Source organism: Bicyclus anynana, chromosome 3 (genome assembly GCF_947172395.1).
Source record: "Bicyclus anynana chromosome 3, ilBicAnyn1.1, whole genome shotgun sequence".
Lineage (NCBI taxonomy): Eukaryota > Metazoa > Arthropoda > Insecta > Lepidoptera > Nymphalidae > Bicyclus > Bicyclus anynana.
The window spans coordinates 19,206,906-19,275,856 of record NC_069085.1 but is presented as its reverse complement, the minus strand read 5'-3'; the positions used below and the strand labels follow the sequence as shown (position 1 = coordinate 19,275,856).

Here is a 68,951-nt window from a genome sequence, read left to right as displayed (position 1 = left end):
TATCCTGAGAAAATCTAGACTAGAATTTATTGTACTTTTTATGCATACAACATGGTTAATAATTCTGTAGATAAATCAAGATCTCTTTTGACGTTGAAAAGTAAAAAATACAATTATTTTATACGTTCAACATAACTGGAATCAAAATATTGATTTTTATCCAATTTAAAAGCTTTCCTTCAAAAGTGATCTAAAATGATCCGTTAACTTAAAAGTAACAAACTATTATAATTATCATATTCAGATCCGAAAGTAATTACTATAAAAATTAGACCTTACTTCTTACTTAGGGTTGTTACCCTGAGACACAATCTCGGCTCTCATTTCCCTTATGGTCCAAGATAATTGACGGCGCGTCCCTGGAGGACCCTATGATTCCGGCGCAGGCAGCGCTCTCCCTCATGTGTGTGTGACCTCCACCCGGATGTGGACCATCACACCAGGCTATTAAACACAAAATTGATGACGTACTCCAGTAACTAGCTAAGTGAATTATAAGATCAATTATTGTAATGAATTATTATAATTTCTATGCGACCTAAATAATACAATATTACTAGCTGAACCCGGCCACGCTTCCCTGGGACTCGGTCTGATATTAATTATCATAATTTCCCGCTCCCGCAGGAACTTCGGGAAAAAATACCTACTTAATATCACTTTTATAAGGGTATCCAGGTGAGTTATGTAAAAATTTCATTTATTTTATCAGTTTTCTGGAACCATACACAGGTACTAAAGATAAAGGAAGGAATAATTCATTAAATCTATCATAACTACCTACAAAGTTATTTCAAAACGGACAGGTCCTGAATACGATTTAATTTCGCATCTATTTAGCTTTTTTATACTTAATTAATTCAATTGGGTCTCTGGCCATGCTTTTAGTTAGCTGGGGATCGAACCCAGGACCTCTGTCTTGTAAATGTACTGCGCCACGGAGGCCATGGAGGCTTGTCAATGACCCACCGGTAACAAATACAGCTAATAATTTAGCGTTTCTGTACAAATACTGTAATGTTTGGATTCATTTGATAATTTAATATTTAAATTACCTACCTTTCTATACGAATAAAATATTACGGTGTTTATGGCGATAGAAATTTCATCTTAATATTACGGTTTTCAGTTTGTCTATAGATTGACTTCGTAGATTAAACTAGGTTACTTCTTGTTTACTCATAAAATGATAAATTAAATATATTACGAAAGCCATTTCCCCTATAACGTATTCTATAGATTGTCTATGGGTGTGGTGCATTGGGAGTACGTGCGTGATCTCCGTTGTTCAGGTCGTTTCACACACATCGCAGCGTCTCACAATAAATAATTTCTCGCGCTCGCGTCGGATGTGGGTTGTAAATAAAACACGTCTCACAAAGTTACCCGCGGCCTGTAAGCCCTCAAAGTTAAGCCCGTTTGAAAGAAGTTTTGTTTTCTTTTGGCGAAATATTAAATTATGGCTCTTCGTAAGAGGCTCGCGTGATGTAACTCATGTGTGAGACTGAATGGAATTTTTATACTCGTAGATTCTTTGTAGCCATAAGGCGCGGAAAATGTACTTGTATTATAGGAATGTATGACATTGGGAGCTTTTAGCCTGGCTCGAAGTCCGTTACCGACTGTAAGTAGGCTCTCTTTTGGTGTGTACGCAAAGACAAAAGTTACTTTATATGTGCATACCAGTACTACGCGGCGTCTACCCTCGAGGCAGGCGGTTCAACCGGGTTGTTTGGAAGTCCTCAAAAGAGGCCTATGTCCAGCAGTGGACGTCCATCGGCTGATGATGACGAGGCAGCCTCTACGCTATAAAGATGAAAGTGTGCATTTCAGACAAACTGCGGGTGTACCTCCATCAAATTTAGTGTGTGAGAGTGAGTCACCAAGTAAGAGAGCATATTTTTAAATTACAGTATTTCATCTGCTTTATTTTATAAAAGTGTTCATAAATTTGTCACGACCGTCCTTTTACACCCGGTACTTTAAAGGAGTATTTTATTACTGGCTAATTTCAACGCCTCCTTCAAAACTTTATCGTTCACAAAGTGCATTGTGAAACGTCATTATGAAAAATAAAAAAGAAGCTGTAGAAAAACTTAATGAACAAAAAGATAAGAATAATTTAAAGATCAAGATGGAATTCAAGTTAAAAATGGAAGATTAAAAATGTATTAGTTCAAGAATCCGTTCTTCTACACGAGAATTTCTTCATTATCGCGACACACGTGTCGCAGATTTCAATGCATACCGCCACATGCCCGTGCATCCTGTGCACGCCACGACACACCATCACCAGCCAATAGAGCACCCTCGGGCGCGTGCTCACGTCTGCCAGCTGTCGCGCGACGCCACTGAAAGCCTTACGAAGCTCACAATAGGGGCTAATTCCCAACAGTCACGTGTTAATGGTTTGTTTGTTAAAATTCTTTGCGCGTTCGAGCTAGTCTAGGAGACGTCGGGAAGTTTTTGGAAATAATGAAAGGCAGTATTTTGATTTTGACACGGAATTACAAATTCAGTGTAATAAAATTTCCGAAAGTAGAGTTGAAGCGATAGTAGAACAGTAGCCGAACACGTTTGTGTTGTCTATGCACCTACGATGCAAGTGAAACTATTGGTGTCACAAAATATGGCGGCGCCCGAAAGCGCAGCAAGGCTAATAGGTCTTGGCTGCTATGTCCAGCAGCTTTCAATTTACCCTACTCCACAGCCGGGTCAAAACTATTTTTGAAATCCTGTCCTATATCTGTTCGCACTTATCGGAGCTACTAAGCGATTTTTCATACTTTATTTAGTTCACTTGTTTCACAATTTCATTTGTTTTATATATACATATATAGCTTTAGAGACAAATAACAGGGCAATTTGTTAATATGCTTTCGCGGTGGCTTCACTGAACACTTTCTGTCTACGGACCCTGTAAGGTCTTTAACTTTATTATCTTTATATATGTAATACAATCACACGACTCGCAAGTCGCCAGCTCCCGGCCTACCCGCGCGGCGCCGGCGACTAAACGTATTAACTCGCACGTCCCAGTAAGAGTGCTCGGAGGGCGGAGGTGAAAATGGAAATTTCTTGCGCCCGCCGCTCCTCGCGAAATCGTTTAGCGTATTTCTGCTGAAGAGGTCTTTATACGCACGCGGCGCATTCCGCGCTAAATATCTAGATCCGAGTTGAAAATTTTCTGTGAATTCGGAGTTTTCCACACATTTGAGGGCTTTCCACAGCAGCTGCGGGGCGCCCCCGTCGGCATTTGTTTGAAAGCGGACTCAATACGCGTTATTGTCATGGCTTTTTGCTTAACTAAATCTCGTGAAATGGTTTTGATGATATATTTAAATAAACGAATAAAAACTGTAATATTTAATCGAATTGCTAAGACGTTTTTCAAATTTTTTGTACAAAAAACAGATATTCCTATATACCTAAGTACGAATACTCACGATAACGTTACAATCGAACGTATTGACCAGAGAGCTAAAAGATGGAAACAAGGAAATAATTTAAGATATCTCGAGCGCGCGGCTCGGCCCGAGCAGCAATCAGCGAGATTTATTGCGCACTGCGGTGTAATCAAACATTTTGCAGTAAACCTCTATTAAAGCTGATCGGCCACCCCCACAGTGCGCGCCGGACGTACTGTGCGTCTTTGCCAACTACACTGCGGTCACAAAAACACTGCAATTTACAAGAATTTCCTGTATATATTTTTTTTTTTATTTTCAAGTAATAACAACTTGTGCGCAACTCCACTTGAAGTTATTTGCATGCGGATATATATTGCAGATGGTGACATATTTAATGGGTAGGGGCTACGGCTGTAGCAAGTTACAAAATTAATAGCAAATCTGTACATGTAAGGAGTTTTATCACTTCGATACCAAAAACTTAATACGGATATGAATTACTTTAAAATCTTACTCTTTCGAGTTGAACTTATCGTCGAATAAAAAGACAACACACTCATCTAGTCTGCTATATAAGCACCACACCTAACGCAACTTGCGTACGGCGCGTGCGATGCGGTGCGTGCGGCGCGTGCGGAATTGTGTGCGTTCCTCGAAATCGAACTGTGAGCTGTAAGCCTCCATTTACAGCGCCGAGCCGAGCGCTCGCGAGATCTTTTAAACAGAAATAACAAAACGCTTTTGTTACAACTTTCGCTTAAAGAGATAGCGGGAGATAAAAACAAAGGAATTTGAACTAGATTTTGTTGAGCCAAAGACTGAAAGAAAATAATAGACGAGCTTTTTTTTCTTTTTGCTCAAGTTTTGACTTGTTGGTAGGACAGACTGAGAATTGTACGTTTTATTGCACTTTAGATTATAGAAATTTTGAATTCGAAAATATCTAGTTCATTATTGCAATGAACGTTATCAAACGTCTTTTAGTTCATAATTTTTGTCATTTTAATATTTGTCAGTTCATACAACTAGGTATCTGAAGCGACAGCTGAGTTGGTTGTCGACAGGTTTTATGCAATTCGGCATCACGTGTCGGCGAATTAGGCTGGCCGCACACAGAAGAATATTTTTCTAATCAACCGCGATTTCATTCATTCCAAGAAAGGCCCAAGTTGAGTCTGATTATGTTTATAATTAAAGGATTGATAGTTGACCTTTTAATGGCAACTCTTCGAAGGGCATGCAAGGAACATGTTCTGCAAATAGCTGCCCTGTGGGATGTGTCCATCAACGTGAGGCGTTGGAGCGTTCAGTCTCATGACTCTCATGTGACTGTCGTTAGATCGGCGACTGAAATAAAAATGTTGGTATTACCGGACGAACTTTTGGTCTGTGAGCATGTTTTAAACCAAAATGAATCATTACAAAACAAAATTGATATTCTCTATGTACAAACAAATCAGAAGAAATCAATAAGCAAAGCAAGCAAATAGCAGCACATTAATACAACTATCCAAGGACAAACATTTAATGAAAATACCCATTGAAACATTAGAAACATTGCACTCTTTCGTGTGGGAGTAAATACTAGAATTTAACAGAAAATAATAAATTCAGTAATATTTATTTATTTTTACTTACTGATTTAAACCCTTGAAGCCGACGTGTGAACGAATCAATCGTTATTTGCGTGGATTTCATAAATTGATTGAACCAATAAAATGGATAACGTAGCTTCACCTTTATAAACATTATGCGAATATATACAGCTTTTTCACTGAAGTGGCTCGCAAATTAAATATTCTGGGAACACTGTCTGAACTGGAAACACATCAAATTTTCTGTAGCGTCATAGAGCGAACGTCAAATAAGAGAGAAATAATGAATATTGACGTGATTAGATTGTATTTTATATTTTTTACTTTGTCTGGTTCTAGGCTGCAAAGGCTGCAATTGCGTCTGGTGTTTTGAAGTCGAAAAATAGGAATGACCCGAGTGTTTGCGCTGCGCCTAATGTCGACGAGTTATGTCTTGCAGTGTCGCGCAATGTCTGTCAGTGGAGTTTTATTGTGTACAAGTGAGTGCAGTTGACGCGCGGTGATGTAATGCCGCGGTGTCGACGTGTCGGCCAGTCGTGAAATATTCCGCGCGCGGCCGATTCAAATGAAATGGAGTTTTACGTTTACGTCGACTATTAAACACGTAATTACTTTTTTACAGCAGCGCTGGCTATTTCATGTGTGTGCGTGTTTGGTATTTTATCGGCGATGTTTCTATTTGTGAATAGCAATATACAAGACGACATCAGTTATACGACGTATAACTAAAGGGGTTAGGTCTGTCACAATATCATGGTCACAGCAAATTTTCTTCATAACATACCTGGTGGATAATGCTAAACTATGCAGAGAATTCTTGGAAACGACAATTGTTACATGATTATCACTACAAAAGTATCATAATTATTAATCCTCAGTCTTTGTCAAACTAAAAGCAACTCTCAAGTTATCCTTCTTTCAAACGGCGCCCTGGGTGACAATTAACCATCTAATACTTTACCCGCAAAATTCTCAGCGTTACACCTCCGTGCCTCTGAGAACAAGTTAAGCTGCCATTCTCACGTAATACGATAGAGCTCGTTAAAAAAATTAACATTATCACCATAATAAGCCCGCCACCAACATTGGAGCACTATGTTGTGTTTGATCCACATCCTCTTTCCTGTATCTACCTAAGGAATCAGGTATAACCGTGTGGTCGGTCACTTAAGGAATCAGGTCTAACCGTGTGGTCGGTCACTTAAGGAATCAGGTCTAACCGTGTGGTCGGTCACTTAAGGAATCAGGTCTAACCGTGTGGTCGGTCACTTAAGGAATCAGGTCTAACCGTGTGGTCGGTCACTTAAGGAATCAGGTCTAACCGTGTGGTCGGTCACTTAAGGAATCAGGTCTAACCGTGTGGTCGGTCACTTAAGGAATCAGGTCTAACCGTGTGGTCGGTCACTTAAAATAGTTTGATACTGATGATGAAGCATTGTCCACTGATAGATCCAAAAATGTACGTACTTGTGAGATAGCTTAAAACTAAAATCGTTACAAACATCTAATAAGCATTACTTTAAATGAAATCATCGAATTTAGGTTAAGCTACCAAACAAATACTTTAACCTAGAATCTAGATGATCATTTAGCATCAACAAAAAGTCAAGAAAGTATTCCTGTACAAAAGAGTGCTAAAGGATTGGGTAGTGAATTGAAAGAAATGCAATTTGCCTCTGCGCCGAGCGCCGAGAGCGCCGCCCGTAATGCGCATAAAAGGCTCCAATTAAATTATTCATTCCCGCGCTGAAGATTGCTCCGCAGAAGGGCCAGTAATGTGCGTCCTACCAGATGCTACGAAATACTTTATTTCTGATTCGCTCCTTTTTATTTATTATTTGACAACCCTATGGCGATGGCTAGTGATGCGAACGATATTATGTTATAAGTCTGTCTGTACACGTTACTTAGAACCAACACCAATCCGTCTTTCTAATGCAGAAGATATTTTACGAAAAATTTCATTTAATTTAACTTTCCAAATATCAAACCACATGGATTTCATTTAACCAAATAGTAAGGTGCATTTATATTATTAAGTTCAAGGTAGGCATATTTTAATCTCTCTTCAGTGATATCAAACTATTATATACCGTATAATACTATTATGTTCTCTTAGTACAAACTAAAAATTTTCAAGATGATTTTACTTCTTTTTCACACAACATATTTTATCCTTGAATTAGTTATCTGTATGTATTTTATTTGCACAAGAACGTGTCAACCCTAAATGTTAACACTTCCACAAGTTAATCGCCGCGACTATGTCGGAACTATTTACTTAGCCTTCAGCTCAGAAATGTAACCCTGTTTAGATTAATTAGTAAAACAAATACAACCAGATGAACGAGGCTCTCAGATTTTCCAGACATTTACACTTGAATAAGAAACAGATAGAGAAACAGGAACTGTAAAAGAAATAAAAAAACAAAGAGTAAAGAGGAACGAAGCGTTGTAAATTGCATTTCTTTCAGAGCTGCAATCTTTTAAACCCCTTCCGTGGTATTGTGTAAGAAAAATTGCTTAACCTTTGAACAAAATGAAAGGGGCTTAGATATAAATAGAATGAATACTCGGGTTCATGAGAAAGATAAAAGGGAACTAAATTATAATATTGCAGTACGAGTCGACACATATTGGCTGTTTAAGCTCGCGCACGTTTCGTTTACGTGATTAGCTGCGGCGATGGCGACGTTCATTGCACTGGAGTCTTCTGAAACTTAAATGTATTTAACTAGTCAACGGGTTGAAGCTAGACTACACTTTGTTAGCTCAGTGGTTGAAAACTAAGGAATGCATTGTTTATTTATTCGTTTACATTTTTCTTCACTTAGGTACTTATAAATTGTTCATTTTCTTTACGAGCATTTCTAAACGGTAATATTATGACGCAGAGATTTTCAACTTGAATGTATGGAAAAATAACGTAGACGTATGCCACATGTCATTTTGAAATTAAAATCTAGTAATTTGTACAAGGATTTAAACTTCAAAGTATTTTTTTTAATTTACAAAACGCAGGTTCGATTCCCGGTCTGGGATTTCTTAATTGATTCAGGTCTAGCTGGTGGGAAGCTTCAGCCGTGGCGGTACGTCTTTATCGGTAAGGTATTACCACCTTACCGACAAAGACCGCCAAGCGATTTAGCGTTCTGGTACGATGTCGTGTAGACACAACTCCTAACAAGTTAGCCTACTTCCATCTTAGATTACAACATCACTTACCATTAGGTGAGATTACCATTAGTCAAGGGCTAAATTGTAGAGAAAAAATGGGAGTTTACGTTAAACACAAAACTTAACCCTTATTGTCATCTCAAAATTAATTATTCGTCTTTATCTTCTTATAATTGTATAATTAATAATAATAATTTATAATAATTAATAATATTTCTTTCTATAGTTTGTATAATTTTCTCTCAAAAATATAAAATGTAATTTTTTTAAACTTCAGTAAGAAGAGAAGAGAACCAAATGATTGATATGAGTGAGAGAATCACTGCACTGAAACATACGAGAACGTAAAGTCCTTTACTCTCTTCTGAGATCCGAGTGTTTCGGAGATAAAAGTCGTTTTGTTGCGCATTTCTTAAGTAAAGGCTTTCAAGGAAATGAGTGGGAACAACTATAGTCCTTAAATGCGGAAGCCATTTTTATTAAATTAAAATCAAAAGGGAAAATTTCCTACGGCAATTTATGGCTGGGCATTCAATTTTCTTTTATGAAATGTTTAAAGGGTCGGGCGTTATTTGTTAGGAAACTTTTATATAATGACGGTAGGCGACCAGAATAACCTCGAAATGTACAGAAATAAAAATTTTACGACGCTTTTGAACTGGTGAAGCTGACGTACCTATATATATGTATACTTTCTAGATTCCGAGTAGCTGTATCTAATGTATTTTTTAATGAATAAAAATTAATGTTTATTGTTATTTCGTTATCTGACTTGAAAATGACATGGAAATCAGTAGATTTATTTGGATTTCCATGGAGTTAACTTTATGCCAGTAGATAAATGTAGATTCTACTTTAATAAGATCCACAGAATATGGATATATTTCAGTTGCTGGACGTCTATGCAATGGTCCTGCTGCTTGCATCCAGCGCCTCACTGCGACTAGTAACTCCTTTCCTAATGAAGTGTTTCCCACGACAAGACCGTAATCCTTTTTTTCTGTTTCCGTTTTCTGGGAGCGCAGTGGGGTCTTCTTAAGCATCAAGCTTTGCCAGCGTCCAACTCTCGGAATGCCTCTCTATGGACATGTTCTGCCGGTCACAACTGAAACGAACGTTGAAACCGATGAGGTTTGTAGAACGAGTGTAATCACTCCGAATATCCCCAAGGATGAAACCTCACGTTTATTAAGAGACTTCGTTTTCACCAACAAAGATCATAGTAAAAAGCCATTACATCACCGTGTTACGTAAATAGGTACTATTAGACGAGTGATATAAAAATACAGCATTTTCACCCTGCGGTGCGGAACTCAAAAACGGAGTAAATTAAATATTTCGGTCGAGCAGGCACTGTAAAGCTATACAGTGGAACATTTGTCACAAATGTTTGTGAACATCGGAACTGTGCTTTGTGTCACACATGACACACGATACACGCCGCGGACACATTCAGTTACAGAGCAGCGGTTCACTAAATATAACTAACTGTGTTACGGCGTTCGTACAAAAAATGTTACAAACAAATCATTTGAATTGGACTATAAATGGTCTCTATGAATTTAATTTGCATGTAAAACTGAAACCGTATTACAACTATTTTTTTTATTATAACGAACGAATTTCAAAATAGGAGTTAGTCATTTTATAAAGCAAATTTGTGTAAGCGGTTTAATGTCTGAGACAACCAGTCGGATTGTAAAACATTGTTTGAGTGTGATAGTTATCTCATGAATATTTACATAAGCTTTGAAAATATTAACAAAAACAAAAAGCTAAAGTTCGGCCAACTCTTCCTATTCTGTGGCTAGCGAATAAAAAATGAAACCGAATAGTCTCGGAATTACCAATGAATTTTCCATAGTCAGCTAACAAGCAGAATAATATTGGGATAACTCGCAATTTAGTGATGGCTCCGGGAAGCCAGTTATTTGCTCACAAGGTTAAAAGCGTAATCCTCCTTCGAGAGTTAAACGGCGTTAATTACCTCCTGCCCCCCGGGGCGGCGGGGCGGCGGGGCGGCGGGGCGGCGGGGCGGCGGGGCGGCGGGGGCACAATGCAGCTCAGCTCGGCTTAAGCTGCTATCAATTGCGCCTCACGTTGGCGTGGAGCCAGGAGCAGCTCTTTGACACGGAAATATGCATCGGTTTAAAAGTATATAGACCAATTTTTACCCGATCACGGCAGTGCCAAAACGAAGGGTTATGATTTTAGCAGGTTATGTTTGAACCACTGGATGCATGCGGCTCAAGACAGGGTCTGAAAGTCCCTACAAAATAGCTATGTCCAGCAGTCGATGTCAATCGGCTTATATCAGCGTATGTCTGTATTCTTATGTTCGATAGTAGCCAATACACTGGAAAAAATGGAATTTATTATTCTCGATGTAAATAAATATACAATGATTGTCTTAGCAGCTTATACCTTCACGTACCTACCTAATAATGATAAACTAACAAATATATATAATATTAGTAACATACAAACACAGATATGAGACAGATCTTCCATTTAAATTGTTTTACCCATTGTCATGGATGATAGCAGCAATTCGTCAAGAAACATACGAGTATGTATAATCTAAGCGTAAGTTTTGTCACTTTCTTACTTAGTCTATTGATAACAGGTACTCAATAAATCAAGAAATCGGCCCTAAAAATTTAAGTAAAGGAAAATTAAAACAATTTCTGTTTCCCATAAAGAGAGAAAAGATAAAATAAAATGTTAATTCTTTCCAGCATATTGTAAAAGATTCGTTTCGGCTTAATTTCGTATAATGAAAACTCTTCACTGAAAGCGCTCTTATAATTGAGGCTTTAGCGGAGTTTACAGCTGAAAAAGAATGAACAAAGCCTAAAAGCTGGGATGATTAAGTATTAATAAAAACAATACTCAGGCTCAGTCCACAAAAACGTAAAAGCAGGAGTAAATGGTGCCTGAAATATACCTGAATTATATCAAGGCGAGAGCCTTAGAGATCGTAAAAGATTTACGATAAGCAGCCATCGTTGAGTCACTGCTCCACTGGAGCCAAAGCAGTGCTACTGCGATGTTTTATAGATAATAAATTATATCATCTAACAAAACAAAAACTTTAGAATCGAACAATTTGAAAAAAAAAAACAATAGATTAGCCAAGCCAAAAAAACCCAAATTAGTACAAAAACACACAATCTTTTTTCCTTACTTTGTGTTACATACAAGAAGGTTTTATACAATTATTATTTGGAGCTAATGAAAATAAAGCCACTACAATGTTGTTTCAACTTACGCTCTACATATCAACCAATTGGAACTGTATAAGTACAAATTTCAGTATTTCCGGTTTACAGAGAAAAAAAAATCAACTTTTTTTTGTTACACATCTTTATCTCTGAATATCTCGACTTTAATATTATTCTTTTGGCAAAGTAATACATTTATACAAAACCGTCAGGCCGCCTTACAAAAGATACTTCGCCAATATAGGTCAGGAGCTAGTATTAAAACTCAACCTTGAGTTTTAAAAGTACAGTGGTCGGCAGGAAAAGCTGCACGGAACTTAGCGAGGCGAGAGGAATCCCGAGATCGTAAAAGATAAGTAATCTGTGCGCCGAACAAAAGAATGCACTAAACGTGAACGTTCGGCGGCTGAGCGCTGGCCTGCCGTTGAGCGCGCCAGTTAGCGAGTTATCTTGTTACACTCTCGTTTTGTAATGAGAGTCTTGTAACACAGGGTCATAAACGATAAGACCACCGTTTGTATTTATTTTAAAATCTTTAACCACAATATGTCCGAAAAAGTGTTACCTGATTACGTGGATTTCAAAAGATGGTGCCTATGTTCATTTCCTATTAATTTCGCATCATCGTGCTTAGGCATTTTGTTTAGTTGTAAATTTTAACGAAACAAAAATCTATGACATAAGGAGCATATTCTTGGCAAATATGTTTTAACATTACATCTCAGCATACTTTCCATTAGGTATGTTTATAGAAAATCTAAAGCCTATCCGTCAACTGAGAAAATCTCTTTTTTTTACTCGTAGGTACGTAGATAGCGACAATGTCTGACTCTGTCATTACTATCACTATGAGGTACCTAGTAATGCACATGACCTGTACGACTTAACTTGCTCTCAAACTCCAGACTGCTATATTTATATTTTTCGGCCATTCGGTCTAGCACATTTACAAAGTAAAGCCTCTACCCCGCGTGTATCTGCTTAGAGCCGAATCTCACAGAGCGAGGCTAAACGCTGTTAAAGAAACTACAGCTCAGTTGCCGTGAAAGGGTTTTACGGTTACTGCGACGGCGGGAGTTTTGTACAATTTTATACAAGACTTGCTTTAAATGCTTACTTTTAATCCCATTCGAGGAATTTATGAAAAGGTCCGCGCGACCATATTTTGGTAAAAAGCTTAAGCGTAATCTTCCTGTCCACTGAACGAATGAATGGATTGAATGAACGAATGGAATGAACAGATTAAATGAATTAATATCGTTCTCTGCACGGTGCGTTTGCGCGAAGCTGCTCCCGCGAGAGGTGTTCTGTCATTGTTATCGAGTTAATCAACGTCTCCTAGCGAGGTATAGAGATTTGATTTTTTCATAAATTACTCCTTAACTACAATTTTACCTAATGATTTTGTTAGGAGGAAGATGAAAATCCACACTCCTTTCAGTTCCTACACGACATCGTACCGGAACGCTAAATCGCTTGGCGTTACGCCTTTGCTGGTTGTTTAGTCATCACCATAAGCAACTTATTTCGAAGGCCCTCTGCAGTCTCAAGAAAATAACTCTTTTATAGAAGAGAATACTTTGGAGCTCAGGAACACTTTCACAATAGCGAGGCGAGTTGTAATATTTTTCAATACAATCAAATTTTAATTTTTTTATTAAACGTGACTAATGGTTTAACTTGCACTCCGAGGCCTGGGAGTGTTTGAAAAATATTTGTTCCTGTTTTGATTCCTGCACTCCCGACCTCAAAACATCGAATCCAAGACCAAGGCACAACGCACACCAACTACCGGAGCAACGAGACCGTCATCTGCGAAGATGTAAAATACAAACGAAATAGCAGTTGTATGTAAAGCGATATTTCAATATCAAATCGACACAAAAGAGAGCGAGCTGCGAACTTCGCATCAGGCACGAAAGTATGAGTCCGAATGAGACTGTGTGCATTTCAAACTCGGTTATCCTGTGTCATCCTTTGTACAAGGTTTGTGGGCGATAGAACTAGTCGCCGGTAGGGTTGCCACAACCGCTACTCTGACTTTACAATAACAGAAAAACTCTTTCTCAAACTTTACCAAGCTTAATACTTTTACCAAGACTACGCTTATGATTATTATAACCAAGTATTCCTAACAAAATATATGGGAGTGGTCTTGGATTAACATATAGATTAATCACACCCGAAATAAAGCATGGTTAATGCTACATTTCTGAGAAGCTGATGGATGAACTGAATTGGACTTGGCTGGTATTTGGAAATAATTTGTGGAAAACCTAATTCCATACGAAGTCGCGGGTATCAGCTAATATCAGAATAAATACATAGCTTATCTTCTCCATATATGTAATGTGTATATTACAGGTTCATGTAGGCACATACTAAGCCAAGCAGCCAAGTATTTACAAACTACTTTTTCGTTATTACGAGCTCTTTTACAAATTATGATCTAATTTCTGGTGTTTAAGTTAAGTCTAATTTCTAGATGTAATGCTAATTTCTGGTAGATTTCCCAGGAGTACTCCTGTGTGCCAACCCTAGCAGGCGCCGAGCCGCGCCCCGCTCACTGAATAATGCAACAAAATGACTATTTCATATCGCCAGATACTACAAGTTTACAACAGCGCCGCGATCTACAGAACGGTTTATTTATTGAATCGCTACGAGTGTCGCCGGCTGCTGCCGGCCCACTCCCGACACTTTCACTCTCGCGCTCGCGTTTAGTTTACTTCTTCACTCTCTGCACTTCATTTTTATTTCTTCAAAATAAAATTGCTGCAAAACTCGCAAACTAGACACACCTGTCTTATAATTTACGAAGACAAAGTATTTAATAACATCTCAACTTCCTAACTCAATTTGCGTTGGGAATATTTTATATTTATAATCCCACTTGTTGCAATATTGTCGTACTTAATCTTAGTCTTACACTTATTACAAGTTTTTGCTTAATAGAGAGAAAACGATCCTATTAGTCATTTACAATAATTGGGTAATTCCTTTTCAAAAAATAGTCTTAAAACAGTTTTCGACAAAAATATTTATATACATATAAGTATGTTAGTTATTTTCTAATTCTATATCTTCTTATAAGTTTTATGAAACTACTGAACTTATTTGACTATGATTTTTCTAAATTAACATACCTGAGTATCAATGACAAGTACCTACCGCTAGCTAGGCTCATATTATTATGAATGCTAATTCTAGACGTACCTACGGCTCGTCAAAGATTAGTAAAAAGTAATTAAGTCCAATCCGGTCTAATCCTGAGGAATTCGTTGAAACCGGCCATTTATTTGCTAATGAACCTTTTTGGAAGCGAAAATTAATTTCCACGAGATGAAAATAAGAAAATTCGACTAAAAAATTACTCTTTTAGAAGATTCTACGCGCTTTGTGGTGAAAAATAGACTCCCGGGCGAACACTGAAAAGTCAATTATTTGTTGAGCCCACCTTAATTACCAAGATTTCTTTTTTATTCCATAAACGAACGCTATATTCCTTGTTAAATAATTTAGCTTCATGTTTGCTGATAAGCCTATTTCTAATATTCCACTGTAAGCTTCTTTTCTCTCACAGAAGGGGGATTTGGTACCTACTTAGACCCACCACGTTCCGCAAATGCGGGCCAGCGGAATACTTGATTGAATCTGTTACAATTACTAACATTTATTATGTTAATTGTATAATACCCGAGCGGCTACTCTGTGAGGTTTAGGAATAATATCAGCAACCTCGTATCTCCAGACTTGAGTAAATACTTATCACCAATGACTGTAGGACTTATTTGATATGTTTCATGACATACGAAGTGTTTATGATTTCTTACTACATCGTGACACGTGTGAATATAAATTTTAATTATATGTGGCAAAGATAATAAATATCATCGTGATAGCTTATCGACTCTATACTTACGCATATAGCACAAAAAATATCTATCTATTGCTATCGGTATTTTTGCATTAACCCACGTAGTTTCTGTTAAGGTAATAAAAAATAGCCCACGACACTCATATATAACGTGGCTTTTTAGTGGTATTTTTTTAATCGGTTTAGATTAAGATTCTGAGATTACTCCTTACAATGCCACAAACTTTACCTCTTTATAATAATAGTACAGATTAATACTTAGCTAAATGTTTGGTGATAGGATCTAGGGTTAGTATTTATATTATTAGAGAACTCCAAATGAGTTTTAAACTCGTCATGCCCAAAAATATAAAACATCAAACAGATACCTGTATCTAAGAGGCATTTTTGCGATCTACCTTTTAAGCAATCCCCTCAAATTGGATTTCTGTTTTCTTCTGCGAACAAGACAGAGTAATGGGTCGTATGGAATTTTCCAGCTCTATACATTTAACAAGTACATCATCATCATTGGATGACATCATCTGCAAACCGCAGTTGAGTGATGTACTCGACATTGATGTTGATGCCTAGTCCGTCCCAGTCCAGAAGCTTAAAGACGTCCTCCAATGCAGCGGTAAAAAGTTCTGAAGAGATTACGACTCCCTGACGTACTCCTCGCTGTAACTAGATTGGCCTCGTAGTCTGATCCTGTATACGGACTGACATAGTGGCGTTTTCATGCAACCACTTCTACGCTTGGATGTACCTCAGGTACATCCAAGAGGTGAAGTGCTTTACCTGTAGTCAATTCGGCATATCTGCAATGACCTTAGCACAGCCCAGGTCTTTACCGAATCGAAGGCTTTCTCATAGTCCACAAACGTTAAGTAAAAGTGGCTGGATATACTCCTGAGTCTTCTGTATAACCTGCCGCAGCGTATGGATGTGGTCTATGGTACTAAAGGCTTTTCGGCTTTAATAAATACTCGTATATTAAAATATAATATAATAAAATGATGTCATCAAGCTACGAGTAAAGTCAGTACAGACAAGCGCTTAAGCCGGGAACGGAATTTGTGTTGTTGTTCGAATTACTTGGCATTACTCGATTTTAAAGCGTTACAGAGGATTAAATTTAATTCCAAACTCAGACGAAACCTGTCGACGAGTTCATCCCCTGTTTAAAATTAAATGTAAATGTCTGGCCCGCGACATTATCACATGGCTTGATAAGTTGATACCTATCTACCTACTTCTGGTAATTAGAAGGGACATTTTGTAAGCGAAAAAGAGCGTGGCTCCCTTTTCTGTAATTCGTCTGTACTGGCACTCCAGAAGTCTACTCAGAAGTAGACTTCTGGAGTGCCAGTAGGTACGACTGTTTCTCAGTTGCATTTAATGGCCTTACTTTAATGTTTGGTGACACGTGTTTGTCCGTAGCGTGGTAGCCATGGCTGAAGCCCTTTCACCAAACTATTGATTTCCTTTTTGATTCGATTATAGAACCCTTCATCTCATAATCTGAAGCCGATCAAGTTAAACACTGTATCAATGACATTTAAATAAAGTTAAATCAAATATTATCACCATGCAATGAATCGGTCAAAGCTAATCAGATTTCCAATTGGAAATTTTGCTTTGCTCCTACGTACAAAGTTTACACAAAATAGATGAGAGTGCTTTTAGCTTTCTAGTGTGTATGTGTGTGTGTGTGTGTGTGTGTGTGTGGGTGTGTGTGGGTGTGGCTTGATTACAGGACATTATTGGAGTTTGCAGTTCGCGCTGCACTGCGTCCGGCTAATACTGCTAATTATGTAGGCACGGCAGAGAACAGCCAAGTTTGGTGAGGACACGCAGCGGCTATAAATTATTACTTTGCACATTTTTTCAACTTTTGATCTTCTTATTAACTATGCAGATGCCCCGTGGTTCTACCCATGTACCCGTACCCGTGAAATTACAATAAACTCGCTAAAAATGTAGCCTTCTATTAATAAAAGATTTTTTAATCGGTTCAGTAGATATATTACCCTCCTACAACCTCATAAAACTATTTATACCGGAACCATGGATTTTTCTGGGATGTAGCCTTTGTAATACAGAGTAAAATCTATTTCCATTCTAAATTTCAGCCAAATCGCTTCAGTAGTAGCGGCGTTAAAGAGTAACAAACATCCAAACAAACATAAATTTATACAAACTTTCACGTTTATAATATTAGTGGGATAAATTATATTTTTTATACAATGTGCTTTACCATATCCAAAAGAAAATTATCCTAATACGTTTTAACGAATGCTCGCGATACCTACTGACGGGGATCTGATGGGGTGACGGTGAACTCGGAAAACGCTTTTCCTTTTATTGACATAACAAACCTATCCATACTAATCTGCAAAAGTCGAAAAGTTGTGATGTTAAGGGAATATTAAGAGTATTTTTATGAAATTTTCATCCCAACATCCTCGAGGGAAATTCTATTAATTAATATAACTTTGAACCGCGGGCGAGCGTGTCTTGGCTTAATCAATAACTTCAATAATTTATTTTAAGCCCCTGGTATAATATTGGTTAAAAAAATGTATATAGGTTAAAACCTCGACAGAATCGATCAGCATTTTCTTTCATCATCATCATCATCATCATCATCATCATCGTTATCAACCCATATTTGGCTCACTGCTGAGCTCGAGTCTCCTCTTAAAACTTAATTTGGCTTAGGCCAATAAATTTCTCAGGTATTCAGGTTTCCTCACGATGTTTTTCCTTCGCGTTTGAGACACGTGATATTAATTTTTTAAAATGCGCACAACTTAAAAGTTGGAAGTGCATGCCCCGGACCGGATTTGAACCACACCCTCCGGAATCGGAGGTAGAGTACATTAACTGGGCTATCACGGCTTTTTTTCTTTCATCAAAAATTAAAAAAAACGGATAAGTGCGAGTCGGACTCGCCCACCGAGGGTTCCGTGCGATCGTAATACTCACAGTTCAAGAATCGAATTGCGCAATTTTTGCCAAACCTTTCCCGATACTCAACTTCAAACACTTTGGTACAAGAGTATCGTTTAGAGATATTTTCTTATCAGGCTAATCAGATCTTAATCGCACATAGCCCAGTGTACAGGCTCCCACATTCAGAATCATATAAAAGCACACGTCAAAATCAGTCCATTAGTTAAAGAGCTACAATGCCACAGATGCACAGATGCATTAATGAATACCTCTCAGTCTGCCTCTGGGCAATATTTACCAAGTTGAAACAAATGCCAGTCAAGGAAGAATGCCCGCTGGCACGCCCCGACTAGCGCAAGTAGAACGGGCAGCTTGCGGCGCCCAGCTATGCCTGCCCGCGATCTGCTGCAATCAAGCTGAAATTCAAACACTAACTGAACTTGCACTGTTTCAAACTTTACTAATTCGCATACGTCGGGTTACTTTTGCAAGACTTTGGAACTTGTCACACATTTCACAGTAATACGTTCAGAGTAATGTTCATCAGAGCGAGACTGCCTCGTCACTTAACATAGAGAGAACTACCTCTAAATCTAAATCTAACATGGCGACGAATAAAAAAAATATACTTACATATAACTTCGTTTAAACAAGTTAAACCAATAAACTACAAACATATCTCTCCCTTACTTAAAATATATTTTAGTTTATAGATTGAATATGTGACGATCTGTCACGGATTGCTATAGTACTTATTCGTCGACAGACAATTAAACATTCCAATTATTTTTTGAAGCGAAAAAGTAAAGGAAAAGTTTTAATATCCAATTGCGAGCTCTGCCTTTGATCCCAATTAATTCAATTATTTCCACAATACCATCCAATACCTAAGTCTAGTTGTTTCAAATTCGGGCTCGCGATTTCGTTCGCGTCTTTTGTTCTAAAATTATTCCATGAATACTTTTGAATCGTTGGAAATATAATAAGATTAATATTGGAAGCAGTTTAAAAATACTGTGAGCTGACTACGAAATATAATGAACAAAAAGAAATGAACAAGTTCCTAGATATTCATGTATTTTCAGTTCTATTGAAATCTTTTCACTGCTTCGAAATTCTCAATTTCCAATTCAAATGCTGTAATGCTTAAATTTGTGCTACTGTGGAACACACCTGCAAAACTCAACCCAACATAATTGGCTAATATTCCTAACAACGAAAGAAAAAATTTGAATCTGTCATAGATTTTCATGTGACTTTTAAATTTAATGTCAAGCTTAAGCTCTGAGTTTAGAATCACTCAATGAGCAATGGAAACAGCAAACTTTTTGAATCTGGGATAAACATTATTTCATATCGTGCCCGTATGTTCATTGTTTATCAAGATTGGTTCAGCGGTATAAGCCAAAATTAAGATACAAAATCGTCTTCACATTCATAATATTAGCATCGAAGCTATAAATCCCGTGTGCTGCCTTATTCAGGTATCAGCTAAAACACGTCAAAAGGCAAAGCGCCAATAAATAGGCGTGTGTGTGCTCCACCGCAGAGCTCTCCCCGCGCGCCGTCCGAGAAGTCGGAAGGATATCCATTATCACCAGCAAATCTGTTTCGATCCTGTTTCTCTCAGCCTCGCTGTGTTGTATTACTAGAAACTTAGTCACGTTTCATTAAATCAACGCATTCTGTTTATTTTAGTCATAAAGAAAGGATTAGCGAAGAATAGGTAGAGAAAAGAAAATTGCACGTACTATCCAACGTGTTTACTCACCAATGAATGAAAAGGAATTCTCCTTGTTTATGGGAAAGTGGAAATTAATATTTTACTTTTAATTTGTAACGTCAGTTTAATTTGTTCAAATAATATTTAAAGTATTGTGTGATCGTTAAATAATTAAATACATAATAGTCACTTTGCATTGAAGCAGCGTAATGCGTCTTTGCCCGAAATTACTCTCTTAAAGAGGAAAAGCCTGTGTTTTGCAGAAAGCTATATAATTGATGATGATATTATGTAGAACAATATTTATTGTTCTATGCGAATGATATGATACTGATACCGGGCAGAGCTATCATTTATCGTGATTATAATTTGATCACAGCAACGCTATTCGCACGGCCGCTAAAAGCGGAAGGATATCCATTACCATCGGATGCTATTTACTTTCCACCAATTATTGTACGTTCTAGGATTACGTAGTCACGTGAAATTAATGGAATATTTACGGTCAAAAAGGTTTTATTACTTGGGAATAAACAATTTGTTTTGATTTAGTATTCATTGTAAAATAAATGTAATAATTGTTTAAAATATTATAAAATAAAACAATTGCCGTTTCATCTGGTAACAATAAAGATTTTTGGTTTGTTGGTTGGTAGAATATATTAGGAAAATCCCTATTTCATGCATTTTTCTCCCGAGAATTGTAAATTTTCGTGACATTATTTACCTCCGTCAAGAGTTACGTTATTTAATAAAGTAAAAGTGTAATAAAGATATTCAATGCTCGAACTTTGTATAAATGAAACAATAAGCGTATACATTCTTTGATCTGGAGATATGGCCTCGCTCAAATTAAGGGCTTTTTCTCAATTCATTAATTTCTCTCACAAAAATTTAATTCTTCTCGTTGCAGAGATAGCGGAGAGCAAACACAATAGATGAAATTCTCCGTGACATAATAGAATAGCTCCGGATTACGTCGAATGCCAGTTAATTATGTGGTTTACTCTGCGACCTACTTTTAGAAGCGCTTTTTGAATTAAGATCGACCACTTTAACGTTTCTTTGACCTTTTCAATTTGTGTCGATTTCCCTCCGTTCTGAGGACTGTTCATTTCTGTGCTTTTTCAAAATAATAATAATCCTTTTACTGTGGCCATGAAAGTGTAGCTTTATTTCAGACCCTTTTTTGTAACTTTGATCCGTAACACATTTATTACACCTGCTTACTAACAAACTTTAAACCAATATAGCTGATTGTCAGAATAAACTTTTCACTACTGTTACTCGTATAAATAAATATTTTTATTACACACACAGCGTAGGTATTTTAATATTATAAAAGCGAACGTGAGTGTGTTTGCTGCACGTAATACTATTGCACCGTTTATCGTAACATTTTACATACAAAAGATACATTTTATTAAATAAAAAGTTACTGTTCCGATGGATAGAAAACACATTTGATACGCCAACAAAATACCATGATCATTATTCTCCATTATGACTAAATAAATGAAGTAAAAAGCAACGCTAAAAGTCGATATATTAGAAAAGCAAATAACGTTGTCGGAGGCAAAAGCAATTTAAGCTAGAAAAGAAAATTATTTTCAATTGGAAACGAAGACCGCAAAATGTGGCGCCCCTTCAATATAGCGAGGCTTAATATCAATTTAGCCGTCCGTTTGTACCCCTAGTGACATGAGACTGTTTGTTTGAACGCGTGGCAGTTAATACGCTTAGGAGCTTGCGGCTTGTGAGCGCTGGGAGTGTGAGGCAGCATTCATTGGGGGCATTACACTAGCGAAGCTCGGCGCCTCCACTTGGGTTACAATGTACGAGATATATTATCTTCACATGAACTACTCAATTATCTTCTACCTACATATTGTTGTCATATTACTATTATTCAGATATATTATTTATATATAGTCGTCTATCACCTCATCCAGTATGCGGTTGTTGTTATTGTGCGGTTTTCTCAAAGCTGCTTTTATGTTTGTATATGTGCATATGAGACTACAATTTTGAAAAAGATCGCCGATCTCCGCCGCTTGGTTTATTTTTACTGTAAATATTTGTACTATGATCATCAGGTGTGGAGAGGATTAGCTAAAAGACAGCGGCTTTTTGTAGCACTAGGTACTTCATGAGAAACTGTTTCCTGAAGTAAAAACGTAGTGTAAGATTATTTACGATCATAAGATTATTTATACCTACTGCTAAATTCTGCATGGACAATGCCAATGCCAAACTAAGATAAAAAATACACAAGTCGACACCAAGATGAATTAGCGCAGCTTTAGTGCTATAAGTTCTATGTTCAAGTTTTGACACCATTTTGGCACTGTCATAACATGTCGTACCCTTTATTTGTAGGTAAGATCGAACGATGGCAAGTTTGGGTGTTGTAAAGCAAAACTTGTCAGCAGGCGGACATAAATCATCACAGACTCTCCCTGCGTCTCACTGAGCATCCGACTGAGTCCTCCCCATCACTCAGCTCAGCTATAACTCTTCGCCCATTCGCTGGAGTTCGCGACTCGTTGACAAAGCCGCTGTGTACTTAAGTAATAGTGTGTCGTGTTGGCGCAAAGCTTGTTACCAGGCGCACATAAATCACGGCGGCTCTTCCCGAGCTTAGCATCTGAGCTCTTCCATAACACGCAACAACTTTTTTATTGTGAATAGGTTTTGTACTTGACTTTAGTCGTGCTTGGAAAACTATGATGGTCTAAAGGCCCCGTTACACTGTACTTCGTACACATAGGAGCAGCGGATCCTCGCTATATTTCTCGCGTTCCCGCGATGCTGTCCTCTCTGCCGACACAATGCTCTACTCGCGCAAATAATCGCGACGCTCTGACGGAACGAAACAAGGAGCGGTGTGCAGGACGAGGAGCATGACATGCGACAGATCAAGTAACGCGATAACGCGTAACATGTCACTAGTCAAGTGGCAGGTTCATAGATTGGGACGCGCTTCCCTAAAAAGCAGGCTGGCTGAAAGGGGTTCATTTAAGCCATTCGGATTAGAACCGTTGGCGTTGCAACGAAACGTATCCCTTAGAAATCAACCACGAAAGGATGGCACTGTTTACGGTGTCTTGTTCTATGATAGAAGTGAGACAGGAACGAGATAGTGAGCTCCTGAGCACTACAAAGTACATCCGGAAAGCCGAAGCTCAGCTGCATGCTTCGCAACTCGATGACAAAGCCGCTGTACTGAAGTAATAGTGTGTCGGCGCAAAGCTTGTTACCAGGCGCCCATAAATCACGGCGGCTCTTCCCGCGAGCTTAGCTGCGAGCGGCGGCGCTGGCGGCGCGCCAGCCGGCCTGCCCGCCGCCGCGTCAACGTTGATACTTAAATTAAAACACCTCCGTCTTCTGAAGCCACGAATTACTGACATTAATAAAGTGTTCGCCTTCGTTTATGAAAAACGAAATTCATTGCTTATATTTTTTGCTTGAACTTGCACTCTCAATCCAATACTTACAAGAGATATAAGGATGGAAAGGAAGGCTGAAGAAAGGACATGAACAGCTTCACGGACGGGCCGGACTCCGAACACGATTCAATCCATGGTCGAACTATTATTATCCGTAGCCATACTCAATACAGCTTTTTCGGTAATGTGAAGTGGAGCAAAATATTGGTCACATTTAAGAGGTATAAATCTAATATGTATTTTAAGAAACAAAGCAATGAACTGTATTTCCGCACTTATTTTAATATTTCTTTTTAGACCTGACTTACAAAATGTAGTTACAAAGATTATTGCTTACAAACAAAGTCTTCATATGTTAATTTTATTACATATAAAAATGGCAGGGAGATGTTGTGATGAAGAAATTTCTTGCTCCGGCATGAGACCAGTCCTGTAAAATGATATTAATATCATTTTACAGGACTGGTCTCACGCCGGAGTAAGTGCCGGCCTTGCCTGAACTTGGCTGTACATGATTATTAGCGTTTGTGACAGTGAAGAGTTTAGTAAGTGTAACTGCACTAGAGGCCGCGCCGCCGCCGCCAGCCACGTGCAGGCACACTTTAATTAAATCACATCGCACAACACAACAACACCTAACTTTTATCCTCGAGGCAAAAGAGACGAATTATACGCAAGTTCACCGTGTATCTGTGTATCTGTGTATTTCAGGTGTCTTAGTTGCCATACAGTTGAACTTCAGAAAACCACATCTTTAAATTCCGCATTTTTAACAGAAGTTGATTTTAGATTTCTTCATGGCAAAGGTAATTATGACAATTTGGTGAAGCCAAAGATCACACGATGAAGTAATCTTTTGCGAATACCGCCTATCTGGAAATGGTTCGTTACATTATTTGGGTAAAATTTGCATTCATCTACCTTCAGTTACGGTATAAACAAAACTATATTATGAAGTACATCAGTTAATTGAAATGTGGACGCGAGTTTAATTAGTAAATTTACTTTTCTGTATCGCGATGTACCCGGGGGTGCGGGGTAGTCGCCCCACGTGGGGGGTTGCCCTAATGGACTCGTGTGGAATGAATAATTCACAGGTATTGAATTGAAGCGGTACAACTTTTGCTTACATTTGAATTAAAACTTCCCGCGGGGCGAGAGAGCGATAAGTTTAAATTATTCAGTTATGGATGTGACGCCTTCGTGTTGACTACTTGTGGCGGTTTTTGTAAGTTCAAAATGTCAAAGAGTTTGTGACTAAGTCGGCTTAAGAAGCAACAATATTTTACTTAAGATATTCTGGATTTAGATTAGATTTGTTGTTGTGTTGTGATGGTTACAATATACAAGTTTAAGCAACTAAAACTACCACTGGTCCTGTGCTTAACAGCTTTGAATTATTTTGTTTACCTTTCTTTAAATAATTTCTCAGTGACCAGTAACAGCCCTGCAGTATAAAAAGAAGAGTCAGAAGAGAGTTTCATAGCGGTAGGCTGTTTAGACTCGATCTTATGTTCGTCTATGAATTATTCATTCCTATCCATGGCGTAGGTACATTAATGGTAACCCATATAAGTGGCCGTTTACTTCGGCCGTGTGTTCCTAAGGTAATGGCGATGAGAGTAGCTCTAGGTACCGACTCGTATTTCATGCCTAAATGTTATAAAATAAACGATTTGTGGCGATAAATTTTTATCCTGAATTATTATTATCCTCTTGAATTTTAACAATCGTTCAGACTTAGCACCTGCTTATAATTATGTACATATAGTTCAGTCATCTCTCTATTCTCACAACGACGTCTTTTTATACTCGTCTTAAAATCACTAAAACCAAGCGATTATAGCACTTTGTACCTATACTATACATATATACATGCCATCTCATGACATTTTTGTCCCAAAAACAGTTATTAAAGTGTTATTAAGCTTATCTACTTTAGAGTGACTTGCTTTAATTTTTGTTAAATTGTTAATATTTGCACACATAACTAGTAGATACATAACGCTTATCGTCAAAACAGACTTCGTATTTTATTTACTTCCACTGATAAGAATGAAGTTTGCTCCTTATCTTATGTTTAATATTGTTTATCATTAGTCTGCGACAGATACACTTTAAGAGAAGTCATGTCGAAAGTGGCCGTGGTGACCGGTTCGAATAAAGGCATCGGCTTTGGCATTGTCAAGGCTTTGTGTCAGAGATTCGACGGAGTGGTGTACTTGACATCGCGAGATGAGACGAGAGGGAAGGAGGCTGTCGCTAAATTGAACGAACTAGGACTGAAACCAGAATACCATCAACTTGACGTAGGTGATAGGAACAGCGTAGAAAAGTTCAGAGATTATATCAAGGCAAAGTATGGAGGACTCGATATTTTAATCAACAATGCAGCAGTTTTGGACGCAGACTTCATGAGTGGAACATATGAAGACGTCGTGAATAGTATAAATATTAATTACAAAAGCATTTTTTCCATGAAAGAGCTAATCTATCCATTGGTTAGGAACAACGGCCGGATTATCAATATTTCAAGCGACTGTGGCCATCTTTCGAATTTAAAAAACGAATATTGGATAAAGAGGTTATCTAAAGCGGACTTATCGGAAGCTGACGTCAATGAATTTGTCAACTGGTATGTCGAGTCAAAGAAAAATAATACTTATAATCCTGAGGATTTCGCCGATGGAGGAACTATTCCAACTTATAGAGTTTCTAAAATAGCTCTTAGTGCTGTAACTATGGTACACCAGCGAGAGTTTGAGTCCAAGAACATCTCTATCAACTCAATGCACCCTGGACTGGTACGCACTGATATGACCTCCGGATCTGGCTTCTTCAGCACAGACGAGGCGGCCGAGACGCCGGTCTATCTCGCTCTGGATGCTCCACAATCACTGAAAGGTGCTTATGTATGGTTTGACAAGAAAGTGTTAGACTGGTATGATTACAAAGCCGATTATTACTTTAAAATAAAAACTTTGAATTGGTGAATTTGTGTCTATTTTATTACTTTGATTTTAAACACCCACTTGGATAAAATATCCTCATATCCTTCCCTTTATTTGTTTTATTATATCTTAACAGTTCTGTAGTTTTTAATTTTACTGGTATTCGTTATGCAGTTTTTGAAAAGGGGCTAATTTTTTTAATCCTATGATAGGAGAACCCAATCTGCAGATTTCTACATTAATTTATTCTGTAATCATCATTATTACGTTGAAAGGAAATAAATGAATTTTGTAAACTTTTGAAACTATTTTACTGACTAAACTTCGTCCTGCTTCCTGTGTGATTATTTGGTATAATGATGTGGTCAAAAAGAAAAAAAACCAAGAGCCAAGGATTTGATTTCACTTCCAAAACCGTGCTTATTGAGGTTCATTATTTAAACTGTATGTTTCTCATTAATTATTACCTCAGCCAGCAGCATATGAAGATACAGTATTTCGTGTATTTTGTAGTGGAAGGCTGTTGTGACCCGATATAAAGTTATGAATTAATTATCATGGTAACCAATCAATGGTAACCTATATGTATTAGTGGCTGCTTACTTCGGTTGTATGTTCTCCAACTTATGTAAAAGAATGGACCGACCGTCGACCAAAATATTACTAACATTATTTATTACCACAAAAATAATTCCTACAGAAATAGACAACAGATACAACAACAACTACTTATCAATATCTACGTAATAATAACTTTCATAAAAAAATTAAACCGGCTTCAAAATCATCAAAAATAAAATAAAAAAAAAACATAAAATGCAAAAAATAACATCGTACGTGCTACCTTCTGATCACTTTGAAGGCGGTAACACAGTGATGCATTAACTCAAGCCAACTTAGGGAGGTACTCTAAAAAAAATTATTTCATGATTTTACAATAATTTTACGACTTTGTTGACATTTTGAATGTTTATACTCAAGCTAAATTACAGTTTTTAGTGGTAATAGTATTTGCGCTAAATCGCGGATAGTTGGAAAGACGGACAGTCAGACGGATATGGCGAAACTAGTCAGGGATCCGTAGACATTTTTTACAACTGAACTAACAAGTTAATTTTTCGTGAAAAAAAAACAGATGGTTAGTTACAATTTGAATAACCTCGTTATTGATACAAGTTGGGAGAACGGTAGTGTTTCAAAAGTTGTCACTAACCAGATGTTTATTACTCTTGATTAATTAATAGTTATACAACTTAACGCCCACAATGTCCTAGAAATTGCGTGTTACATTATCTTATTCCAACGCTCAGAAATTTTCATTTCCTAGTAACTCAGTTAGCTACCAGAATCAAGAATTTTCATAAATAAGAAAGTTGATAGTCTCATCGAGATGGAGCTACTCACGAAAAATTAACTTGTTAGTAATCAGTTGCAAAAACTGTTCTACAGATCGCTGACTAATAAGAGTTCCTTGTGGACTACGGAACCCTAAAAAGGGACCACAAGCGATGCTCTCGAACCGTTGCACGGTTTACTTTAAATGACGCAATAGTAATAGTAGCGTCCTTGTAGTACTAAGCACATACCTACGTAATATTTATTTCCCGTGACGTCTTGAACGACACACTGGATTATTAAATAATATAATTGAAATTAACCACGTTCATAAGAAACTTGAATTGCTTGGAGAAAAGTACGGCCGTGCTGCGTTTTTGCTCGACTTGGCAACAGATAACGATAAAATTTGCACCTTTAATTAATAAGATAATAAGTATTTATATTTTAATTAGTCAGTTGCAGATACAGTGCAAGAGAAGTCATGTCGAAAGTGGCCGTTGTGACCGGTTCGAATAAAGGCATCGGCTTTGGCATTGTCAAGGCTTTGTGTCAGAGATTCGACGGAGTGGTGTACTTGACATCGCGAGATGAGACGAGAGGGAAGGAGGCTGTCGCTAAATTGAACGAACTAGGACTGAAACCAGAATACCATCAACTTGACGTAGGTGATAGAAGCAGCGTGGAGAAGTTCAGAGATTATATCAAGGCAAAGTATGGAGGACTCGATATACTCATAAACAATGCAGCTGCCTTGGATGCAGATTATGCGTCTGGGACCTTCGAAGACGTCCTAACGTGTATAAGTATAAATTATAAAAGTGTTTTTACTTTGAAGGAGTTTATTTATCCATTGGTTAGGAACAACGGTCGAATAATCAATATTTCCAGCAGCTGTGGTCATCTTTCTAATTTAAGAAACGAATATTGGATAAAGAGGTTATCTAAACAGGATTTATCAGAAGCTGACGTCGATGAATTCGTCAACTGGCATGTCGAGTCAAAGAAGAATAATACATACAATCCTGAGAATTTTGCTGATGGAGGAACTATTCCAACTTATAGAGTTTCGAAGATAGCTCTCAGCGCTATAACTATGGTACACCAGCGAGAGTTTGAGTCCAAGAACATATCTATCAACTCAATGCACCCTGGACTGGTACGCACTGATATGACCTTAGGATATGGCACCCTCAGCACAGACGAGGCGGCCGAGACGCCGGTCTACCTCGCCCTGGATGCTCCACAATCACTGAAAGGTGCTTATGTATGGCACGACAAAAGAGTGTTAGACTGGTACGATTACAAAGCCGATTATTACTTTACAATAAAGTCTCTATTCCCGTAGATTTTGCGTTTTTTCTTACCACGATGATTCTCTTCATTTAGAATTTAGCTGCGTGCCTACGTTGTACACAAGCCTATCATATAAATATTAAAGTCCAGTCAAAATAGGCATTTAAGTTAGCCAAAATTCGAAAATAGCTGAAAGTTAAAGACGTTTCGGCTAACTTAAATGTCTATTTTGACTGGACTATAATAACAATTATCATTGTTATAATCATTAGGCTATTTCAACGTTTCATTAAGGGTCAGGCCTCATTGTAAGCGGGGATATTGAGATTACACACCACACTGCTCGAATGTGGGTTGGCGAGCTTATCCATAGCGTTTATAACTGCCATTTTGTGGTTTTAACTTTTCATCAGTATTGATATTATTGACAGTATGCTATTAAAACAATATTCGAACACACATAGCGCATTTTTGTATTGTGACCGATAACGAGAAATTCTCCCATCAGTATATATCTTAGACTGAGCAGTACGAATGCTTACTGTTCAGTAGTATACGTGGGACTTTCAAATCAAAGATAATGTTGTGTGTAGTTTAGTGGGGCACGACTAGCGACAGATAGCACGACAGTTTATTGGGAACGGACGTTGACCTTTTTTTACAAAAATGCGATGAGGGATGAAATTTTATTCCCAAAAATCACCTTAAAACTTTTGATTAATTACTGTTTTGTTAGCTAAATAGTACCTTAATGTTTTTTTACATTTACACTTATTATAAGTAGTAATAGGTACATTTAGGAAACTTATCAAAATACTTATATCGCATTAATATTTGATAAACTTTGCACAGTAACATTAGATAATGTCATGTCGTTAATAATTTATTATTATTTTATCATTAGTCTATTTAGTTGGACATAGTATAGTTCAAGTGTAGTCATGTCGCAAGTGGCCGTGGTGACCGGTTCGAATAAAGGCATCGGCTTTGGCATTGTCAAGGCTTTGTGTCAGAGATTCGACGGAGTGGTGTACTTGACATCGCGAGATGAGACGAGAGGAAAGGAGGCTGTCGCTAAATTGAACGAACTAGGACTGAAACCAGAATACCATCAACTTGACGTAGGTGACAGAAGCAGCGTGGAGAAGTTCAGAGATTATATCAAGGCAAAGTATGGAGGACTCGATATACTCATTAACAATGCAGCGGTATACATGTCCAAAACTTACGAGGACATCATAAGTACTATAAGTATTAATTATAAAAGTATTTTAACTTTGAAAGAAATCATTTATCCGTTGGTTAGGAATAACGGCAGGATCATAAATATTTCGAGCGACTGTGGTCATCTATCGAATTTAAGGAACGAATATTGGTTAAGAAGGTTATCTAAACAGGATTTTTCGGAAGCTGACGTTAATGAATTCGTCAATTGGTATGTCGAGTCACAAAAGAATAATACATATAATCCTGACGATTTCGCCGATGGAGGAACTATTCCAACATATAGAGTTTCGAAAATAGCTCTCAGTGCTGTAACTATGGTACACCAGCGAGAGTTTGAGTCCAAGAACATATCTATCAACTCAATGCACCCTGGACTGGTACGCACTGATTTGACTTCCGGAGCGGGCTTCTTCAGCATAGAGGAGGCAGCTGAGACGCTGGTCTATCTCGCTCTAGATGCTCCACAGTCACTGAAAGGTGCTTATGTATGGTTTGACAAGAAAGTATTAGACTGGTACGATTACAAAGCTGATTATTACTTCAAATTAAAGACGGCCTTATCATAAAATTTGTGTTTCCTTTATTAACAGGATTTACAACATCCGCTGATTAAAGATAACCTAAATCTCCTTATCCTTTCCTTTATTTGATTTTATTTTATCTTATCCGTTCTATATTAGTTAAAACAAGTAATATCGGCTTTGATTCTTCATAATAATATATTGCAAATCCAAATAAATATAAATGAGCAGGCCATATTGCAATATTTTAATTAAATTGATAATGAAAGCGAAAAGGGCTAGTAACACAATCTTTCAACACTGAAGCACGATGGTCACACGAGTGCGTTTGATTACTATAAAATTAAATTATAAAGCGTCAAGTTTGTCAATTTATAAAAATTTGGCCACCGTTTCGAAATGCAAGCTTAACTGAAAAGAGCCAGCAATGAACAAAAAAAGTTGTTCTATAAAAAATTTCATTGTTGTTGTCAGTTGTAAGTTACAAAGTTATAAGTTGTAAGTTACAATTAAAGTCTTAAATGGCTAGCATAATATACTAAAAATTAATATTAATATTACTACACCTACCTTTTGAAACTATTATAAATTTTCCTGAAACTTAAGAAAGTAGGAGCAAACAAACATTATTTATTTATAAAACGATAAAGGTCTGGCCATCACAGGCTCTCGTTCTGTTTGATTCGAATATTACAAGATAGTAAAACTCTTATCTCCTAATATACGTCCTCTGAAAAATGATAAATATGTGTATATAAATCCTAGTATTCAATATTCGTAATACTAGTTTGTGAAATACATTTCTACTCTACAGTCATGTCGAAAGTTGCAATCGTAACGGGTTCTAATCGAGGTATCGGTTTCGGTATAGTCAAAGCCCTGTGTCAGCGTTTCGATGGCGTGGTATACTTGACATCGCGAGATGAACTTCGAGGAAAGGAAGCTGTCGCGAAATTGAAATATATGGGGTTAAAACCAGAATATCACCAACTAGACATTGCTGACAAAAGCAGCGTCGAGAAGTTCAGAGACCATATTAAAGAAAAATATGAGGGAATAGACATTCTTTTTAATAATGCAGCCGTTCTTGATACTGAGGTTGATTCTAGAACATACGAAGACGCCAAAAGAGTTATAGATAACAACTACAGAAGCATTTTCTATTTAAAAGAATTAATCTATCCATTAATAAAGAATAATGGGCGTGTCATCAACATTTCGAGTGACTGTGGACATCTTTCAAATATACGTAATGAGTATTGGATCAAAAGGTTATCAAAGCCGGATTTGACAGAAGCTGATGTAAACGAATTTGTTGAATGGTACCTTGAATCAGTAAAGAATGGTACTTACAATTGTGACGATATTGCTGACGAAGGGACTATCCCGTCATATAGAGTCACAAAGGTAGCACTAGCGGCTCTAACTATGGTTCATCAACGTGAGTTAGAGTCCAAGAATATCTCTGTTAATTTAATACAGCCTGGTTTGGTGCGTACGGATTTAACCCACGGAGTAGGTTTCTTTAGTGTAGATGAAGCGGTTGAGACTCCACTTTATCTTGCTCTTGATGCTCCTCCGACATTGAAGGGCGCTTACGTATGGTACGATAAAAAAGTAATTGATTGGTACGATTCTAAATCTGATTGTTATTTTAAATTAAGCAGCATGAGCTCGTAATGTTTGTTACAACAACTATTTATTACTATTTTATATTGTAATATATTGTACATCATGATTTAACATTATCATGATCACGAAGTTTTTACTAATTAATTGCGATTTATTGTAATAGAAATAAAATTTCGCATTTTCGCATTATAAATTAAACGTGTTTTTATGATAAAGTTATAAGTAATTATCATATTTTGTTTACATTCATTTATGAATGTTATTAAAAATTTTTAGTCGTAATTGACTAGTCAATACCTAGTCAATTACGATGTCGGTTACATTTTCACAATTACATATGAAAATAATCAAATATATAAGTACAATAAAATGAATAAAATAATAGATTTAGAAAATCAAAGCTAACATTTGGAATATTCGATTGAAAATATTTCTTTAGAGAATAAGTTAAAATTTTATTATTAATTAAAATTGTATTATCAATTAAAATTGAAAATAGACTTTACTTATACCTTTATCTCGCTTATGATAGTAATTATTGCTTCAATTTGGTTACACTATTGTGATCGATGATTACTTTTAGTGTGATTTTATCAGTTGCTATAGCTGCTGTAGTCAGTAGACGAAAATTGTTGTATTAACGGGATCTCACAAGGAGATCAGTTTTGCTTTAGTCAAAGGTGTCTGTCAAAAATTTGATTGTGTATTTTGACATCGCGGGATGAAACAAGAGGAAACGACTTTGTTGCTGAACTAAGCGCATTAGCTTCAGAGACTAACGTGGTGGACAAATATGGAGGATTCGATATTCTTATTATCAATGCAGCCATTTGTGATGCAGTCGGTCACATAAAAATAATTATGCCGATAGAGTAATTAATATAAACTATACAAGCATTTTTACTTTGAATGAAAAAATGAAATTATTATATCCGGCGTTAGTGAATTCGTCGCCTAGTATTCGCATTCAGTCAAAATTATTGGTACTTTTAATCCCTGACAACTATTCAGCGAACAGATATCCTGTCGAAGAAATCAACTCAAGTTCGATGTGATACTTAGAACAGTAACCTTTTTCAAGAAAGTGACATTTAGTAGTTCTCGTAATGGTTCCCGAGGGAGACATCTCTGTGGACCCACATCAATTGCGCGGCAGTTCTCGCCGATTGCTGAACACATACATATCTATTCGGTTTGTCAATGGATTTACGAACTATTTTGTCTGTCTACGACTATATATGAGCACCATCTAGTAGATTTACCTAGGTATATTCGTATGTTGCTTACTGTGTGATAATAATTTACAAATATTTTTCAAAGACATGTCGACCTAAGTCAGTTATTATAAATTTCATTTATAATAGAAGTATTGTGTGAAGAAACATTACTTATATTTCAAACCATTTTTTAGTTTAGTCAAGCTCTGACAAGTGTTTTCACTGATTGTGCACTAACTGAAATCGTTAATACTGTTTAAACGTAAATCAATATCAAATCGTTAATACTGTTTAAACGTAAACTAATATCAAAAGTATCTCTAAACTGTTCAATATTATTTTTTCCTCTCACCAAGTGTTTGAAAGAGATCGATTAAGCAAAAAGACCGCCTTCGCGCACTACTTAAGATTAAGATTTTACTAATAATTACTTTAGATTAAGTTTCTCTTCAATATTTTTTAATGTGCTTATTTATTCTGTGAGCTTAGATGGAAAAAGTAAATCAATTAATGAATCTATTTATTTATATTTTACATAAATATCAAATTAAATGTTAATTTAAACATAAACTGTTTGTATTTGTTTTGTTGAAGTTCCAATGTTTCGATACAATATAAAAGACATAATTAGCGACGGCAACGTGTCCCTGATTGATCGCTTCATTATTGTCTCATCACTCGCGTCGAAGAACTCTGTTCAAACTCTCAATATTGGAAACATTGCCTTTGTTCTGACGGGAGATATTTCAGTTTGTTGGCAACTGAACCTTCTCGTCTTGATTGTTTTACACTGGTAATCAAACATTTTTTTATCTTGAGTTGTTTGACGTCATCATTTATTTTCAGACCGGCGCATACTATCTAATCGTAGATAGTATGCGTAACGAAAAGAACGAAAGAAAGAAAGAGCAACTTTACAGAACTCTCACTGAAGACGGCCAAGAAAAAAAATAAATTGTATGTGTAGTTCACTTAAGGATACATATTATGCTTAGGGCTTCAAGTTTCCTTAATCCGGCACTGCCTGAGAGACTCACACCTAGTACCGACAAGTACCTAAACCGGATAACATAAAAGAGTCCAAAATTCCTTACCGTGTCAAAGCAGGATGTAAATTAAAGTCAAGTTGCACGCCAAATCCTATTCGCCCCATAAAAACAGTAATCTCTTCACAAGAAATATTAGCATAAGTTTAAACAAAAGCGTCATACAAACTTTTATCATTATCAAAATTGATACTCGGCATCATTATTGTTTGGATGCCAATTACTGCGCAGAGTTTATTATCTCCGCTCTCTGATTGATCTGCTCACGAGCGTGTCGCCGCTCGTTGCCGCTCGTGACAAAGCATCCATCACACTCGCGGAGATTGGCTCTCGACTGCGAGGCGAGACTTTGATTTCTTTGTATTAATGACTTGTTTGATATCACTGTTCATTATGACTACGACATTCGAAAATTCAAAATTCATTCATTCCAAGTAGGCCCACTTCGTAAGCACTTTTGAAACGTCGAATTTGCCAATTTGTAGAGACTTCGGTTCGGTTCTGAAGACAAGTTCTGGTAAAATGAGAGCTCGGCTATCAAATAATACAGTATATGGAGAACAAGTATCTATAACTTGTTCTCCATATACTGGACTAATAATGATATTAATACTACATAGTAATGGTGGTATAATAGTTAAAGCTAAGCCCAGCTAGAACAAACCAGATTATCCAAAATTTAATTTGTAAAAATAATAAATAATGATAATCTATACGAAAAACACTTGTAAGCTCAAACAAAGGTCGCATTTCTTTTTCCTGAAAAATTATCTTAGCTAACCAATATTGATTGAGATATAGGATTTTTTTTTGTAGAATTCTGTCAAGCAGGTATACCTTCTATACTAATATTATAAAGAGGAGAAATTTTTATTTTATTTTATTTCACAAAGAACATGGCATTCACCTATGTCAAACTTACAGGCTAGTACAACATTTTAAATTTTTAAGTTTGAGCGTACAGTAATAATCATAATAGTGCGTAACAAGTTAATACACAATATTTCTGTAAAGTAATCTCTGGGTCCACTAAAGCAATTATGAAATGAATTATTTTACCAACAAAGCCACGTTATTTTTAAGGTGAGTGTCTTATAGGGTCATAGGGAACAGGAACCAAAACGTCGTTGTCTAATATTAGGGCAGGCTTAACAGTAATGGAGAATTACAAAAATTAAAGACGTTATATTCGTCGTGTACCTATATCTATGTACCTTTACATAATCATATTTTGGTTTTAACAGCTTTACTAACTTTCGATATAGCGCTTTAGAACGGTATAGCTTTAATATCTCTTTAATTGTCCATGTTAACTAACTAAATAAATATTGAATAATGCTAATCGCGCGAGATTAGCATTGATGATATCTGTTAATAGTTTATAGTTTAGCATATCGCTGTGATAGCTTAAGCCGACATTAACATATAGAGCACGCTAAGAAGGAGTTCATTTGCATTCGCAGTACGTACTTGTGTTCGCCTAAATGGAATACTTTAAATAATGTTGGTTAATTTAAATAACATCTAGTTTTGGAAAGCTGAGCTTTGATTTTCGCCGGAAGTTTATGTTTACTGCTAATAGTCTTAACATTGGCTCCTATCTGTTAGTTTTAAACTGACTTCGGTCGTGGCTACTAATTTCAGCCAAGCATTTATTGTTTCGGCACCATGTCTTTGAAAATCATAAGCACGTTTTGATGTAATTTTCAAATTTCAAGATAGTTCTACTATAGAAAATACCAGTCCAGGAACCTAGTGTGCTCTATCCAAGAACTTAGCTGAGAATATCAAATATAAGAGTTCCACTACACTGAGGCCCACTGGTGGGTCAGACCGACAGACAGTCCCTCTATATAAGAAAGGGGATTATTTTTGAGTAAATAATACTTAATATGTTTGATTTCGAGTCCTGCAGTCTTTAGTATCTTCTTTTATATTGTATCTCTAGAATAGAGGCTTTCTAAAATCTTTTCAATTTATTACAGGGCGGGATTTAAGTTATATTTAGATTTTAGGTCATCTTTTTTTGATTAAATACAATCGTGACAAAAAATAAACGAATTTCTTCTTACCTTTATTACATTTTTAAATAATTTCGCCTTGTTCATTCCTTCAAATATATTAAATAAGTTGTTTATTTTTCTCTGTAAATACAGGTATTAGGATAAGAACGGAGGCACACTTTCCCAGTAAATATCACCCCCAGAGCTCAGGGCCTCAAATCTCGATATTAAATGGAAACAATGAGGCGTCACACCGAGAGGGGAGCTCATCGATTAGCCGCGGCCTCGCTCGGAGCCCAACTAATCAAACTGCTGAACAGGAGTTACATGTTATGTCAATGTTGGACGAAGTTTACTTACGACGTTGCCTCATGTTTTATTTGACTTTACGAACGTTACATTGATGTTCAGGGATTGTTTCGACGGTACAGTTGTTAGCTTGCTCGGTTGCGGGTAACGAAGATCTGGGTTCGTATCAGGTTAAAAATGTACTTGTTTTGTGCAAAAATAATTAGCAAACACCTGCGTGTTCACCCATGTAGTTCCCGTGGGAATATGCTGATAATATGTCTATGTTACTCAGTGAATACATTTCTAATGATGAAAATTAATCGACTGGTTCCTGAGTACAATTGTAACAAACAAAAAGTCAAACCTTGTTCATTGCCATCGTGTCAGATCATATCAGACTAGACCAATATTATCATCATCAGTCATTATGTATCCACTGCTGGACATAGGCCTCTTTTAAGCAGCGCCAGCCGGTTCTATCTTTGGCTTCCACCATCCGGAGGTCGTCGCTCCACCTAGTGTCCCCACACTCCGCTTACCGAGACGCGGTTTCCACTCCAGCACCTTACGACTCCAGCGACCATCCGTCGTCCGACAGACATGACCAGCTAGTAAGTACATCGAAGTGGCAGAGCTATGTCGGTAACTTTCGTTCTTTGTCGAATCACTTCGTTCCGGATTTTATCCTTCAAAGAGATTCCAAGCATAACTCTCTTCATATCACGCTGAGCGACTTGGAGTTTGTGGACTAGCCTCGCTGTCAATGTCCATGTTTCGGCACCGTCAGTTATGATAATATATGTGACATACATTATGATAACTTATATAAATTAAGTTGTTGATGTTATTAGAGTGCTGAGTTACCATTAACTATATTTTGTTTTCAATACTTTTATCCTTACAACTTAACTAGTTTCAACGGTACGGACAGATGAATTAGCTAAAACATTTTCTGTTCTTCAGGTACATTCAACCTTTCGCCTGCAGCAATAACGATGCAGTAAAATGCATTCTAATGTAGTCATGGAGAAAAGGTTGAATCCAATACGAATATTGCCTACCTTACGTACCGCTCCCACGTGCAGCGCATTCTCGCCCTTACGCCTCACGACACAGGGGCCACTGCTCGGCTAATGTCGAACTGTCGACTTCTCATCCCTTATTCATGGCGCCGCTGAACAAATACGTGCAATACGGAGATTCACTTACCTGATTTATTTTACTGCTTTGTTTCTATCAAATAATAGTAAATTTTGATACTGTGAGCTATCTCTGTCGTCCAAATGTTTTACGGGTAGTTTTAGATTACCTGAAATGCATTGAATTTTTGGTAAATAAGCTTTAACAATAGGTTTTATTGCGAATTTTATAAAGTAACTGTTGGTTAATTACGAATATACCAATAGTATAAACATCTTTGAATTTTTAATCATACTCTAGAAACTTTTTCTCCACAGTGACTTCAAACTCCAGAGTGAGGTACCTACCTCCTCACAAAACTAAAGGATTATTGCCTGTATCGACCCTTGCTTCAACAGACTATCTGAAGCTTATTACGAGTATGTGTTAGTCGAAGCCTTTAGCTTTTCGTTATCTGAAACGAATAACGCAACAATAACATTAGACTCAAAATTCGACATGGCGGTTGTCTCGTGAGCAAGGTGTAAGTATTTTGATACTTTATTTTTCAGCTTTCACCAGATTATTGTCATGTGGAACAGATATCAACAATAATTATTATTGCACGACGCACTGACCGATCTCTAGGTCAGGTTTTTATTACACTCATAAAATATTATCTTACAAATAAGAATGTTTACGTAATCCCGCTGCACAAACTGTTGATAGCACTAATCATCGCAAAATGCCTCCAATGACGAAACTGGTCTGAGTTTGTTAAGGTCCATGACCATACGAATACTTATGGAAAGTATCAAAAGTATGTAGGTACTTGATTGTTTTTTTTTTGGCAAAACAAGTAATATAAAAGATGAATTTACTTAAAACCTTAACTCAACCCTTCTAAAAATAGTAGGATGGAGGCGATCGTGACTAATGATTTAGCGTGCTTTTTTTATTCTATACAAGTAAGCCCTTGACTACGATCGCACCTGATGGTAAGTGATGATGCAATCCAAGATGGACGCGGGCTAACTTATTAGGAAGAGGATGAAAATTCACACCCCTTTCGGTTTTTTACTCTGAGGCACGGGCCGAACACCATCAACTCCACTCCAGGCCAAAATGTTTTCCTCAACATTTCTAGGAGTTATCCTCCTAGAAATGTTGAGGAAAACATTAGCCGTAATAATAATAAGAAATAAATCATAGAAAATATTAACATTGTCACATTGCAAATAGGTTGCCTGGTGAAATCGGGCCCATTGTGTATTAAATGATTTTTTTTTTTAATTTATTTAATCCACTTCCCTCTTTGCTTAAATAATAAAAATATTTTACTAGTTAATAGAATATACTCAACAAAATTGAGAACATAAAGGTTGCTTTCACACTGCAACTGTGGGGTTGCCAGATCATCATCATCATCATCATTATCAACCCATATTCGGCTCACTGCTGAGCACGAGTCTCCTCTCAGAATGAGAGGGGTTAGGCCAATAGTCCACCACGCTGGCCCAATGCGGATTGGCAGACTTCACACACGCAGATAATGAAGAAAATTCTCTGTTATGCAGGTTTCCTCACGATGTTTTCCTTCACCGATTGAGACACGTGATATTTAATTTCTTAAAATGCACACAACTGAAAAGTTGGAGGTGCATGCCCCGGACCGGATTCGAACCCACACCCTCCGGAATCGGAGGCAGAGGTCATATCCACTGGGCTATCACTGCTCTGCTCTGGGTTGCAAGATATGAAGAGGTAATTAATGTTATACAAATACCCTCACCAATTATTAATTCGCAATGTGAAATGAAAGCTTATTTTATGCTTAATTTTATTGTATTAAGTTGTCACTGAACTACTTCATGGTTTCCTACATTTTGTATAAAAAATGTGTTTGGCCGCAATTTAACTAGGCAACCTATTTGCAATGTGTCAATATGAATATTTTCTATCCCAAATAAATAAAATATGAGGGTATATATTCCTTATGCCGGATCTTAGACGATGATTGTATGTACTTCCTAGGTATGTATTGCTTTAACATTAAATTATCGACAAATTATTCTTATATAAATAATTAATGATTATCACCATATATGTATATATAGTAAAACTCACCCTCCTGCCACTGAGCGTTGTCAGCGCGCTGTATGCAAATGCGAGTGTAAGCCTCACAACGCGTACATTCCGCGAATATTCAATATACATTAATCCTACCATTTTACTATGCGTTGGATTGCATTGGAATTTAGATATTGTATATCAGTGAACAGAAAAAACCAAATGGTAGCGGTTTTAGACTCTATTGTTCGGCAAAATTAAACGCACCGTAATAATAAACCGTAAATTTTGGGCAACCGCTTGTAAATCCCTGATGAAATAAAAAGCATTTCAGCATATAGTGAATTTGATTTTGGATTTGTTTGTGGACTTAGTTAAACTATATTGAATATAAATAACAATACGAATAAATAAAACTTTTTTAACAAGTATACTAATTTAAATAAATTGATATTGATTAGAAAATAAAATTTTATTTCCCCATCAAACATAACTCAAAACAGTAATATTGTAAATATTTTAATTATACATTTTATAATTCTACTTGCATTTATCCTTGCATTTATATTTAACGAGCGGACACCCGCGACTTCGTCCGCATAGATTTCAGCTTTTCACAAATCCCACGGGAATCATGGATGTTATTATTTATACATATAAATGTTCCTCTTCAATCTCTCTATCGCATCTCGCATCAAAATCCGTTGCGTAGTTTTAAAGATTTAAACGAGGCGAGCCAGTGCCGTGCCGGTGCCGCGCGGGTGCCGAGCCATTGCAGTGCCGGTGCTGTGCCGGTGTCATGCCGGGTATGCAAATAGCGCATCGTGCACCTCTCACGTGTACGGCGCGAAATGTTAAGAGGCTCTCGGTGGAGCGGCAGGCTGCATTAATTCATCATTTACATCGTTTAATGTGTCAACGTTGTGAATACGAAATTGTTTACAACTTTCAGCATACGTTATTATATTCACTCTTTTAAGTGTTGTTTCTTTTAAATTACGAGCTAACAGTAGAAGTTATTTCGTAATTCATAATAGATTTATATTAGTCATTAATGCTACATTTTATAGCAAAATATAATACTTTAAATTGACTAAAATTAGTCAATATCTATCAGACAGTAGCTATCTACAGATTATATTTTAAAAACAATTCTCTTGAGTTGTATAAAAAAGTACAGTCCATTTAGATCAGCATCTTAACTCGGAAAATCTAAATGTAGTGCTTAATTTACATTTTAAACACTTTTTCAGTAAAACGCTTATTCGTACAGTTGTCTACACTCTACATGAATGTATTTTTAAAAACCACCATTAATGTATTTTTTCTGAGTTCGAGTCGAGAGATCGTAGTATGATATATTGGGATTTTATTTCTTCCGTGAAATTCTCCGTAGGCGCCTGGCTCTAGGACTTCGGTGGTGGCCATTACACCACCGTGCCCCGTGCCCCGTGCCCCGTGTCTTGGAGAGCACGTAAAGTCGTCGGTAGCGGTCAATATCGTCAACATCTGATGATGATTGTTATGCTAGCCGCCCATCTGCATTCATCTGCATGATGCCATGCGCATCATCATCATGGATTACAGAGTCAAACACTAATAACCTAAGCCTATGAAGCAATGGAGCAAGTCCTAGATCCTATAATGTGAGTGCTCTGCAGTCATTAAAAATAAAATGATGATATTTTTTCATGCTTTTACTCAATGATACCTTTTGAAACATTTCGCATAAAAAGCTCAGTAACAGAACCAATGTTAGATACACTGCAAACTTTAAATAGCTTGACCTGATTACCGATGACGTCACTCAAAGCTAGGGCTGCCATTTTTTGTTCAAATAAAATTATTAAATGGTGAAAAAAGTACGATGCTTCAGATACGATTACGTAAGTAAATGTAAGTTATGTAATTCAATTAAATATTATTTTAATAAATTTAGACGAATACTGCTCGATATTCACGCAAGTAAATAAATAATCATTCGCTGGGGCTTTGTTTCATTCAGTTCGCTATTTGCTACAGAAACTTTAATTTAGAGATATAAAATATTTTCTATGAATTTTGGTACAGAGATGAATGTGACCTGTTCACAGTTCAAATTTCACCACAAGGGTAAAAAATTAAATTTACATCTAGCATTTCTATTTCGTATATCTAACTATAGTCTGGCAAGTTCTTTGATAACACTTCCATGATATGCGGGCGACGGGGGGGGAAAGACTGCGCGGGTGTGAAATCGTGCGTGCGGGGATGTGACGTGCATTTGTCGTGGGTTTTTCATTCATCGCTACACGCCCCCCGGCCCGCGCGGAATATCGGGAGTGTTACGAACGAAGTTGCCAAGTCTAACGCTCTTTTTTTTTGTAATATCCAGATATCATCATTAAAGAGCACAATGCAAGAAGAGACGAACAAAACGACGGAGCACAACTTTGGTCAGTTCCAAAACACCATGTATAAGACGACGGAGAACTTGGAGAATGTCCTGCAGAAGTTCTCCACTTACATCATTGAGTGTCTCCAGAAGGCCGGCAAAGTCGACTTGACCGCTGACGTCACTGGCTTCCTGCAACAGTGGGTAAGAATTGGCGTGCACAGGTCTTAAGCCCATAGTATGCATTACTTGCCACAATCGGAAACATTCAGTTTGTTTACTAACACAAAAAGAACAATCGCTGTGTTTATATGTTATACTACGTAAAATACAAAGATTTAATGAATTACTTGTACAATTGAGAATAATCAATATTGTTAATAATTCACATGACTTCTTCTTCTTGGCCGCCGCTGTTCATAAATAGTATATTTAGTAATATTATGTATATCCAGATATTGTGGCTTGTGGCATCATTAATAAATGAGGTCGCCGCACATGTTCACATATGGTTTAGATCTCTGATTCAACCCTGAGAAACTATTCAGATATCTAAAATTAACCCTAAGAAATGTTTTAATAGTGTACACAGTTTTTAGCCAATAGTGGAAGACTAAAAACGCTAATCGTAAGAAATCACTACTTAGTGTTATTTTCTTGTCCTGCTCTCTTTATAATGTTTCTATTTCTCTGATTGTAATGTACAAATGAAGTATTATCAAATCATGAAGTATCAAAGTACGGATGACACCCCTACCCATAACATGCAAACTGCAATGCGTACCTATTTCTATTCAGACTTATGTTCCCATGAATAACCGCAACATTTTATAAAATAATAATTTTCATTTGATTACATTTATGCCTCTATTGAGAGAGATTAAATTCTTCATTTGCGATAACGAGCAACAAAATAACCTTATTATTTTTATTTCATAATATCGCAATTGAACTGGATAAAAAGTACCAACCGATGGAGATAATAACAAAGAATTACCAGCGGCCAGCATACAAGTACCTATAGTGAGTAGGTACAGTCAGTTACGTTTAATAATTTAGCTACAATGGTGATTTTCGTGTCAGAAATGCTTTTTATAATATTAGACAAATAATAGTCTTCAGATTGGCATATTCAAATGTTAAGCTTTAATTCAAACTTAGTTAGGAAAATTTCTTATAACTCAATTTTCTGCAATTTAGAACTTTGTCCAAATAGGTTCATTCGATCGGGCGACAGACAGACATAGAGGCAGACCATCGCGTTTTTCCACAACTACTTAGTATGGTTTTCTCAAATAACAGTCGATTACATTGTCGATAACATTGGTGGCTCTCTTGTGTCCAGGTGTTCTTGTGCGGTGGTAATCACTTATCATCTGGTGATTCTTGCCCACTGTAATAAAACACACTATATTCTCACGGAATAAAGAAACAAGCGTTAACTTAGCTCCTTCTGTTCTTTTGTTAATTTCACAATACCCTCTTTTACGACGGTGTTTACAAGGTCATATTAGTACAGGGTCCAGTACCTACTGCAGATCACCCCGGGGAAGTGAAATCGCAATCACTATGTGAACGAACAAAATCAATGTAAAGATAGCTTAACTGTCACTATCACTTTATTCGATTTACTTTAAACCTCAGGAAAAGTAGAGAATTCTACCTGCATTGTTTTAAAGCAAGTAAAAATGTTTTCAAATAAAATAGTCGGAATTTAGGCAACGCGAATTTTAAATGTAACTTAAACTTAAATTACTCAAAACGTAGGAAAATAAAACTCACGTGCAAACACTGGCGCTGTGATTAAAATTACTGTAAGCTATTTACTTACATTCTCGTACTCATAGCTACGCGCACGCTGTTATAGTATTTAAAGTTGTCGCAGTAAGAGTCAAAATGCTGTACATTTTGGCGCTACGTAGAGTAAGTACACACTAGCGACTGTAAGTTTCAAAACATTTTTAAAAGTAAATACCTAATGTAGCATTACATGTTTATGGCATGTGTGGCAATGCTACTTTAAAAATAATTATTGCTATGATAACGTCATCCAATATGTATATCTTATGCAATTCGCTAATAGTGTAATAATACCTACTTATCAAGAACATGTAACTCCGACAGTCAGCAAATGTTAATTCTACAATGTTTAACACTTGAGCATATTTTTTAAGGAAACTCAGAAGTGGATTTAAAAATAATAACGAAACAAAAAAGCACCTATGTTAAACAAAGGTTTATGGTAAATTCACAACTTTAGTCAGGACAATTTAACCAACAAATCAAACTAACTAGGTCGTTAGCAACGTAGCCGAAGCTATGAACTGTCGTGTAACGTATCATGTTCGCACAATGCAACCAAGTAATGTAGCTGCAGCCTGCATAGGTATAGTTATTTAAATATTACGGCTTGCGGCAGTCGTGTAAGTTCACAGTGTCCTCAAGTCGTATTTTCGCGTTTGTCTGAAGAGTCCAAGCACACACGTCGCCAGTGTGCGCGAGCCCTGTGCACACGTACACCGGCGGCGAGTGTAATAGAGTGATGTGCAGCGGAGCGGCGCTGGCCGCGCGCCAACCTGCCGGCTTTTTGCAGAGAACCCTCCGTGGCAATGGGCGCGCAGCTTTATTTGCCTCTCTTCGGGAATTCACTGCGAGCGCTCCTACGGGTTCGGTACACTTCAGGGGTAACAAACAGTTCGGGTCGCTTCAGGTTAGCTAAATAAAGAATGGTGTTACCTACTTATTTATAGTAATGTAAGATTTTAAGACTTTTATTTAATTGACTAACACATTTGCTTTGAACTTCATCAACTTTTAATTATCATAAAATTGCAGTAATTGATGGACAACTAAAGAAGGTTTAAGCTTCAATCTCTTTTTATTAAAAGATATGTGCCCAGATATTATACAGACAATATCCTCAGTACATCTACACATATTACATGTACATATGTGTAGATGTATTGAGTACAAGTAAAATAAAATACGTATGTATAGATAACTCTTCATCTTTCTGTATTACTAAATAACTGTCTTAAGTACTTAAGCAATCTGCACTAACTAAATGGGCTTTTTTAAATTTTTTACTCTTTGTCTGTCCGGGTTACTCTTTGGAACGGTTACACCGATTATAGTGGGACTTTCGCTGGAAATAAGGAGGAATAAGAAACATAAAGGCTAAATCCCGGTTTTCCTCCGGGATGAGGAAAAAACTGCGTTTTTAATGAATACCTAAACTAATGAGTACCACGCTGATAGACAAGCTCAACAACAGTGTCATTGTTCCTCAGTTGTTCTCATATTATCATGAAGTCGTAATTTTGATTCGTTTGTTGAAAAATAACAATTGTTAATTAATGTTTGTCTTGGTCTTGCATAAAACAGACCTCATGGATAACACGACATTTGTGGCTTCAAACCAAGTCCCTAAGGGCACAGTAGATATATTACAAGCAGTAGTTGGACTTCATACTAAAGGTCGAAACGCGAGCTATACCTACGCAGCTCGTACGTGGGGTGATCGTGGGGTGAAGACCGTTGCGACTGTGCCGCGGTGACGAACGCAGTGTATTGGATTTTTTAATTATGACGACTAGGAAAAAAGTTATTATTTGTATAAAGTTTGATTAATATTTTGTATTCGAAAGGCATAATTTAATAAATATATATATAAATAAATGCTTAAATGATAAAATTGTGTAAATAGGTAAATGACGTAAACGTTAATATAATATTATTAAATAATTATTTATTAACTTCTTCATTTAGGTTGTTTTCTTTGATTATTATGTAATACATAGATTTAAATCTTATGACATGTATGTTTTGTATACCTGTATTTTAAGGTAATAAAGAAGTTACGTAAAGAAGTTGTTTGAATTTAACAACATTATTGTGTTGCTCATACTTTAATGTATTTGAATAAAAAAAGTAAAGAGCTAGCTGATATCAATATACCTATCCAGATTTTTTTATTAAACTACTAGCGAACCCGGTCAATCTCAATTTGTTTTTTGTAGTTCCTTCCCTACATGCCAAGTCAGGGTCAATTTTTTATCGTCTATTCTATAGTGTGGGGGTATCGTTATCGGTATTTTTGTACATTACATAAGGGGTTAAAGTGCTAACATAATCTACGGAACCCTACACTGCGCGTGGCCCGACACGCACTTGACCGATTTTTTATTATTTGGTCACCTAGTGTGGTGATAATAGATAGATGGCATCACCAAAATAAATATATGAAGGTCCTTCAAGATCATTGATTAGTATCAGCCTTATTTAAATCTACCAATCAAAAAACAACACGCATTTTATTGATCACTTCCTATTTTACTACAATTTACAAAGTATTTTATTTGTTTATTTAAAAAAAAGTATATTTACAATCACATAACTAAATGGAAACACAAAGTTGGCAAATGTAATTAAAATGCTGGAGGCAGGCAGCCCTATCACATGTTTACGGAGCGCGCGGCTGTAGGTATTTATTTCAAAAATATGGCCGAGTTATTATACTGCTTGTAATATATCTACTGTGCTAAGGGTAACTGAAATATATGTAGGTACATATATCAGCGAGGTCAAACACTCCATCTAAACTAGGCGGTACAAGATAAAGCTATCTTTAGGCAGTTAACAGTCAGCTAAATCCATATTTGGGGTCCGACCGACAGCGAGCGGACAGATTCGGCGATTACACAGTAGGTAGGTAGGTAGGTACATACGCCGGCGCTCGCAAGTAATCAAACTATTGATAGTTTGCGTCGAGTTTTAATCATCTGTTCCATTTGACTTTGGTCATCGCTCGAGACGAATTTAATTGTGGTTCCAGATATCGATACAATATAATGATCTTGGATTCCGTCCTACGATCTTACAAGTACCTATCAGTGAGAAAGTTTTATTTACCAATTTAGTTTTAGTTCAAGTTATAAAAAAATCATGAATGGTGCTTTTAATTTTCTACATTTTTGAAAAATTTCGTTCCTAAAAAGAATCTTTAAAGTAATAATAATAAGTCATAGGTAATAAATATTATGGTTTATATTCCTATTCTTTCATTTGATACAAAGCTCGATATTATATCGATAGAATTAGTCTCTATCATTTCGTTATAACTATTTTTGCTGTCAGTGATTTGTGATTGTTGATTTGATTCATGATTGATGACACCAGGCTGATTTTTCCTGATTGAATCTGAAAATTAAACCTCTAAGCCATATTCGAACTGGATATTAAACCCAATACCGATAATTTTCAGATGATGATTATGTTAAAAAAAACGTAGTTAGGTGGTTAAACTTAAGATGCTAGGCAAGGAACGGGATAAGTAGGTAGATTCTTGAATCCTACTGAAAATTTTATGGCAAGAAAAATTCAATATTTTCTTAGAATTAAACCGTTAGTTTTCACTGCTTCCTTACTATGTTAATGACTACTTTGGTACAACTGCTTTCGTTAATCTCAACTAACTGTGAATTTCGAATGCATTATTAGGTAACAGTCAGGCTTTCTATGGAGTTTAAGCCCACCACGCTACTTCATTGCAGGTTGGCGAGCAGAGGTTGATAATGTTGGATTATTTGAATCATCTCCATCAGATTTTAATGTTAATGACCAGGCCCACGGGTAGGTATATCAAAACTCCGGTCTGAGAAAGAGAATGGTTCAATATTTCATAGCCCGAATTCTACACCACGCATAGGCTAATCACTGCGCCAACGAGACAGCATTAGTAGAGTATATAATATTCTGCACTCAAAATCGTCCGATAAATGACCAAGATAAAGCAATTGACTATTAAGTTTCTAACTTCTAAAATCAACTTTTCCAACAAAAATAGTTATACAAAAAGTAATAATAATCCTAGGTGCGACGACTTATGAAACTACTAATCTTAACTGTTAAAAAGATTATATATGAAACGAATAAACTCAACAACTACCAGACCGATTTATAAAAATATTTCAACAATAGAAAGTTACATTATCATCCAGCAACATAGGCTATATTTTGTCGTCATATCCTTACAGTTTAACAGGATGTTTTTGGTTCTGCTAAGTATAAAATATAAGGCCCGAAAAGGTCGATTCATAAAACTAGTTTCGAACGTAAAACGCAAACGCAAACGCACCAGTGTGGGCTAAGCTTTAATTGTTCAGCGAGTTCTTGAGCAAAAGCGCTCCTTCACCTTGTTAATTTGCATCGGACCCTCTTTATCCCTCCGAGAAGCTTTAAATATTAAATTCCTTAATATGGCAGTAATTTAATAAGGCTTCGTAATTAATTTAAATGGGGATATTCTACACAAGGAAGTTCTATATGAAATTAGACCAAAAAATATTTAGCACCTAAATTGTATCTAGATTTAAACATTTTGGTTACACCTCATTTGCATTTTGAGTCCAATATCTCTAAGCACTCTTTGAAGTATGCCTGGGGAAGGAAGTAAAATAAATCTTCAGCTAACAAATACATTAACTGTCTTTGGGCTTGTAATTTGCAATTGGGTTGCGCCTGCTACTAAACTTAATGACTTCGCCTTACAGCTTATAAATATAATATCTGTTTAAAACCACAGAAGAATCTTTGATTGCTTTATTGATAATTTTATTTGCTTATATTAATTATACGTCAGGTACGAAATCTTGAAGCTTTAAGTAACATATTATGTACCTACTAGCTGACGCCGCGCGGTTCCAGTTTCCGTAGGCATACGGGAAAATATATAGCTTATAGCCTTCCTCGATAAATGGGCTATCTAACACTGAAAGAATTTTTCAAATCGGACCAGTAGTTCCCCCAGCTTTATAATATTAGTATAGATGATAAATTAAAGTTCTTCAACACTTAATTAATAGGAGACCACACGACACTGTTGAATGATTAAACGTCGGGCCGTGTCAACAGCGCTGTTGGCTTGAGCTAATCGCTCAGGTATCACGTTAACGGAGACAATGTGGCTTAATCGGCTCAACGGATTGCGCCGCGAACACATAATAGATTATGGCACAATCATACGCTGAGGTGACAGTATGGAGAGATCTTCTACTATTAATATACCTATATTAGCTCATAATTGATTGATCACAGCACATTCGAAACCACTGAAGCTAGCAAGCTGATAATGAAGCAGTAGTTTCCTTCTTTATGATACTGAGATTTACTAATAAAAGCAATGGAATAAAATAACACAAGCTGGAATGTATAAACTGTATTTCAAATAACTTATTACTCATTCTTAAACAAATCGTTACTTTGGTAGATGGATAATACATTAATTAAATTTACTTCACGCCACTTAATCACATGTTCGCCTCTTTTTCATAGAGTATATATCACAATACCCTACCAACCTCAGAATAAAACCATAATCATTAATAAACAGTACAGATTAAAACATTTATCTGGAAGAAGGAGTTTTTATATGTTGTCTTATGTATTTATAATTATTTAAATAATTAAAAATCTAACACTAAGAAAGGCTTTTCGGAAACTCCTACGTCAATCGCTTCAATCGGAGAGGGAAAAGTTCCCTCTCCGATGTATGCAACAAGTATGCAAGTAGTTGTTGGTAGAACTAAGTAGCGGGCGTTTTTTAACGGCCTTGTAGGTCCTGTAGTTAGCCTGTAATGTTAGATCATCATCAGTCGGAAGTTTTAGGTTCGAGTCCTGGGTCGAACTGAGAAATACTGAGTAAGTTTGGTAGAAATTCTCGAAGGGGAAGTTGTAATAGTAAAAAGTTTAATATCCTAAGCCCGCCAACCCGCATTCAGTCAGCATGGTGGGGCAAGTTTTGTATCTCCTCATCTAAATAAATGGGAGGTCTGGTCCTGCAGTAGGCCGAAAAATACTTAAATAAAATATTTTACGGCCACATTCTGTGTTATTGATAAACGTACGTATCGTTATACGACAGACCTCCCTCTTTATTTAGATGAGCAGATACAAAACTTAGCCCACCACGCTATATATTAACTTGTATATTAACATATGTTCAACGGAACATAGGTTAATATAAATGCTGACTTGCCACCGTGAAATAACAAAAGAAATGAGCACGCAGCAAGTCTTCAGTTTCCAGAGACTCATAATAACCAGACGGTTTACCGATTTGATCAGATACGAGTACGACATGCAGATATGCTAATTGTTCTGAACGAGCGCTGCTCAGGGCGTCGCGCGAGCTCGTTACAGCCGAAGCGGGCACAACATGTCCCAACTCGTTATCCGCATGCTACAGATAATTGTACAAGTAGCGAAGTTCCCGTAAACGCTAAGAATGCTGTCAGCGACACAAACTGCGCAAGTATTGTAATCTCCCGCGGAATTTACGAGAGCGGCGGATGTGCGGAACTTCCGCGACTTCCGAACTTTGATCGTGTTCTGAAATATGAGGATGAGGACGACGAGTATCATTATTATCGCTAAGTGGCTGACGTCCGGGTTTCATCCGCGGGGAATTGGGATCTTTAGGAACTAATTTATAATAAGGTATTCCATTTTCACATCCAAAAATAATTTGAGACATGATCATCATCATCATCATTATCCGCTAGTGGACGTCCGCTGAATGATAACGATGATGGCCTTTCATGGACTTCTAAGCACATCGGTCTCGGAGTCGCCAGCATCCAACGGCTCCCTGCAACCCGCTTGATGTCTTCGGCCCACCTAGTGGGAGTCGACCAACACTGCGCTTATCGGTGCGGTGCCGACATTCGAGCACATTGGGACCCCAACGTCCATCAGCTCTTCGAACTATTTGGTCTGCCCATTACAACTTCAGCTCCGTGACTCGCTGAGTCAGTGACTTTGGTTCGTCTACGGATCAGCTCATTTCTGATTCGATCAAGCAGAGACACTCCAAACATTGCTCGCTCCATCCATCGTTCACTTTCGACACAAAGCTACTCGTACAGCACGAGAAGAATAGCGAAGGCATTTCTTGTCAGAGTGTCGAAAGTGAACGACAAAGAAGAAAGTTTTTCTATCTTGTTTTCTCCGCCCGTCTCTTTTTCATTACGCGAACAACATTATTCATTTATTTATAATTTCCTTTTCACGTTTATTTATTCTATCCATATGACTGTGCAGACAAGTCGCCTAGCTATATCTAAATAGTCCAGTTATTTTAGGTTTCATCTGGGGAAAAATTCCTAGTGAGCTGAATTTTTGTATACACCTTTATTACGGCGTTATTATGAAGTTGTGAAAAATCGACATCGATATCGTGCCGGCTAAAAAAATTACAGAGGTCAAAAGGTCACGAAAATTAGTTTTTTGCAAATATTTCGCGACCTATTGCTCGGACGTCAATAGAGGTCATTATAAAAATTGTTCCTCATAAAATTGTCTACAAAAAATGTCTCTTATAGTTTTTCTGTAAAATTAACGGTTTTCCGATCATAGCGCTGAGAAAGCGACTATATTGTAACGATGCACTCGTTTCCTCACCACCTTCGAGGTAGAATGCAAGGCGCGTTTTTTACATGGTTTCCCCCGTAGGCATAATCCATGATATATAATGAAAGTTTATTTTAATTAACAATTAATATTTTTTTATCAAAATTTTGAAAAATACCGAAAAAAATAAATTTTTGCGAATAATTTTTTTTTTTATTCATTGTCAATATTTTCAGCTTCACTATCGTTATTGGCTACTGACAAAATGTCAAGTGGAGTTATTTCTTGATTTAAATCTACATCTTCATCATTTTCATCATTCGTTGACTCGGCGTTTAAGCATGACTGGCCGCGGCAATGCCCACAAACTTTTGAGCATCTCAATCCAATTTTTTTGCATCCACATTTGCCGCCACAACCTTTTGTACAATTACAAAAGATTGTATTCAGTAGTTCATCGGGTGCTGGTGGTAATAAAGTCATTATTGGATGCAGCATATCATTTTTAAACTCCCAACCCCACTGTTCTGGATCGATGTCTCTTCCTAGCCAGGTTTGTATTTGGTAATATGCTCGAAAAATATGCTGTTGAGCTGAAGAAGTAGGTGGTAATGAAGGAAATTTTACAGCTGTATTTTGTCTTGTTAATTTAGCAAAGCTGTAGCTTTTATCTGTAATTATCAATTGAATTTTCTGATTTTGGAGCACCGTATACAGCTAGTAGAAAATGTATTCCAGTATTGACAATGACATCTCGAGAGCAATTTTCTTGTTGGAATATTTCTGTACAATTGTTTAAATCGGGTCTTTTTTCAAACATCTTCATGACTTTCAATTTTCCTTTCCCAAAAAGTGCTGAAGTTGTATCGCATCCGGTCATGGCATGCAGAAACAGAATATTTTTTTTGCAATGTGGATACTTGTTGAGGCTATCAGTCGAGTATATTTTTGTTTCAGCATTGTTTTTTCCTGGTTTTTTGAAAAAAATTGATGTAGATTGATCAAGTATTTGAGTGCGTGCTATGAGTATACTCAGTCTAACTGGCAGTAGCAGGTATAAAGGGACGGGTCTCGGAACAATGAAATACGAAACATCTGCCATTGAAGGTCATTAGAATGAGCTATAGTACGTCTTACTAAAAACCTAAACCCCTATACGATAAATATATCTTTCTGGAAACATCTAAATGTATAATAAAAGATTTAGAGACATTTACAAACATTACTAAAAAGCAATAGAGTTTACGCCTTGGTGTACGGTATACAATACCGTATGTGAGTGCATTCTTGCCGCTTTCTCAGCGCTATGATCGGAAAACCGTTAATTTTACAGAAAAACTATAAGAGACATTTTTTGTAGACAATTTTATGAGGAACAATTTTTATAATGACCTCTATTGACGTCCGAGCAATAGGTCGCGAAATATTTGCAAAAAACTGATTTTCGTGACCTTTTGACCTCTGTAATTTTTTTAGCCGGCACGATATCGATGTCGATTTTTCACAACTTCATAATAACGCCGTAATAAAGGTGTATACAAAAATTCAGCTCACTAGGAATTTTTCCCCAGATTGGGGTATAAAATGCCTAAAATTACTGGACTATAAAAGGAGCTTGAATTGATACCAAATAGGTAAAGGGGGCAAAGAAATTTGTCTTGCCAGTGGAGGAATTGGATTTGATCGCGTTTGGAGGGGCGCCAAGAAACACTTCTGTGCCAGCGCGCGAGCCTTCTCAGCGAAAAAGATGTTTAGTGTCCGCGCACACGGGAGCGACGCCACAGAGAAAAAACGCTGCCACCGACCTCTTTTCTGTAGTTTTCATACATTGGAGTGCTGCACACGACCGGTGGCACTGGTGGCCGCTACACGCAACACAACGACTCTTATAGCTTTAGGTGCCGACGAGACGTTTGTCGCGTGACACCCGTGTGCGGCGACACTAAAGCTCCGCGCACGTCGGTACGTGATCAGCAAAAATATACCAAATTATTACAAGTGAACGAAGGAAAGTGTCACGTTATAGTCGGCAAAATCAAATATACAGTATCAAATCAAATGAAAAACATGTACCAGGGAGACTTCGATATAATATGAACATTTCTGAAATGTCTAGTCGGTTAGCGATTTTGTTACTGATTTGGAGATAGTAATAATGTGCTAGTCTTGAGTTCATCTCTCTTTTTCTCTACATAGAGAGAGAGATAAACGAATTCAAGACTAAATGACCGAAACTCACACTGACAATTTATTACTTACCCGAAAAAATTTCGATAAGTGTACCTACTAATCGAAATTTCTTGTACATACCTATGTTAAGAGCGTGGTTAATGCCATTATAATCATACTGCACAAGTACTTGCATACCGAGGGTTCCGTAGAGACACAGTCAGACGAACAACAAAGTGATTTTATGAGGGCCTTCGTTCTTTTGCAGCGCTAAAATGTTGTTCATAACGTCCTTCTCCACAAGCATCCACTTCCCGGCTCCCCTCAGATCCTGCAGCACATAATTCCAACTATTTTAATAAAGTTCCCGCGTACACCGCCAGCGCTGTGCTATGTTCGTATATTATGCAGTTCTTGCTTTTTATCGTTACATGGGAGTAAATTTGATTCATATTTTTTAAGTAAAGAATCAACCAACCTGCATTGGACCATCGTGGTGCTAGCTTAACCCCTCTCATTCTGAGGAGAAATTCGTAATCATTAGTGAGCCGAATAGATATGGGTCGTTAATGATAATGATGAAAAAAATGAAATCTGAGATCCTACTTTTATGTGTAGCAATGTGTGCGAGGGGTGTAAGGGGAGTTGTTAGGAGTATCTCTGCGTGATCGAATCAGAAATGAGGAGATCCGCAGAAGAACCAAAGTCACCGACATAGCTCAACGAGTTGCGAAGCTGAAGTGGCAATGGGCGGGGCACATAGTTCGAAGAGCCGATGGACGTTGGGGTCCCAAAGTGCTGGAATGGCGACCCCGCACTAGTAAGCGCAGTGTTGGCCGACCCCCCACCAGGTGGACTGACGACATCAAGCGAGTCGCAGGGATTCGCTGGATGCAGGCGGCTCAGTATCGTGATGTTTGGAAGTCCCTACAAAAGGCCTATGTCCTGCAGTGGACGTCCATTGGCTGATATGATGATGATGATGAATGTGTGCGAGCTGCCTCATTGAATGAATCATTAACTGGTCCGGCTCAACATCATCAAATCTTGCCTCCCTACAGTTCATTTAGTAGTCGAGCTTATTGTAAAAAAGCTCGATCGAATAATTTTATCCAGTAATTTATTAGGATCTTGCCGCGTTGCAAGAAACAGCTCATGACTGATCATCACCATCATTATCAACCTATATTCGGCTCACTGCTGAGCTCGATTATCAACCTATATTCTGCTCACAGCTGAGCTCTCAGAATGAGAGGATGTGTCTCTTGCATGCTCTACAAAATGCTACGCTGTTTTTGCGGTGGTTTTCGGCTTAAAATCAGGTGGGCTACGTACTTGATACGTCATCTTTTTCTATTACTTGTAATAAATCTGTAGAGAGGTCAATTCTGTACATAAAATATATTTCCAAAATAAGTATCAGGGGTGATAAGTGATCGACATTGATGCTAATAATGCAATCAGTAATATTTTTGTCTGTCTGTCTATATGTTCATTATAGAAACAAAAACTACTTGACGGATTTTAACAAAACTTGGTACAATTATTTTTCATACTCCTAGGCAGGTTATAGTATACTTTTCATCACGCTACGATCAATAGGAGCAGAGCCATGAAGGGAAATGTTGGGAAAACGGGAGGAGTTACTCCATTTTTACAGCGATAAGTACTACTGTAAGGGCTGGATTTAAGAGGTCTAAGGGCGGACGAAGTCGCGGGCGGCCACTAGTTATATAGGCTTTTTGCTGGTACTTCCAAACACCGCAGCCCTGCACCGCTTCACCAGTGAACTCGCACCCTGTTCTTAGTCAGCAAGAAAATAAGAGGACAAACAACTGGACAGACAAACAACATAATGATTGCATAAAAATTGTGATTATTTTTGTTTTCAAAGAATACCATTTTGATTCAGAACAGCCGTTATGCATTATGCAACAGTAAAACATACTGGGAAAATAAAATGCAGAGAAATATTCATGAAGTTATTTTTCATCTACGCAATGGAAATTTTTCTGTAGGCCCACGGTATGTAGGTATCTATGTTTTAGGATGTATTGTACAGGCAAGGATATGTTACAAATTAACTCTATTTCAGAACGAGCTCTACTACTGGACTACTAAATGTCAATTTTAATGACTGAGACCGACAGAAGTTGAAGAGCGACAGTCACGTTAAATACAATATGTCCTCCGAGGCAACTTCTAAACTCGGCTACTGAGAATTTCATGAAAAAAAGAAAAGCTTAATTGTATTAAGATTTTCTTTTTTTCTTAAAATGCCTGACCTCACACACTGTACTCGATGCGATTTTATATAAAAACGAATAATTTAGCGCAGTGTAAAATGGTAGTGCGTTACGTTGCGTTGGCAATAAACTTTACTTTTAAACCCTTTGATGGCTTAACGAGACATATTACACTAAGGTCAATAAACCTTACATTTTTGTCAATTGGACTTTTTGCTAATTTTTAAGAATATATGTTCCTAAACAGAGAATCGAATCTATGATTTTCTGGTTACAACGCAACAAACCATAGCCATGTTTTTGTTATCAACCCATATTCGGCTCACTGCTGAGCTCGAGTCTCAGAATGAGAGGGGTTAGGCCTATAGTTCACCACGCTGGCCCAATGCGGATTGGCAGACTTCACAACCGCAGAGAATCAAGAAAATTCTCTGGCATGCAGCTTTCCTCACGATGTTTTCCTTCACCGTGCGAGACACGTGATATTTAATTTCTTAAAATGCACTCAATTTTTTTTTTTTTTTTTTACAAGTTAGCCCTTGACTACAATCTCACCTGATGGTAAGTGATGATGCAGTCTAAGATGGAAGCGGACTAACTTGTTAGGAGGAGGATGAAAATCCACACCCTTTCGGTTTCTACACGGCATCGTACCGGAACGCTAAATCGCTTGGCGGTACGTCTTTGCCGGTAACTAGCCACGGCCGAAGCCTCCCACCAGCCAGACCTGGACAAATTAAGAAAATCTCAATCTGCCCAGCCGGGGATCGAACCCAGGACCTTCGTTTTGTAAATCCACCGCGCATACCACTGCGCCACGGAGGCCGTCAAAAAACTAAAATACCATAGCCATGCATAGTTTAAACAGAACCATGTGAAGACACGCTAAGTACACACGACACGTAAAGCTAACAGCTATAATATTGCCGCTTTAACATTATTTTTACAACAAACTCATAATCGATGGACCCACGTGCTCATAACGTGATTATAAAATTTCCATTAGCCGTTACCGTTACAGTGGCCGTTACAGAATAACGACAGGTGGAGGCTTGTGGAGGCTTCACACTCGTTGCAGATCATTATTAATGGTGTTTTTTTTAGGATCATCGACTTCCAACACAAAAATAAGCCTTAACTAATAGGCGATAAATATCACCGTATCTACTTATCACTAACTTCTGATCAATTTTAAGGCGTTTCTGACTGAACCACAGGAAAGAACTGCCTGAAAAACCGAAATTTTTATGTTTAAAACGTCTTGAATTAAAACATCACAGTCTCATTTTTCATCAATTTTAAATTTTCACATAATTTGTACTACTAGTGCCTACCTTGTGCACACCACTGTCTGGAAAATTCCCTATTAAACAAAAAAATATTTTTTTTAATCGGTCTAACACAATTTGACGAAAACATCGGTGGATGTAAGTACACTAAAACAAATCACCATCATTTGATGATGAAGGTGGAAGGTTTTAATAATCTAAACATCACTTAGAAACAGTTGGAGGAAAACGAAAACTTGGTTTATTTTATTCTATACCTAAGCTTGCGCTCAATAAAAGCCTTGCATTTATTGAGAGACTTGCCCGTGTATTCATGGGTAGTTAGCAATCTACTATTACATAACCCAGCAAAAAATAACTTTTGAAATGCCAGTAAACAAGCAACCTTGAGACGTATCCTCAGTGTCTACATAAGTGAACCCCCGGAGCGAGCACAGGCTGTGAGCAAACCTTCGCCGAAGAGTAAGCGAGGGACCTCAAGTTTTCATGAACTCCGCTATCTGTGTCACGCAAATGTTTACACAGGACTTGGTATTTTTAACGCTGTTTGCTTCCACTTGTCTGATGGGTTTGATGTTACGGTTCAGTGCACAGGCGACCGACGCAATCACTAATGTTGTGACGTGAAAATTGGGGTTAGATGTTTGTATTTGACTCCAAAACTATTTAATGTATTTCGTTAAAACTTTACAGTAATATACTCTTTATACGTTTATACGTTTTTTATGCAATGAAAAGTTAGTATTTGATTGCGATCTCATCTAATGTTAAGTATAGTCTTTACTTATAATACCTTTACGGCATCGTACCAGAACTTGGAAATCTAAAACACTAACAAAAATAATCTAAAAGATTAAAATTCAAACTTACCTTACTTTTTTCTCTTGTTTTTTTTTACTTACGTTTGTTTTTTTGTTTATGATTTAATTCAAAAACTAGTCTATCCATTTTAAAACTCTTTCACCATTAGAAAGCTTGAAATGACGGCTATATTTTATTCACGTATTCCCACGGAAACGGGAACTACGTGGATACGGAAACTACAAAGCGTCTGCTTATAATGTTGCAACTTTGTTTGAGGTCTACAAAACTAACTTTATCACTAAAGAAGAAAACATTTCTCATGTCATGTTTATCATATTGCTATAAAAATTAATAATAATATGATTTTCAAAGACAAAGTTTCTTTTATAAAACGTGGTTTAACAGGGAAAAGTTTGCATAATTCATTTCGACTCTCCGACTCTCCGTCGCGCCGTCATATGTTGTGAAGAATTCGCATATTCCGCGTGTTCCGCGCTCGCAATTATGCAGATTCGGGCTTAGCGCACTTCGCCGCGGGCGGCGGCGGCGGCGGCGGCGGCGGCGCACACCAGACGCGTATGTCGAGAAAGCGCAAGCTTTTATGAATTTTCTTGCAGCGTGACAAACTCAATATTTGTCTTTTGTGCAACTTTGAACTGTCTCTCACTTTATTTTATTATATAAAGGAGACCGACCATTTTTCATACATTGCTGAGCACAAAATTCGATGAATTTAACCGTTACTATGTCAAAATTAGTGTCATTTATTAAATAATATGATCAGTATTAAACTACTTCAATTTCAATTCGTTTGACAGCAGCAAAATCAAGATATAGACAAGTAAGTAGCTACATTATGAAATACATTATTTCAACAAAAAATACAAAACATAATATTTTGTATTTAAAAACCGTGAATTCTGATTATTTTTGGTGATTTTGATTAACTATAATATAAAGAGTTTCTTATTATTTCTATTTTTGTAACATCGTGGGCCAACACATACTTATACATTATCAGCCTTCTTGACCCACAACAGGACCAAGCCTCTCTGCTTTTAAAAGGAAAGCATATGGAGTTACTACTATACCGCACAATACTTGGCGGGCTTCGGATAATATGTAATTTTGTAATAAACACTCTCCGAAGCACGGCAGTATAACAGCTTCCCAACTCCAATACAACTAATTCACAGAAGGAAGAAAAGCTCAATATTTCACAAACTTTCGACCCAGGACTCGAATTGAAGACTACGAATGACGATTTATGAGTGAAACTTCAAATATCCAGTACGTATTCAGCATATTAATTTGTTTAGAGTCTGAAACGTATAGTTTGACGACACAAACAGTTGTGAATGTGTGCTATCATTAACGTTTAAGTTTACTCACACGTTTTACGCGCGCACGATGTATAGAGTCAAGTGAGACTGCGATATAATCCCCAGGAGGTGCGGTAGCAATATTTTGCGAGCGTTTTCTGTAAGCGAACATGTGATATGACAAGCTTGTGAGCATCGCGTGCAAGTGGCACGCTCGCCTCTCGCAGTGTTGCATTATGCATCCGCCGCTTTGCCGCATGTGTTGGGAAAAATTCGCATAAATTCCGCTTATTTCGCTTTCGGTTGTATGCAGATTCGCGCTCTGTGCACTGCAGACTATTGGCCCTCGATCGTGTCGATGTTGGTTAGCGTAGCGTAACGTAACGTAGAGGTAATATCCATAATGCAAGTACAACGTTCATTATTTTTAGATATTTTAAATTTTGGTAGGTAATATATAATTGTAAACAATTTTTGTTTATTTATGTTTATTTTTGTTTTATATATATTAGATTATCGTTATAAGATGGTTTTTTCTAAGGAACTTTGTTACTATTTCACATTTAATTACTGAATAGATTGTAATTATTACTGTCCCAGCTTTCAAACCTAGTCGCATAACGTCAGAAATATGCGCCATTTTTTTCTTTATCAAAGTGAGGAATATGATAGACATACATAAACAAGACGAAATATGGAATAAATCCCTTCTCTGCGATGAAATCAAAAACATCCAGTTCCAAAAAAAACAGGTGACAGGAAATTCGGTAAAAGCACTCCATAAAATCATGTTTTTCGTAAACAATTGTTACTCACCGCTCACGGGGAGTGTAAGTGAGTGAAACACTTTCGCAGCTAAAGTGGTTTTGCGAAAATATTCTCCTCTTTGCCGACGCGGAGATGCGCAAAGAGGTGACGGGGAATTTTGTGAAGATGCTTGATAACATCCAAATGTGTATGGGGGCAAGGACATTATCACTAATATCTGCATATAATAATTATGTTGTTTGAAAGTGAAAAGGGATGAGCCTTATCTCGCTAACTGCGAGTAGCATTGCAACGAAACCCTACAGCTGCTATAATATCAGTGAGTATTTATTGGTTTTATGTAGCGCTGTTTTCTAAGAGATAAGAAGCCTGTATTGTTCAGAAAGTTAATTAAATAATATAGGTAATACAGGTTTTTTAAAAAAATAGAAAAACGTTTTTAACATCAAGTACATATCATATTTCATAAAGCGAACTTATGGGTTTTAAAATTTCATGTTTTATTATGATTTCATAACCATTGAATTATGCGCCCAGCAGGTGACCTGATTCCGTTTGACCATTATCAAAACCATAATAATCTTTTAAACCCATGAGTAATTCTGTTGGTGCAGCGACGTCCATCGACGGCGCCGATGACGAAGCTCTCGTTCAAAACTGTCCACCAGCTCTCGGAGTAGGAGGCGGCGTGTTATGTATTCGTTTTATGCTAATATTAAAGCCATTTGCGCGGGCATCAGTGACTTCACATTGCTTTAAATTCAAACTCGAAATAAGCATTTTTAAAATTTACTTCGTGTTTTTTATGACATTTTTACAAGCAAGCATAATCCGGGAATTTTAAAACAGGGGTTGTTTATTTTAACCCGTGGGATACATCCCCAGCTGACGGCTGTCGTATTGCACGTCTCATCTGTCAGTTGCTAACCGGTACCAGTAGGCCTAACGTGCGACCAACGACATATCTCGCCAGAGAAATAAACATAACCAATAGCGGTGCAACCGGAAATACAGCTATCTCTTTTATTGCATTGGGATGAAATTGAAGGGATTAGAACAACTACACCGTCATAAGACGACATTATTTTCCATTATTCTTCACGAGATATGTCGTTGGTCGCACGGTAAGCCTACAGGGATTAGGCTTCACCGTCCTTGACCGGTACAAGGTTTGACAAAGACCTATATGTGTATTTGGATTTTGACAGCACAATATAAAACGTAAGTTGAAAAGGGCTAAAGAAGGAGAAGGTAAGAATTAAAGGGGATTATCATTTATATCCGTTATCAGTATTGCATTTTTGATTGTACTGGCCAGATTTGTTATGTTTTAATGGAAAATAGCAAAATAACAATGTATTGCAGTAAAGTCAAAAGTTATGTAACGACTTTCAGAGTCCGAAAGTTTAAAGCTTCAGAGTGAAAAACTATTGTATTTCATTCAATAAATCTGACATTACATTTTTAATAATAAAAATACATCTTTTACATTACAATTAAATATTTTATATTGCAAAGTGCAAAAAGATCACTCTAGAGTTTTATGTTAAGTAAGTCCTTGACAGCTAAATCAGAAGTAAGTACTTTCTCAAATTATTTTTTTGTACTAAAGGGCTAAACGTCCTTCTCTATAATATTTTATATAGAATATAGGATTTGGAGCTTAGATCCTCCTGCTAGTGGCGTGCGCGAGCTTATAACTCGGGTAAGCGCTTTATTTACAAATTGCACAAAATGGAGAATTTCTGCTCCAATACACGATCGTTATGTGTGTGTTATGTGTCCTCAGGCATATCATGCAATGTATTTGTGCATCGTTGAAGTGCACAGTAGTGCTAGTATACGTGCTAGCACTGACACTACGCTGCTCCAATATGGATCGCCGGACTTGGGATGACTTTGTAACAATCAAATTGACTGCCACCGAAGGCTTAATGTGCTCTCCGAGGCTAAACTTCACCACCTTTCCTAATCTGCTAGGGGTTGATTACAAAAAGCCTCAGTATTTCATAGGACTACTTATGACGATCCCACACCATCATGACTTGACTACTAGATACTACTTAAGCAACGTGCCGTTTACATAAAAGCTTGAAAGTGTATGAGCTCAGTGTTGATGGTGTAAGTAAAGTTTTTTTTTTATACATTACAAGTTAGCCCTTGACTATAATCTCACCTGATGGTAAGTGATGATGCAATCTAAGATGGAAGCGGGCTGAGGAGGAGGAGGGAAGAATGAAAATCCACACCCCTTTCGGTTTCTACACGATATCGTACCGGGTCGCTAAATCGCTTGGCGGTACGTCTTTGTCGGTAGGGTAATAATTAGCCACGGCCGGAGCCTCCCACCAGCCAGACCTGGGCCAATTAAGAAAACCTCAAACGGCCCAGCCGGGGACCGAACCTCCGTCTTGTAAATCCACCGCGCACACCACTGCGCCACGGAGGTCATCAAGTGTGTCTCCAACTTTATGTATCTAAGTATAAACATTGATACATAAAGTTAAAGAGTGTTACCGCGGCCGGCACGCGCGCACGTAGCTCGCAAATCAGGAAACGGCCTTTCCTCGGGACCACTCTATCCTTGCTCTGGCTGCCTGCTTTATGTTCACTTTAACTACTAACCACTAGTAAACTACACTGTTTACTACATACGGTACTTTTTAACCCAACCGTCGAAGATGAGTAGTTCCTGGTTTTTTAAGCAACTGTAGGAGTTTATGTGTAGATTAAGACTATTTCAGCAATTCCTGTGTGTTTCTGACTTGATTGTCAGAGGTCAAGAAGTTACATGCCAATAAACCATTGTCTCTCTTCGTGATCGAATGAGAAAAGAGAGAAAATGAAATCGAAATCCGTAGATGAACCAAAGTCACTATGACATAGCTTAGCGAGCAGGGAACCGCTGGATGCTGGCGGCTCGAGACCGTTTTGTTTGGATGTCCAGCAGTGGACGTCCATCGGCTGTTTATGATGATGATCATGAAATCATTGTCTATCAGAGCAACAAACATGAGCATGTAACAAAGACGTCAGCTACAAAGTGTCGCCTGCGCTCATCAACCTGATGATAAACGATGATCATCATAGTAAAGCCTCATGGACCTGTTATTTCACCAGCAACCATACCTTTCCGTCCCAGCTGCACTTAGCAGCAAAAATAAACATGGTGGTGGTACTTCCCCGGACATGCTAGGTCACAAAGAGCTCTACAAAAGGTACCTACTATCTGCAATGCATCTGATCCGATTTTAAATAAACCATTAGGTAATATTTTACACAGTAAAATCCAAATATTTAATTTAAAAATGAAAGTTCATAATAAATTCGCCCCTAATCACAATATTAACATGGTAGAATTCATTACCACCGCGGTTTCACTCGTGTTTTTTCATTTTAGACAGACATTTCAATTTTATGTATTTGTTTGTATTCCTTCCTATCAAGAATTCGACAGATTTTTATTTGCATTCAAGATTTAAATTCCGAAAGTGTAATATCAGAGTGAACCAAAAAACAATCCTTGCAGAGCGAGCAAAATAATTTCGCAGTTTTATATTTAAAAATAACTCTTTGTTAGTGCAGGCATTATGAACTGCAGCGCGCGGCTGGATTTGCATAATTGCAACACCAAAATATGTGGAACTTCGCAATATATGACTTCAAAAGAAACTGAAAATGCACAACGTCGCGTTTGTGACTCCTGACTGTTGGGTGATAAACGTTTGTGACTCCTGACTGTTGGGTAATAAACATTTGTGACTCCAGACTTTAGGGGTGTTCAACATTTCGCTTAGTTATTAATTGCTAGTTACTTTAATAGTATTTATTTTTATATTTTAAATTATGACAATTTGCCTGTTATCCTACTCTGATTCTACTCTGCTATCAAATGAACCTAGAAGAAAGGTTTTATAAATCTAAACTTACTTTAACTTCCCGCATAAAACATTTCACGAAAGATATTTCGTTTTTCAAAAAAAGTTCCCAGTTCAAGCCGAGAAACAAAGTAATTTATAATTAATATTAAAGAGAATTTATAACTAAACAGTTTTAAATAATAAATGACGTTTATACTCGTATCACACTTGATGGTAAGTGAAGTTATGGCCTACGGCGGAAGGCACTTGCCAAGAAGGTGCCTATTTATCTTGACTTGAAGATGATCATTTTAGGTGACAGGGAAAACGAAATCTGGATGCCTATTCCGTAGCTCCAACGTAATTGTTTTTGATTATTTTATTTACGAGGTATTAGAGAGAGGGAAAAGTTTACTGGAAATATTCCTATTATATAAAAAATCCTTTTTTAAAAGACCTACTGAGAGGTCAAGCCACTCTTCTTAGAAAAGGAGCCAAGTCTTGGACCCACCAAGCTGCTTAAATGTGGTTTAGTGGGCTTATAATAATAATAATATAATAATAATAATAATAATAAAGCCTTTATTTGCTGAATTTATAAACAAAATATTATTACAACATATCATTGACACTGATTCATTTCTTCAGCTTGCCCTCGGGCATAGGCCTCCTCCAGACACTTCCATATTTCTCTATCTCTTGCTTTCCTTCTCCATGTGTCTCCTGCTGTCTGTCTGAGGTCATCCTCCCATCTTTGGCAGGGGCGACCTCTTTTCCTTTTTCCTATCCTAGGATACCACTCTGTCACATCCCTGGTCCACTTATCCCTTTTATCCCGCATGAAGTGTCCTGTCCACTTCCACTTAAGCTTCTTAATTGTTACTGCCACATCTCTGACCTTGGTCTTGCTTCGGATAGTAGAGAGTCTGACTTTGTCTTGTTTTTTTATATGAAGCATGCTTCTTTCTAGATTATTTTGGCATGTTTTCAGTTTCATAATATTTTTCTCAGTCAGACCCCAGGTTTGGCAACCATAGGTTAAGCATGGCAAGATACAGGTGTTGAATACTTTAGACTTGTCTGATATAGGGATATCTTTATTTTTCATTACTTCCTTAAGGGACCAGTAGCTTTTCCAGGTGTTGCATATTCTCCTGTCTATTTCCTTTGTGTTTTGTTCTCTCGGTGATATTGTTTGACCCAAATAAATATATTCATCAACATACTCCAATATGTTTGAACCCAACTTTATATCTTCTTTCTTACAATTAGTCATTACTTTTGTTTTGTTGGTGTTCATGTGTAAACCGACTTTCTCACTTTCTGTGGCTAGTTGTTGTACCATTATTTGGAGTGATTTTGAGTTATTTGATAGTAAAATAAGGTCGTCAGCAAACCTCAAATGGTTTAGATTTTTTCCATTTATATTTAGGCCAAAGTTGTTCCAATGTAAGTTTCTAAATATATTTTCGAGTACAGCAGAGAATAGTTTGGGCGATAGTGGGTCACCTTGTTTTACTCCTTTTAATATTCTGAATTCTCTTCCTGGTTGTTCCAATTGTATTTTTGCAACACCGTTTTTATATATTTCTTTTAAAATGCGTACATATTTTTGTTCAACTCCTTGATCCATTATCCATCCATATTAGTGGGCTTAGCATAATAAAAATGTCTGTAACAATTCAGATGTCAATAATAATGCGACTGGTGCACAGTAAGATAAATTTGGAAAGAAATAATAATATACAGTTATTTTATTCACTCGACGGCTTAACTTGTTCGAGGTACGGGGGTGCCAACATTTTAACTTTTTAACCTACTGCTACTAAAACTTGGAAGAAAGTAAAATTCAACATTCATAGTCCGACTCAGAGACTGCCGTCATGATTAGCAGTAGCAAAAGAAGCCGCTTAAATAGCTTATAGGCTTATTATTAATTAGGTAAAACAATATTTTCCTAATTTTATAGTAAAATTACTGAAAACATTTTGACGACCACGACATGGACATTAAAAGTTGGCCTCTTGAATAATGTAGAGCTTCACAGTCATTACGTAATTTTTCAAATAACTTTGAAAGTTTTATAGGCAAAACCAAAACGCTTTTTGGTCCATTTTATATGTTAAAGCTCACTAAACTATATTTACAGGACTAAGCACGTTCGCCAAATAAAGGTCAACGCACACTGTAGCGCTGGTTTCAGAGTACGCTTCGGAATAAAGTACAAATAACTGACAACACTAATCACGTTTCAGTTTTGGGAACTTTCTTGTTTTTCGCTTTCCTGTGTTGTTGTTTACGTGCCGAAAAACGTACGCTCTTGTTTGTGTGGCGTGACAACTCGTTGGCTCACTGCCAGCAGGCAGGACAGTTGAGGAATAGACGGGGAGGCAATACTAGGTTGTATTACAGCACCACGAGTAGGTATAGCATGTAGGTACATGAACAATAAAGCAAAACTTTACACTATTTAGTTTTGAAAAGTAAAGATGGAAAAAAGGAAGTACTTTAAGGGGATTTAGGTGTCGCTTGGATTCCATAAAAAGGCACAAGTATTATAAAATCGAAGATCAAAGAAATATAATAGAGGAAAAAGTTTTTGCTCTGGATGTATAATTCGAATTTATCAAACAAACTCTTGCAGTTTGTTTGATAAATTCGAATCTTGGAAGTACGTTTTGGGATTATTTTTTCATATATTTTTAAATATGACCAATATTTGACAGTCATATAGTAATGAAATATATTTTATTAATAAATGAACCTTAGTCCAAAATCATGTTTGGCTACTGTACCTGTTTTGAATTATAACGAGACTACATACAACAATCGATTTAAAAATTTTGAAGATGGGGTTATTTGGACCGTGTTACCGTGTTACGTGTGTTATTATAGCAGAGAGAAAATGATTAGTACCCGTTTTAAGTGTTCCATACAAAACGACACACGGAACGCTGAAAAGAATCCACTAGCGGCTGCTTGTAGCAATTAAATAATTTAACATTTCCGCAAACGTGCAGTCGGCACTCGGGTTTAAATTAACGTAAGTGGCGGCTTTGCGTCCCCCCGCGCCTCGCCCCGCACCCCCGGCACCCGCGTCCGGCTGATTACCGAGTGCAGGGCGGGCGGGACATGTCTTTTTAATATGTGCTTCAAACACGACATTTAACTTTTCAATGCAATTAACATACTACTTTCATGCAACATCTATTTTAAAGTAGGTTCCTACATTTACCATGTCTAAACTTGACCATTTTCTCCAACTAAGAGAATAGCCATTGCTAGTGAGTAAGCTCACCAACAGATCAGCAGACGTAGATCGAGATTAGATTTGAGTACTACACCCACAGAGTAAGAATAGGTACCTATATTATGTCCACAGGTACCAACCAAGTCATGTCTAGATAAGTAAGTTTGAAGTTTGTAAAATGGTGGTAAACAAAAAAAAAATATACCTTGGCTGAGTTCGTTATGGGCTCTTCTCGGACCGAGAAGCCTAATTGAAATAAATGAAATTTGAGTTTGAATTTATGTTACCTGCCGGAATAAGTTTTTACCCTAACATTTGCCATCTCTTAAGTTACAGCACCTGAAGTCCCTTAGGTATACTTATATATATAGGCCAGAATATCCTACATTGCTCTACCCTACGTCAGACTGAGGCATCGTTAAGCCTCATGTGCCTGTAATTTCACCGACAACTGTCTGGAACATAGCAATGTTTAGCGGCGGAATTGAAAATGGTGGTATTCCTTCCACAAGTTCAATCACAAAGATTGACTACAACTAAATAAATAGCGGCGCGCGGCCAGCGGCTGCGCGTAATCGCTATCGGAACAATTAGAGCATCCGTCCATATATAAAAATATATAAAAACAAACGATCAAAAGATTTAAAACTATAAAAAGCACTCGACGGCAGCTGTGCGTGCGCTATTTTATAAAAATTTTTCGCTCGTCCTCCGACTTTTTTTGTCAATTTTTATTTCCATTTCAAAGGTGTTTAAACGATGTTTGAAATTTTCGGACGTTTCATAAAAAATCCGTTTCACCCGACTGCCGAAAACTATAAGTTTGTGACGACTTCTCTGGCATGTTTGGTGTTGCTGTGTTCTTTACATACAGTCCTGGGCTCGATACATAGTTACTGTTTTAAAAATATCTTTTGTAACTATTGTAACTGTAATTGACTGTCGTGGCCATTAATCGTTTGAAATGATATTGTAATTAATAACTACGGTACCTAGGTTGGAAAGATTCGTACCTTCCAGATTATTTGGAGTTTGCCATGGAAACAGACTGCTAATATCCGGTTATCAGCAGTAATCCATTAGGATAAGCTAAAAAATTAGAAATTCCATTTAGTATATTAAAATATTCTGAAGTTGAAAACCGGCGGATTGTTACGTCGGCCGCACACTGCCGTCTAACTTTGTCTAACGTGCACAAAGGTTTTAAATAGAGTAGGCACTAAATGAACAGAAGAAAAACTCTTCAATCAATGCAGGCACGTTCTATTTCATAATGCCTTCAACTGTGTCTTGAGCAGCACAATATGTCGAATGTAACGGGCAGAAAAATCTGATAATATTTTAAATTGCAATAAGTTTTG

At 37.1% G+C, this 68,951-nt stretch overlaps 4 protein-coding genes across 4 annotated transcripts; all 4 read left to right on the top strand.

The window, feature by feature from the left end:
- The first annotated feature begins 25,486 nt into the window (after window positions 1–25,486).
- LOC112048756 (carbonyl reductase [NADPH] 1-like) lies at window positions 25,487–26,386 on the top strand. The gene has a single exon (XM_024086395.2). The coding sequence runs from the start codon at window positions 25,522–25,524 to the stop codon at window positions 26,383–26,385; it is 864 nt and encodes a 287-aa protein (XP_023942163.2). The 5' UTR covers window positions 25,487–25,521; the 3' UTR covers window position 26,386.
- A 1,468-nt stretch (window positions 26,387–27,854) lies between these two features.
- Window positions 27,855–29,026, top strand: LOC112048753 (carbonyl reductase [NADPH] 1-like). The gene has a single exon (XM_024086392.2). It carries the CDS (start codon window positions 28,163–28,165, stop codon window positions 29,024–29,026), a length of 864 nt encoding a protein of 287 aa, XP_023942160.2. The 5' UTR covers window positions 27,855–28,162.
- An 877-nt stretch (window positions 29,027–29,903) lies between these two features.
- Window positions 29,904–30,979, top strand: LOC112048754 (carbonyl reductase [NADPH] 1-like). Its single transcript, XM_024086393.2, has one exon. The coding sequence runs from the start codon at window positions 29,916–29,918 to the stop codon at window positions 30,765–30,767; it is 852 nt and encodes a 283-aa protein (XP_023942161.2). The 5' UTR covers window positions 29,904–29,915; the 3' UTR covers window positions 30,768–30,979.
- A 559-nt stretch (window positions 30,980–31,538) lies between these two features.
- On the top strand, window positions 31,539–32,402 carry LOC112048752 (carbonyl reductase [NADPH] 1-like). The gene has a single exon (XM_024086391.2). The coding sequence runs from the start codon at window positions 31,539–31,541 to the stop codon at window positions 32,400–32,402; it is 864 nt and encodes a 287-aa protein (XP_023942159.2).
- Window positions 32,403–68,951: the final 36,549 nt, after the last annotated feature.

What these genes read in the sequence shown, in the direction of transcription:
- LOC112048756 (XM_024086395.2), top strand. Translation starts at nt 25,522, where the DNA reads ATGTCGAAAGTGGCCGTGGTGACCGGTTCGAATAAAGGCATCGGCTTT.
- LOC112048753 (XM_024086392.2), top strand. Translation starts at nt 28,163, where the DNA reads ATGTCGAAAGTGGCCGTTGTGACCGGTTCGAATAAAGGCATCGGCTTT.
- LOC112048754 (XM_024086393.2), top strand. Translation starts at nt 29,916, where the DNA reads ATGTCGCAAGTGGCCGTGGTGACCGGTTCGAATAAAGGCATCGGCTTT.
- LOC112048752 (XM_024086391.2), top strand. Translation starts at nt 31,539, where the DNA reads ATGTCGAAAGTTGCAATCGTAACGGGTTCTAATCGAGGTATCGGTTTC.